The sequence below is a fragment of the Arachis ipaensis genome, chromosome B8, assembly GCF_059453495.1.
Source record: "Arachis ipaensis isolate K30076 ecotype BB chromosome B8, ASM5945349v1, whole genome shotgun sequence".
NCBI lineage: Eukaryota > Viridiplantae > Streptophyta > Magnoliopsida > Fabales > Fabaceae > Arachis > Arachis ipaensis.
Genome location: NC_142443.1, coordinates 130,071,095 through 130,143,183, shown reverse-complemented (window position 1 = coordinate 130,143,183; position 72,089 = coordinate 130,071,095). Strand labels below are relative to the sequence as shown.

Below are 72,089 nucleotides of genomic sequence, written 5' to 3'. Positions count from 1 at the left end.
TTTTTTAACTAATAATTATAAATTTAAGTCGCAGTTTAATATAGTGCCTTGGGATAGAAGGTAACCATTGCTATCCACATTCGACTGCTATTTTATAAGTTTTATATTTATTTTATTGTGCACATAAATTAAACTATACTTTATTATTTGATTTTACATGTTTTGAAATAATACCATCATATTATAAGAATGGAATTAATTTTCATAATCTAATACGAATCTTCTTATTATTTTGTTCGTCATTTGAATATTATTTATAAAAAATAGTTACTTAAAGTGAAACACTATAAAGAGAAACATAAAATTTTTAGATTTTATGGTTCTAGTTTGCTTCTCAAACCTCACTTGATGTACTCAAATTTAATAATTTTGATGGTGGTGATTCTTTGTAATTAGTTAAAAAGTTTTAACTTTCTCTTTCTCTCTCTAGCTCTCCCTACGATCTTGAACAAACTTAATTTTGTTATTAAATAGATTTTTAAGTTTTGAATATTTTTAACTTCTTATGTAATAAGTATCTTTTAAATTATCTAATGCATAAAAAATTACAACTTTTCATGTATCTTGAAAATTAAAAATTAAAGTTAAATGATATTAATTTTTTTATTAAGTACAAAAATAAACATTAAGTCTAAATGATATTAGTTCTTTTATTAAGGCAGAGAAATTTCATGAAAAGATAATATTAAATCCCATGTTCTTATATATGAGAACATGTACCATTTATTATATTATATATAATCTTTATACCATATAACAAAAGGTGAAAATCTATATCTTCTTTTTGTTACTTTTTTTTGTTGTCCAAATTAGTTTGTATATTATCAACCTATTTCTATTATTTATGCAATTTTTTTTTCTTTTTGTTGTTATCCATTAATAAATGTTGAATTAACGACTTTGTTTATTATATTTTTTTTTAAATAAAAAGCTCAACACAATAAGGTGGAACATCAACGTCTCAATAGAAAAGTACTAAACAGATAAAATAAACTAATTCCTAATCATCTTTGACACAAACTATCAACAACCCAAAAGATCAAATATCACTTCACTCTTTGTAACTCTTAATCGACCTGTTAACTACTCCTGCAACACCTGATTCTTGGTTCCTAAAAATTCTGTCATTCCTTTTCAACCAAGTGCTCCAAATGATAACAATGAAACCAAACTCACCAATATTTTATTAATTTGATTGCACGATTGACCTCCTGAACCACGTAAACTTACGGTCATTCACCTCTATATCTACCAGTTTGATAATGTTGTTAACACACTAGTGCCTTTTCTTTCTTCCAACTGCACAACCTCATTGAAGACACTCATGTAGCAAAGAGGAACCTGACATATTTCCGATAAAAAACTCAACTCTTCCCACACAACAAGCTTCTCTTCCCTTGTATGCGCACCATACACCAAGCAAACAGCACAAATAAAAATTATTGTTTGTCAATTCCCCTTCTATACATAATCATATCTCTCCTTTGTAATAATTACTCAACCTAAACATCATAACATCTCACATTATTAATAAATCTCTAGAAGCACATTCCGATCCCACAAATTCCAAACTCACCGCATTATTACCCCAAAATTGCACTACATCAAACTTAGAAATCACCTCCTTCTTTGTCTCTATCAATCCTAACATATTTACATTATTTTTACGCTTAAATTTGTTACCATTTTCCACTTTCCAACACGCCCTAAACCCCTCATATTTCACGAACTAAAATCATTTAAAAACTTTATTACACACCTTATTTCGGTTTTTGGGGCGACACCTTCTTTCTTTCTCTTTTTGTTTTGCTTGCTTTCTTTTTTGTGCCAATACTTCATTCTGAGCTTGGAGAATAGCCATAATGTCCTCATCCTCGTCATATAAAATAGCTCCTGATTCGACAGCCAAATTCCAAGCAGCCTATTTTCAACCATATCTTTATCCCAACTTCCTTCGTGTTCATCTTGATTAGTTTCACCATCTGCATCATGCTCTGAGTCCTCCGAATCTTCCAAGTTCCTTACAGCCCCTTCATCATCCAACTCAGTTTCCTGCACCACTGTATTCTCATTCTCTAAATTTGAAACTTGCACTGCATCACCCCTCGTCAGACATATGCCAACATGCTGCTTACCACTCTCGTTCAAACTAGCGTGGATCTCATTAACTACACTTGGTGGAATATTTTTCTCCACTATGTTGTTAGAACAATTCTCCGCACCTCCGCCAATCTCTTTTCCGGCTTGATTCTGCTCGTTGGGTGCATAAGGGGCTTCACGCTCCTCCCTGCCCTCCACGCCATCAAGTTCAGCGTGGACATTATCACCTCCGCCACTAGCAGCTGACTTCCGCACTGCTCCTATATCTGCCTCGTCAGCGCTGTTCACCGTGGCATCAACCCATTCGCGAACTCCATGACCAGCCACGCCTCTCTCTTCATCGTCACCTACAACAGCCAGCAAGAAGGCCCTTTTAAAATGCACAATGACGTACTCTCCGTCGCACCACACAGCCATTTCGACGCCAACTGAACTTTTGTTCAACACCAAATCAACCCCTTCTTTCCATTTATCCCCATATTCCCAAGTGTCCGTTCTTTCAGAGATTGTTTCGTTACTGATTGTTTGAGATCCCATAAATTCCGCACTCACCATAACTGCCGGATACACTAATGTATTTATTTCGATTAGACTCAATAAATTACCAAAATTCAAACCTATTCTCTTGAACTACTTTTTGATTATATGGTTGAATTGTTTAACGGAAGATCTTTATACTCTAAAATTTTCAAAGTAAAAGAAAAATGCAATAAAATAAATTAGAAAACCTAATAAAATAAAATTATTTTTAAAATAGAATATATATATATATATAAGAAAAATAATAATAAATTAAAATTTACATGGTCCATGACATAGAAAAATAAAAAGAAGGAAATAACCATGAAAATTGAAATAATGAAAAATATATAACATAGATGTTTTCTTGGCACATTTAAATGTTATATGTTAATCTAATAATCAATAAAAAATAATATTATTCAATGTAAAGTAAATTAAACATAAATGTTTAATAATTAAAAAATATTAATAATTTGACATGTTTAATTAAATTATTATATAATAATTTTTAATTATCAACTTCATATAAAAACGAATGTTAGTAAATTTTCAAAATTTTTCTTTTATTTTTTCACACATAAAAATATCACTTGACTTTATCATATGTATTGGGTAATTGTAATAAAAAAGAACAATAATATCACTTTTATTTTTTACTAGCACACGAATAGTTGCTTTTCTATTATTTTGAAGAGATTAATTTTTATAATTTTATTTCTAAAATTATAAATTTAATAAAATAATCTAAATATTAAGAATAAAAAATTTAAAAATAAAAAAATTATAAGTTATTTAACTTTGTTAGAATATAATTAGGATCAATTAGCATTATTTAGTATATCTGAATATTTATTATAGGATATTATGTCTTTATTATTTCGATTCTCTTAGTACTTATAAATACCCTTCTATATTGTATCATTCTAGACAACTTGAATACACTCAATAATATATCATTTTTTCTCTAGTTTAGTCTCTTGTTTCTAACATGGTATCAGAATCATGGTATTCTCCTTGAAGAGGATAGGTTGTTTTTCTTGCTGTGAAATTACCGTAGTTTTTGTACTTTTTTTTCTATGCCATTTTTCCTTACCTTTTGTCACTCCTTTAATACTTTTTCACCTCACCAACTAGCATATTCTCCCTGTCTTGTGTTTTTCCGAGTTGAATGATCAAACACCATTGTCATCCGCTGCCTACCTATTCTCATGAAGAAATCATATAGTTTTAGCTCTCTTTCGACAGTTTCGTCTGCGTTCTCTCGTGGCAGTTCCGTCTGCGTTTTCTCGTGGCAGTTCTGTCTGCATTTCGTCCGTGTTTCCTTGTGGCAGTTCCGTTTGCATTTCTTCCTGGCAGTTTCATCTGCACTTCCTTCAGACAGCGGCAGTTTCGTCTGCGCTTCCTTCAGACAAGCGGCAGTTCTGTCTGCGCCTTTCTTCAGACATTCCATTTGCGCCTCCTTCAGACAAGCGGCAGTTTCGTCTGCACTTCCTTCAGACAAGCGACAGTTCCATCTGTGCTTCCTTCAGACAAGCGGCAGTTCCATCTACGCTTTCTTCTGACAGTTTCGTCTGCACCCGTTCTACTCTTGTTTTCAATAAGTTTCAAACTCAAGTTGTCACTTGAGTTTGAGGGGAATGTTAGAATATAATTAGGATCAATTAGAATTATTTAGTATCTGAATATTTATTATAGAATATTACGTCTTTATTATTACGATTCTCTTAGCATCTATAAATATCCTTCTATATTGTATCATTTTAGACAACTTGAATAGACAACTTAAATACACTCGATAATACACAAAGCTTTTTAGGAGTGAGCACGAGTTGGTTTGGTTCGGGTTCATGGTAAAATTAGAACCGAACCGATCAAAATATAATTGGTTCGGTTTGGTTTGAATTTGTATTTTTTTGTACATGTACCCGAATCAAATCAAACCGATTAAGAACGAATTTGTTTGGTTTGGGTAATTGGATACCCGATGACTTTGAAATTCATAAAAAAAAATCAAATTTTTATCTTAAAAATTCAACAAGTACAATAAACATGTATTATTAATAGAAATAATCCAAACATATTAAATACCAAATACATTAAAAACTAAACTCATTAAAATCCAAACATATTAATAGTGAATAATCTGTCTAATGGAAAAGTCATATATAATTTTTTTATTTAATTAATATATGATCGGGTTCGCGGGTTGGTTCGGGTTCCGCACCCCCAGAGTCGATACCCGAACCAATCACTAACAAAGGCCATCGGTTTGGACCCGATTACCCGTTGGTCCAGAACCAATTTAATTGGTTCGGTTCGGATTCGGACGGGTAATCGGGTACCCACTACCCGTGCTCACCCCTAAATCTTTTCTCCAGTTTAGTCTCTTGTTTCTAACAATATTCAACACTTGCAATTCCTGAAATATGTGAACTAACATCATTGAGGATTATAATTATCCTCCAAGTTTGTGATCCACTTTGGTGAATTACCATGTAATGTTGGCAGAGTTTTCGTTCATTTTTTTTCTCCAGTTATAGAATATGCAATGGTAGATCTTAAAAAAAAAAGTAGCTTGCACAAATGATTTCGGTAGAATATGCAATGGTAGTTTTGTGATCCACTTTGGTGTATTACTATGTTGAGAATAGAAATGGATTGAAAACTTCAGAAGCTAGGGGGAAGAATACAAATTCAAGGCAACAAATTGCTTCCTCTGGTTTTGAAAAGGACGAAGACAATGGTTCGGTTGTGGAAACTCCTAATTTCAATGTTCAAAGGTCATGTCAGCAAAGGCTGAAAGTTCCAGGCTTACAAAGGGATATGGAAATACTAAAATCCGAACTTGTGAAGTTCATTGCAGCACATGGAGAAGAAGGGCTTATGCCGATGAGTCACGGAAGAGTTGATATCGAGAAGGCTATCACTCGCATAGTGGATTCACAAAGATTGCAACCATCATGAATCTTTCCTTGGCTTACAAACAACGAAAACCAAAGGGTTACTGGGACAATCTCGAAAATCTGCAGCACGAGGTGGGTTGCAAAATCTTCATTTCCTTCCTTACTCTAAAGTCCCTAAAAGATGTTTTAGTAGTCATTGATTCATATGCATTACATTATTGCTTTTGCATCTTAGATCATAATGAAACTCATTTTTTCATGCAGATAAGTAGATTTCAAAGGAGTTGGGGAATGGATCCTTCATTTATGCCAAGCAAAAAGTCATTTGAACGTGCAGGTAGGTTTGAGATATCCTGCTCTCAACTTTGAATTCGCTGCTTACAGTAAACTATAGATTTACATGCATGCCTTCTACTCTAATGTGGAAGAAAAACGTGAAAATCTCACATAAACTCATCAGGTGTTGATTTTCACTATTGATATTGAGTATGGGATCCACAAAAACATCATATCAAAGGAGGAAATCCACACAACCCTGAAAAATGAGTGTTATTTATGGAATTTGCCGCAGGTCGGTACGATATTGCTCGTGCACTAGAAAAATGGGGTGGACTTCACGAGGTTTCTCGGCTTCTGTCCCTGAAGGTGAGACAACATCGAAGCCGACAGGATGACACCCTTGTTGAGAAGGGTAAGAGAGTTGATAATGTAGATGATGGTGATTTGGAAACACCATCTAAACCATGTATATACCAAGATACACATAAGTGGCTTACAAAACTAAGACAGTTGGACATAAATTGGTTTGAATAACATGATGAGGCAGTATTGGTTTATTTATAGTTCCATGATTCTACATTGTTACAGTATTTAACCCTTTATACTTTTCTGAGAGTAAGTAATAACACTTTTGCTTGCAATTTTGAGCACTAAATGTGAGGGTTTGCTCCTTTGTTTTTGTTTCTTTTACATGTTCTTTTTTTGTGTGTCAAAATTAACCTTAAATAATGGAGGATCCTTATGTTTTCTATTTGCAGGAGACTTAAGCATTTCAATACTCTTGTATATAATGAAATAACCATTTTAGGTATATATTAAAATTACTCACTAATATAAAATATATATTGAAATATAAAATATGTATTGAAAACGTGGAAAATCCATTACACATGAACATAATAAACACAACCTTCAAAAGTTGCTTTTCTTTTTGATGTTCTGGTTCCACTTTTCTTCAAATCTTGTATGTCTTGCTTGCACACCCACCGAGCCCCAGAACACTCTACTTTCATTTGAACATTCCAAGGCAATACCAGTTCAAAGCGATAGTCTTGGAAAAATTGGTCAACAAAATAGTCACTGGTCAAGCAAAGGATGAAATGCCGAGAATTTTTAGTTTCAAGCGTCCAAGTTAAATCTTTTTGAATGAATTCCTTACTGTTGCAAATCAGTATCACCGACAAATCTTCCACACAATTACTACTCTTCGTTGGGCATAATCGGAAACAGAGAGCAAGTGCCATGGTTTCATTATGTGGCAATGTGACTGATACTCTATTACCCTCTTCTAATAGTCCTTTAGTTAATATAAGTTTATTTTTGTCAATTTCAAAATTTTGTAGGTATTGATTTTAGAGGTTTGCTACACATACAAGTCTTTTTGACTTACAAGTTTTACAAGTTGCTACACATACGGGTCTTTTAATGCGTTATTCAGTTTCCAAAGCGCTACACTCACCGTGGATTATGAACGACTCCTCTTCCTCACTCACCGTGGATTATGAACGACTCCTCTTCCTCTTCCTCTTCCTCTTCTTCCTCTTCCTCTTCCTCCATGTATTTCTTCGTTATTCTCTTTGCCTTTTCATTAGTTGTTTTACTTGCGTTTATTACTGGTATTCTTGCTTCGTTTTTTTTCGATTTTCATGGTTTCTGAAATCAAGCTTTGAAATCGTTTTGAAGATAATGGAACTTCAGAAATACACCCAAACGATTACAGAAATACACCCAAACGATTATAGAAATACACCCAAACGGTTACAGAAATTCACCCAAACGATATTTCTTCGTTATTCTCTTTGCCTTTTCATTAGTTGTTTTACTTGCGTTTATTACTGGTATTCTTGCTTCTTTTTTTTCGATTTTCATGGTTTCTGAAATCAAGCTTTAAAATCGTTTTGAAAATAATAGAACTTCAGAAATACACCCAAATGATTATAGAAATACACCCAAACGATTACAGAAATACACCCAAATGGTTACAAGAATTCACCCAAACGATATTTCTTCGTTATTCTCTTTGCCTTTTCATTAGTTGTTTTACTTGCGTTTATTACTGGTATTCTTGCTTCTTTTTTTTCGATTTTCATGGTTTCTGAAATCAAGCTTTGAAATCGTTTTGAAAATAATGGAACTTTAGAAATACACCCAAACGATTACAAAAATATACCCAAACAATTACAGAAATACACCCAAATGGTTACAGGAATTCACCTAAACGATTATAGAAATACACCCAAAGGATTACAGAAATACACCCAAAATTCGTTGAAGTACACCTTATGCATAATTCAGAACTCTTTCTCTTTCTCCTCCTCATCTTCTGCTGCTTCTTCTTCTTCAAAAATGATTTCAGAGCTTGATATCAAAAAATAATGGAAATCAAGAATAATGAAAAAAGAAAACAAAGAGAAAAGCACGTAAATGAAGAAGGAGAAAGAGAAGGCAAAAAACGAAAGAAAAGAAGAAGAAGAAGAGGAGGAAAAGGAAGAAGAATGTGCAGCAAGAAGAAGAAGAAGGTGCAGTGAAATTGTGCAGTAACAGTTGAAGAAGGAGAAAGAGAAAGCAAGAAACGAAAGAAAAGAAGAAGAAGAGGAAGAGGAAGAAGAACGTGCAGTAACGGTTCAAGCGCGTTAATATAATAACTTGTAAAGACTTGTATAAAAAAATGCTTGTATGTGGAGAATTTCTCTTCATTTTATGGGCATTCACAGTGCGATTTGAATCGGTTTTAAGTAAAAAATTCATCTGATTCAAACATAAATTTTATTTGTGGTACAATTTATATTGGATGATTTTTTGTAAAAACTTCGATCCAGTTTCAAACGGTTTAGATTGATTAGATTTGCAGATTTATAAATTTAAAATATTAAATTTGCATAACATGTCTTAACTTTAAATTTTAAATAATCAATGATGACATAACAAGACTCAAAAATATCTTAAATATGGGAAGGAATTTTTATATGCTGCTACTGAACTCAGGCCGGACTATGGTGTTAATCGCCAGGTTCCTTAACTTTTCATCCTATGCGGAGAAAACCATTTATATAGACTTACCATCAAGTTATTCTCTTTTATGACATTTTTCCTTGTGAATTTCACTTGTAGTTAATAGAGCTGCTGTCGGTTTGTGCTCCATCACCTGAAAAGAAACTGAACCTTTTAAAAGAAATTGTTGTTGAGCATGAGATAGAATGGGATCTGGCTGCTTCAGAAACTGAGTTCTTTAAGAAACACGAGGACTTGCTGGTAAGTACTAGGCAGTAGTGACTAGTGCAATAGTAACAATCTCATGTTGGCTTTCCTTTCTTTGCACCATAATCTTAACATGTTTTTTCAATTCCAGAATGGCCCCACACAATTTGTTGGGTCAAACGTGCCACCACCTGAAGAAAAACAAGATGAAGAGTCAGACACTGCTCCTGATACATTCAATAAAGAACAACCTGATCTGATTCCGATTCAGACATATTGGACTTCCTTGATGTGCCTAAGGTATCGGTCCAGCCAAATGCAAATATTGCCACAGCTCCAGTTGTTCCACCTCCTGAAGTTAATCTTCGTTCATCTAGCTACTCTGGAGATATCCCAGATGTAAGGCATGAGCAAGTTCACGAGATGTCAACTATTCAGAGAGATTAACCCCATAATACATCTGGTAAAATGGAAAGCAAGTAGTTTGTGCTGTTCATCTCACCTCCACTACCGGCTGGATCATATTCTACTAGACATAGTAATTCTCCTCCCCCCATGTTGAGCACAAAAATTGAAGCCAATGTGAACTCCTTGTCAAGCTCAAAATATGAAGCCAATGTGGACCTGCAGGATGTGTTGGCTACTTCTCATGCTGCCACAAAAACTGTTGAACGTGCTACAGTTGCAGCTCGCTCAGCAGCTAGTTTTGCTCAAGTCCTAATTAGCAAGCTTACCAGGAAAAACAGTGAACAGTCACCTGATAACAGCTCTGTGAACGCATTTTATGCAGGGGATGACAATCAATCTACTACAGAAAGGGGACATCTAGCTAAGCATAATTCTAGAGGTACCATAATGTCCTAATGTCCAACAATCTATATTGCTTGCCGGAGAGTGGAGAAAGGCGTGCCCTTGGGGTAATTGTGAAACTTGATCTTGAGGATGTGGTGGATGTTGTTGGGGTTGGAGGTGATGCTATTATCGATGATGTGGAGATGGATGTTTCTAGTAGGTGAAGTGCAGAGGAGGTGGGTGTACCAGTCACAGAGATTTAGAAAGTGTGTGGTCTATGACATGTTGAAGTAGGTGCGACATGCGTGCCAGTTACACCATGATTTGATCTTGGAGTTGAAGTGGAGGAAGGAAAAGATGGAAAAGAAGACTGTGAATGTGAAGAAGGAGAGTATGAATATTAGGATTATGCGAGATATGATGAAAATTGGGAAAAAATAGTGTCATTTTCGAACAAAGGGGTCAGGAATCATTTTATCCCCTGTTAGAGTTGTCAGTGACCATTTTGTTTTCTGTTAGAGTTGACGGAGCCAAGTACCTAAGCGACTGACAAAATTAATTGTTAAGAACTAATCGAATAATTAATTTTAGTTGGGGACTAAAATGTCTGATTCGAATTATATGCCACGCAAAAACCCTTATTGGTGTGATAATTAATATTGAGTAAATGGGAATAAGACGTTCCTTATTTTATTATTAAGATGACATAACAATTTAATATATATTAGAGTAAAGTATTATTTTGTTCCTAATATTTGGAGTAAGTTTTAAAGTTGTTCATAACGAATATTTAAATCATTCTATTTAAGTCTCTAACGTTTCAAAATCATTTCAATATTGTCTTGCTGTTAGTTATTTGTTAATAGAATTGATGGTGGGACAAAAGTGAAACGATTTTAAAATATTAAAGATTTAAATAAGACAAAATCAAGTAAAATGAAAGTAAATTTTAACAGAATAAATTGTATTACAAATTTAAGATTTTTACTTATCATGGAATACTTGTATAATGATTAGTAGATAAACTTCTAAGAAAAAAAAATATGATACATATATAATATAGTATAAATTATGCCTTTTTATCTCTAATGTATCAAATTTCTTTAATGTTTAATTTAAATAAATTTTATTTTTAACTTTAAATTAATTTTAATTTTATCTTTCAATAATATCAATTTTTTTACAATACATAATTATTCAATTATTTTTTTAATTACATCTAAATAAATACTCTTAATCATATTACTTTTATTCTAGATATATTTTTTTTTTAAATTTTACTCTTAAATATTTTTATTCATCATCATAAAATACATGTAGAATGGCTATTACATAAACTTGCAAAAAAGAAAAAAAAAGCATAGTACATAATACAATTATATCTTTTTCTTTCTAATGTATCGAACTTTTTTAATATTTAAATTTTATTATTAATTTTGAAATAAATTTTAATTTTATCCTTCAATAATATCAAATTTTTTACGATAGATAATAATTATTCAATTATTTTTTAATTACATCTATGTAAATTACTTTTAATCGCATAAGTTTCATTCTAAATAAATTTATTTTTTAATTTTACTCTTACTATAACATTACTTTCAGTCTAAATAAATTTATTTTTTTATTAAAAAAATTAAAAAATAAATTAAATAATTATCTATCATAAAAAAATTATAATTATTGAAAAACAATAAAATTTATTTAAAAGTTAAAAATAAAATGTAATTAAATTAACGTTAAAGAAGTTTAGTAGGTTAGAGATAAAGAGTTATCATGTAAACTTTTATTGTATATATGCATTATATTTGTTTTTCTGTTTTGGAAGTTTATCTACCAGTCATTCTTCTATAAGTATGAGTAAAAATTTTAATTTCGTAATGCAATTCATTCTATTAAAATTCACTATCATTTTATTTGATTTGGTCATTTTTCTAAAGTAATATATCTTTTCACAAATATTTTTGTCCTATTTAAGTTCTTAATATTTCAAAATCTTTTTAGTATTGTCATACCGTCAATTCTATTAACGGATTACTAACAATAAGATAACATTGAGACGGTTTTATAATATTAAGGACTTAAATGAAATAATTTAAATATTAAAAATAACTTTAAAACTTACTCCAACCGTTAAGAACAAAAATAATACTTTACTTTATATATTATAACCAAAATGCTATATTTTGGAAAAAAAAGTGAAATTAACAATCAACAACTATGCTTATACATATAACACGTGAAAAGAAAAAATCATTGTTATCCTCGTTCTCCATCTCATAAAACTTCTTTTTACCTTGGCATCTCATTACCTCTAAATAGGGTTGTACATAAGTTGGGTGAAGTCGGGTTTGCTTTAACTTAGATTTGATCTTAAATAATGAGCGAATCTATTTTTGAGATTCTTATCCGGCTCTAAACCCGATAAAATCTTACTACTATCGAGTCACATTAAAACTGGATCTAAACCGGTAAAGCACAGGTCTTGATAAATTTTATGTCAAAAAATTATGATGCATTGATTTATAAAAAAAGCATACTTATCATAGAGAAGTTGATATCCATATTTGAACTTTAATTTGTCTATAAATTCTAATTTCATACTTCTTTGATCTATTTTCTAATTCAACAAGTGTGATTAAAAACAAAACAATAAATTTATAATTAATATAACATAATATTGGAATTAATTTAAAACATATATACATTTTTTAGTCCCCTTAAAGTACACATGGGTCAGATAAAGTCGGGTTTGTCTTGATCCAAACCCGACCCTAAATAATGACCGAGTCTATTTTAAAATCCTTACCCAATTCTAAATCTATAAAATCACGCCAAATTAATCTCAAATTATTTAAATTCAGACCGAACAATGTACACCCCTGCCTCTAAACTAAATTACATCCTTTCACATTCTAAACTTTATCCTCCTCATCACTTTGTTTCTCATCATGATTATCTCCTTCGTCCTTCCCCTCCTTTATCATCTAATGTTACCCCACCTTCCGCGGTATGTTCCTACTTTACCTGCGTCCAGTAACGGACCCAGAAAATTTTAAGAGTGGGGCAAAAATATATATACTAAAATAAAATTTGTTAAATATTATTAATTATATAGAAATATAAAAATTAAAGAGTTAGTGAACACTTTCATTCTTAAAATACTATTCATTATATATAATTTATAAAAAAATATTTTTTATTTCTAAAACTTGAACTTAAAATATTTTAATTAAATTATAAATACCTTATTATCCTAACTAATTTTTTATACACATTTAATAATAAAAGACTGAATTAATTGGTATATTAGCGCCTAATAATACACTAATATTTATAATTTGAAACTAGAATTATATATAAATACTAAAAAAATTAAATCTGTATACGAAAAGTATGTTTATATAAAATAACAGAAACATAATTCACAATTTTTTTCTTTCTTTCTTTTTAAAATAATTAAATTTGTTATATATTTTTTAATTTAATTTTGATATAATGTTAGATGAAAGATTTTATACATTTGTGTAATTATGTATTGTAATTAAAATATTTTTCTATTACTATTTCTAAAAATAAAAAAATATATTTTAAATTAGTAAATTAATCAATTTATTTTAAAATTTTATACGCAACATAGGTAAAAAATATTAGATTAATAAAAATGAATAAATCGAAAATAAAATAAAATATATAAAGTCACGACGAAAATAAAATATTAGATTAATACCTAAACTACAATTGTTTGAATTAAAATTTGCAATTGAAAATATCAAAAAGAGAAACAATTAAATTGAAAGATACATAGGGTCATGGAGAATTATATAAAAAACATAAAAAATTTAAAATTTATTTTTTGATGAAGAGAAGATGACCACTAGATAAGGAATAGAAAAAAAGTTGAAAATATAAAAATAAAAACAGGGTTTAAGGGAATAAAAGAGTGACGACACAAGAATTAAATTTGATTAGGTTAAATAATAATAAAAAATGATAGAGAAATAAAAAAAGTGAATTTGGAACTTTAGCTAATTGAGTTTAATTTATTTATAGTGGGATCATTTAAAATTTAAAGTGGGAGCATATTATATATAACTATATTTTAAAAAAAATTAAAACACTGTGGGGCAAGTGCCCCCTCTTCTTTGCTACTGGGTCCGTCCCTGCCTGCGTCTTACTTCATAGTTTAATTATCATAATCTAAATTTGATTAAATGTGACTACTTTTTGTTATTCATAAAATTAATTTAATATTAAGATTTTGATTTTATGATTAAATATTTTTTTGGACAAATATTAATTGTTAGATATTGATATATACGAATATTTGTTTTTTTTTTGGTACATGGACACGATGTGTGCCAACCTAATATTAGTTGGAGTGGCATGGTAGTGTTGTAGGGCACACAACCCCTATAGGATTGCACATCAGTTAGGGTCGTGCCACTAATTGTGGTAGGATAGTTGTAATCATGTTAATCTAGCTAATTCAATTAAAAGCTCAATCTCAATAATCATAAATCATGAATGATATTAATGTAATCAACTCTGTTAAATAATTAATTAGGAATGTATTCAATTGCAACTAACTATCGTATAGGCTACAACAAAAAGCTCAATAAAAAAAAACTCACAACCTCTAGCCGAACTTAAATTTATTTTCACTTTTCTCTCTAGCTAACAATAAAGTGGAAAAAAAAAAACAACCGTAGAAACCCTTTTCCATTCCTCCCACTCCAATAGCCGCGCCATTCACCATCCTCTCCAATTTGCTCAGCCGCCGCGACACGCCACAACCGTATCGTTGCGCCACACTCATCAGCGTTGTCATTCAATAGTCTGTCACACCAAGCAGCTGCATCTCCTGCGCTATAAAGGATGTTTGAAATCCCCAGCGGCAGTTAGGCCACAAACGACGCTCCAAAGTGGCGCCATTGCGCTGCGCGGCCCACCTTCGAGCTTCAATCAAAAGTCTTCCGGTCCCCGCCTCTGCACGTCCTACGCTATGAAAGACACAGAAAAAACTCATTTCTTGCCAATTACAAGGGCTCTATAAACAAGGTAATACCACTTGTGTAAGTTCACCTTTTTTTTTTGAATTTTATGTTTGGAGGGAACATGAAATCTAGTTATCCTCCGTTTTGGATGTTTCATTGGCATGGGTTATGGATGCTGTGTGTACATGTATTATCGACACCATTCCCTTGTGATTTTGGTTGTTTTCCTTGTTTTTTTTATTCAGATATTTATTTCGCTTAAACATTGATGATCACCTTTGGGGTTTTTGATTTTTTTAATTAGATTTTCATCTTAATTGGATGTTTTTTTTGTAGGGTTTAGGATGTTTCTTTTTGAGATACTAGATATTTTTTTACAGGGTTTTAGATATTTCTTTTGTTGGATCATCATGTATGGTTTCAGATGTTTCATTTTCACTTGACGAAGTTGCATGTTTGATATATCAGATGTTTCTTTTTGGGTCATTGGATGCTTTCTTGATAAGGATTCAGATGTTTCTTTTTGGGCCATTCGAATGTTTCTTTTTTGAGTTATTGGAATTTTTTTTCAAAGCCTTCTACTTGTTTCTTTCTGAGTTATTGGATGTTTATTAAATGGTTTTAGATGTTTCTTTGATTAGATCAATATATAAGGTTTCAGATGTTTTGTTCTCACTTGTCGAAGTTGCATGCTCGATATATTAGAAGCTTTGTGTGGGTTTTCGGATGTTTTGGATGTTATTTTTTTATGATTCTGTATTTTTTCTGGTTTTGGACGTTTTGTTTTTTAATAATTTTAGATGGTTCTTTTTGTTTAAACTTTGGATGTTCTTTTGACATTCGTTTTCAATGTTTCTTTTATTATACATTTGTAGAGAAAAAAGCATACAAGAGGAAGAAGGCATCCCAGAATAGATTTTGGATGAGTTTCTTATGGGTTGTAGTTTATGCTTATCATGTACAGTTGAGGAGTGATGTACTGAGTTCGAATTCTAAAAATTTGTCATGATGTAGGTTTAGGGTTAAGTGGTTCTTACTATTGAGCATTTGTTAAATTCTTGTTTTGAATGTTTCTTTTTAACAAGTTTTGGATGTTCTTTTTTGGTAGTTTCGAATGTTCTTATTTTAGTGTGTGAAATTTCATTTATCATTAAAGGACAAGTACGTTATACATGCTATGATGCCACCAATAAAAGGAATATCATATATCCAAATAATTTTTTTGTGTAGTTTCAAATGTTTTTTCCGTAGTCTCAGATGTTCTTATGGTTCATAAGGCATTGTTAACAAAAAAAATGCATGTATTCCTAATGGAAAAAAAATGAAAGACTAATGATAAAGAGAATAATGTGTTCTATACTTTAAAAGTGTTATATGAAAAAAATAAAAAATAACATGTATACGTCCTAATTACATTAAACTACGAATTTTTAAAAGTATTTACCAAAAATATGAATCCACTAAGTTGTTGCGATTCATCTACTCCACGACTTACACTAAAGGATTAAGCAATCAAAATAGCTAATGCAGAACTATCCTCAAATGAAACAAGAGTTCCAAATTGAATTACATTGCCGACCTCCTAGTGCCAAGTAGCTAACCAATTAGATTAGTCACCTGCTATAGTACAGAAGAAGAAACAATAAGGAGACATATTTAGACAACAAGACAATATTACTATAATTAACATTAGTCATTTCTATGATTTTAGAGGTAAGAACTTCCATGATACATGATCTATTTGAATGAGGATTAGACATGACAGACATGCCATGCAACCAAAACCATGGTTATTAAAGCATCTTTGGGTAAAAATTGTATTATCAATTTAAATGATTATGATTCCAAAAGCCAAGAAACACATAATTCTATAGGTAATTTATTTGTGTATTTATCCCAAAGAAACACGTATCAAGTGAAAAAAAAGGGAAGTTTTAAAAAAATACTACCAAGACAATTTGCAAACAAGATCTTTTGAAGCTTCAGAAAGAACCTGAACACGATCTATTAGTGTTGTATGATACCTTATTAACATACAATCTAGTTAATTACAAGTATAAAATAAAATATACCTCATCTTCACAAAAGACAGTGATTTTTGAAACACAGTCTCAAGTACTCTTAAAAATTTAATTTTTAAAGATCATTAAATTACTTAATTGTCCATATTTTATCAATGCACCGAACAAAGAATAGTAATTCACACATAAGCTAATATGTCCCTAAAACTTTAAGAAAAAAAATAAAAATATAATGTACTCTACATAGGAAATAAACTTACTGTACATATAGAGAGCATCTTATCAACATTTTTAGGCTCCAAACTATTTTGAAAACGCTCAAGATAAGAATTAGCAATCCAATATCTATTTGAATTAGGAGTGTGCACTTGCAATTATGAAATAAAAAACTTTACTCTATTGATAAATTGTGTGGATTGCATGTGAGAATCTAATAAACATAAGGAATTTCACTGAACCTTATCAATCAACATAATTTAACCGTCCTCTGCCTTCCCAAGTTCATATTTTGTGTCAACCATTCTAAGGCCATGTTTTGAAGCCACATGCTGAAAATTCAAACTTCGTCAAAATAAGGCAATATCAAAAGTTAAATTCAATGTTTATCAATATAAAAGGAAATTCAAACAAGATAGATAAATAAATGAAGAAAAAGTATATTAAACCATCTTTTTCCTCTTATCCATGACAACACTAAAGAAGAATCACAGTAGTCCATACACAAACAAATCCAGCCCAACAAATAGAATAAATTTCTTCGTCACACCTTTTCTCATTTGTTACAATTTTAGCTTATCCGTATTCCTTCTAAAAACACATTTAGTTATGCTAACTCATGTTTTGATAGCTAATGAAATCACCTAGAAGATTTTATTATTTTAGCCATTTCGTATTCATAGTCAGTTTTGTATATATATAGGTAGCATTGTTTTTCATATTTCAGTATGAAAAATATGCACAATTAAATCATTCTTTGTTGTCATTTTCTTGTCTATTTCAAGTTTTATTATGGTATCAGAGCTCTTTTTGAACTCTGCTGGTATCCATGGTTAAAATAGCCAATCCAAATCATCAATGTCCCTCGCCTTCTCCCGCGATGGATGACCATCTTTCTAATTTAGCTCAGGATCCCACCAATCTCTACTACATTCATCCTAGTGAGAACCCCACCTCAGTTTCGGTTACCCATATTCTAACAAGAAGTAACTATCATTCACCATGGCCATTATTTCTAAGAATAAACATGGGTTTCTTACTAGTTCCTCCTCTGCCTAATGATCTTCTTTTTTTAGCCTGGGAACGTTGCAACAACTTGGTCTTTTCTTGGCTGTTTCATTCTCTGTCCCCCCTTCTATTATTCAAAGTGTCATCTGCTACTACCTTCTCCATGTGGATAGACTTCAAAGAACTCTTTGCTCAAAGCGATCTTCTCTGCATTACTGAGTTGCAAGAAGAAGTCTATGCACTCAAGCATGGTAATATGTCTGTCATTGAATTTTGTGCATCTCTGAAGTTTCTCTCGGAGGAATTTAACAATTCTCGTCCTCTCCCGGTCTGTCCCTGCCCATCAGCATCTCATGGATCACATGATTTCATAATTCGATTTCTCAAGAGATTGGATGAATAGTTCTCGGTGGTTTAGTCTCAAGTGCTTCTTCTGGACCCATTGCCGCTGGTAACCAGAGTCTTCACCTTGGTCATCCAACACGTAAGTCAGCTACAGGCTACCGTCGACATTCTTGATGATCTATTCTCCATCTATAAAACAAGTGGCGGCTCCTCCACTTTGAAGCTCTGCACATATTGCGGTCGCGGTGGCCACATGGTTGAAGTATGCTACTCGAAACACAGGTACCCACTGAGGCACCCACGTCATCCTGACCATCCAAGGTTTCATGATCATACTTCATCCTCTACAAATGCAGTCATCGTCACTCCATCCCTTCCCAAAGACAATGGACCATCCAATCAAATTGGGCTTCTGTCAAATTCAAGTGTTTATTACCTTTGTTCTTTAAACACATTTTCTACGTTAAATAATTTTACCAACAGAAACATTTTCTTAAATTCTTGGATTATCAATTCTGGTGCCACATATCCTATTGCATCAAAGTTGTCTTGGTTTATTTCATATTGCAAAATTTTTTCTATCATTGTTCACTTACCAAATAACATTCAAGTCACCGCTTCATATAAAGGTGTTGTTCAATCCTTCATGATGTTCTTTATTTGCATTATTTTAATTTTAATATTGTTTCCAAATCCAAAGTTACTTCAATCTTCAATGTCAACTCATTTTTCATCCTCTTATTATATTTTACAGGTTAACAATTCGAGAACGATTGGTTTGGGTAGAATGAGAGAGGGATTACATGTTCTTGAAATACCTTCATTCTAATCCATCACCTTCACACTCCATTCATACAATCCAAACAAATTCACCCATTACATCATCCAACTTGTGGCACTTTCGTTTAGGATATCTTTGTGAACAAAGGCTTAATTATTTACATAGAAATTTTTCTTTATTTCCATGCATCATGATGAAGCTTGTGATATTTGTCATTTTTCTAAGCAAAAGAAACTTTCTTTTTCTCAAAGATTTACCAAAGTAAGTGCTAATTTTGATATATCACAATTCGATATATGGGATCATTTTGGCAAAATTCTATTCATAATCACAAATATTGTTTTACTATAGTTGATAATTTTAGTTATTTTACTTAGGTTGTTTTATTAGAATCGAAATGAGAAGTACAAAATCATGTAAAAAATTTTATCAACTTAGTTAAAAGACAATTTAACTCTAAAGTTAAATGCATTCATTCAGATAATGGATCAGAATTTCGTTTACATAACTTTTACTCTTACAAAGGCATAATTCATTAATGTAGTTGTGTTGAAACCCCACAACAAAATGGTAGGATCGAATGCAAGCACCAACATATTTTAAATATAGCCGGTTTACCTTTTTTAATTAATTTTAAAACACTATTTGAGGTTTTATTTACCTATTTCCAAATTATCATGACATAAAAGTTTTTCGATGCTTGTGTTATATTTCTACTCTTACAATAAATAGATTAAAATTTGATCCAAGAACTAAAAAGGGTATTTTTATTGGATTTCAAATAGATATTTCAAATAGATATAAAGATATATTATCTATCTTTTTGATAAAAAAAAAAAAGATTAAGGTTTCCAAGAATGTTATTTTTTATGAAGTAATCTTACCTTTAGTCCACAAAAATAGCCAAACTCCTTCCTTTAGTCCAACAACCCAAATCTGAACCAAACACTTCTCCTTCTCACAAAAATTCTTTAAAGTCTCTTGATAGGCCACACACTTTTCTTTTTCCCAGCCCACATACTACACATAACCAAACCATATTCCTTCACCCAGAAATACAATAACCCTTTCAGTCGGACCCTCACCTATACCTGTTGATCCACACTCATCTATTTTTCCTAGTTCTCCAAACACACGACACAGGACATCCTCTTCTCCCTCTTCGATGCTAATCCCTTCTTCTTCACCATCATGTTCTAACCAGCTTGAACCCATGAATGTCAAGCCTCCTTTAAGTCATGCATCCTCCTCTCCTTCAACAATAAACATACATCATCACCTCATCATTCCTCATTATGTCGAGTGACCTTGCTGACCTTCAGCTTATCTATCTGATTATTTGTTCAATTCCTCATTCACCTATGCAAATCCCTCTTCCTCAAAGTATTAGTATCCTTTATTTTCAGTCATGTCTTTTTTTTTCTCTTTTACCTTCACATAATCAGTTTATTTTACCTATATATTCTAATATTGAGCCACAATCTTTTAAGGATGCCAGTACCCACTCTAATTGGCGCAAAGCTATGAAAGATTAGTTGAATGCTCTTGAGTTGAACAAAACCTGGTGTATTGTTGATTGTTCTGTAAGTGTTAAGCCGATTGGTTGTAAATGGGTATATCGTACCAAATGCAAGCTTGATGGTTTGGTTGATAGGTATAAGACATGTCTTGTGGCTAAGAGATTTACCCAAACTGAAGGTGTTAATTTTTTGAAAACATTCTCTCTTGTTGTCAAGCCTACCACCATTAGACTGGTTTTGGATTTGGCATCTATAAAGCATTGGCCTATACATCAATTAGATGTCAATAATGCTTTTTTTATACAGGGATCTTCTGAAGAAGTTTACATGACTCTACCACGTGGGATTACATCTCCTCTATCTAATCTATGTTGCAAGTTGCTGAAGTCATCGTACGGTTTACAATAATCTACTCGTATATGGTATGAAAAACTTTCTAATCTTTTTCTATCTCATGGATATCAGCAGACCTTATTTGATTGTGATTATAGCTTATTTGTTAAATTTACTAGTGCTGAAATATCTATCCTTCTAGTTTATGTAGATGATATTATTTTTACTGGTAATTCCATTTTCTGAACTTGTTGTCATTAAATCTATTCTACACTAACACTTCTGCATTAAAGACTTGGGTCCATTAAAATATTTTTTGGATATTGAGGTTGCTCAATCAGCAAAGAAAATTTGTTTATCCCAAAATAAATATTGTCTTGATCTTTTGGAAGATTCTAGATTATTAGGTGCCAAACCTGCCTCTGTTTCCATGTGTAGTGCCACAAGATTATATTAAGATAATAGTCCCATGATACCTGACCCTTTTGTTTATCGTCGTTTGGTTGGATGACTTATCTATCTCACCACTACACGACTAGACATCATGTATGGCACTCAACAATTAGGCCAATTTATGACATCTCCAACTGAATTTCATCTTTAAGCTGTCAAGCACATGTTAGATATTTAAAAAATAGCCCCAGCAAAGGCTTTTTCTTCCCAAGAGAATCTGAAATTCAAATCCTTGGATTTAGTGACTCTGATTGGGTGGGATGCTCCGATACTCAAAGATTATTAACCTATTATTGCTTTTCTTGGGAAATTCTTTGATTTCTTGGAAAACTAAGAAACAAACCACTATTATCAGGTCATCTACCGAAACCGAATATTGTGCTCTTGCTAGTACAACTTGTGAGCTTCAATAGTTACTCAATATGTTGCAATTTCTTCACATATCTCCTATTCGTCCACCAGTGTTATATTGTGATAATCAAAGCGCTCTTCACAACGTAGCTAATCTGATTTTTCATGAATGGACTAAACATCTGGAAGTTGATTGTCATTTAGTTTGTCAGAAGCTCAAGTTAGAGTGATAAAACTTCTTCCCATACATTCTTCTAGACCGATAGCAGACATATTTACCAAGCCTTTATCTCCTGAACTCTTTCATCTCAATCTTTCCAAGCTTGGTGTTCTTGACATTTTTCACCTTCTAGCTTGCGGGGGCATATTAAACCATCCTTGCCCTCTTACCCATGACAACACCAAAGAAGAATCATAGTAGTCCATACACAAATAATTTCAGTCCAACTAATAGAATAAATTTCTTTCTCACAGCTTTTCTCATTCAATTACATTCATAGCTTATCCACGTTCCTTCTAAAAATAAAGCTAGTAGTTATGCTTACTAACCTTTTGACAGGTAAAGGAATCACCTAAAAGATTTTATTATTTTAGCCATTCTGTAAGTTAGTTTTGTATATATAGGTAGCATTATTTTTTGCATTTCAATATGAACAATATACACAAGTAAATTATTCTTTGTCTTTATCTTCATGTCTATTTCAAGTTTTATTTAAGTATAGATAAATAAATGAATGGCAAACTATAACAACAATTCAATTTCATTTTGTTTCTTTCTCTAATGCATGGAAGCTAACAGATACAACATGAATTGCAAAAAAAAATGGCAAATTAAAAAAAATAAAAACTACCTAGTGAAGCAAATCCGCAAAGAACAGACGGCAGAGACAACAGGAATGGTGCTGGAGGAGCTTGAGCAAAAAGAAGATAACCGTCTTGAAACTCAAAATTAGTAAAAAAAATAGATCACCGGTCGTGTAAGTGATGAAAGCACGGGGTTGAGAGATTGGCAATAGTGAAAGAGATCGAGTGAGATTGGTGACAGAGAGGTGAGACTGAGATCTGAAGTGTACGTGCGCGTGCGAGATGGGGGGAAGGTGCAACGATGTGCAACAGTGATCAGTGAACGTGCGGCGGTGAGTGGAAGAGGTTTGGGACAACAGTAGAAGGCAACGATCTTAGTCATGCATGCGCAACTGTATGAAGAAAGGTGGAGGGGAGAGAAGAAGACAAAGGAAAGGAAAAGAAAGTGAAGCCCTATAAAATATAGATATCTAAAATTTTAAAATCATGACTTTTTGAAAAGTTGGCTGCAATAGGCTGCATATAAAATTAATTTTTCTATATTTTTTCTAATGTCATTGAATTAATTCGTTCTATTATGCCAATCATTAATAACATAAAAATTCTATTAAAATTTATTAATCTAATTAGCAAAGCCCTAACTAGTCAACTAATTATAACATGAAAATTTAATCAGAGTCATGCCGATTCAATTATTGTCTAATTATCATTAATCATGAAAAATAATTAAACTCCAAACTCTCCTATGTTTTACTCTTATCCTAGAGTAAGGATTCTACTCCATGATATACAAAGACATTTCAACAACACTTGAGTTCAAAAATAAAACCTAAAATTTTAATACTCAAGAAACACATTCCAAGTCAACTTCACTAAAATTACAAGGAAATCAACACTTGCTCAATTAAACATAAATTTCAAGATAATAAGAATTCAAATATTCATAAAATTCAACTAACAATTTTTATTAACAAGAAGTCATTAATAATAAACAAAAATAGAAAAGAAATGAGATGGAACCCAACAACAAAATATTCTTTTTTGTGAGAAATACAAAAATTTACAAGAGAATGTTATAATCCACTGTTTGAAGTTGCTAAAAATCCATTTGAAAGGAGCAAATGTTGCAGAAAAATAAGAAAAGAAAACTAAAACTATGAAAAAAAACTAAAAAGGAATTGGAGTTTTTCTTATTACTAGAAAATTTTAGGTATATTTTGTCTCTAAAGTTTGTTAAAAGTTTTAAAAATATTTCTAAATTTTATTTTATTTTAAAAATTTTCGATTTATATCAATTATACCCCTAACAACTAAATTTTTTTAAAAAAAATATTTAAGGCAAATTTGGCAATAATGATTGACGAGCTTGTGATAGAACTTTGTGTCTGTCTTTCTTGTGTTAAATATTAGGACAAGTTACATAAATAAATTATTTGGAGTTTAAATTTATGCAAATGCAATTTTTGAAAATAGGTTACAATCATATCCTAAACATACTTTATGTAATTCGCTACAGGGTCTCACGAATTATAGACAAAACACACTAAGTCATAGTTCGCAACACCCTATCGCGGATTATGAAGGAAAATAACAATGCATAAACCACTACACCCTATCGCGATTTATGAGCAAACAATGGTCAAGCATAGGGGTGTTCGCGGTGCGGTTTGGATCAGTTTTGAGTCAAAAACTCATCCGATTCGAACACTAATTTTACTTGCAGTGCGGTTTGGATTGGATGATTTTTTTTAAAAAAATTTGATCCGATCCAATTTCAAGCGGTTTGGATTGGATTGGATTTGCAGTTTTGTAAATTAAAAAAATTAAACACATATAACAAGTCTCAACATCAAATTTTAAATAATCAATAATGACATAACCAAGGTTCTAAATACCGGTTTGGACCGGTCGGTCAAACCAGTTGAACCGTGAATCGTAAAGAAATACGGCTCGGGCAAATAGCAAAATCGGAGGTTTCAAAAATCGGAATTGAACTGGTAAATTGGCCGGGAACCGGTCGGTCGAACCGAACTGTGACCTAGCCGATTTTTTGAATGGATAGCTAAACATTGCGGTTTCAACCTCTGCAATTAGCTAGTTAGCCCTAACTCCATCCTGATGCCCAGATCCAGCTTCCAGAAGTCCAGAACGCCTCTCTTACACGACAAGGCTCCTCCCAATCTCATCGAGCTCCTGGTCATCCCTCACCTCCGTCCAGCCACCGCCTCGTGCCGCTGCTGTCATTCCTTCGAACAGCCACTGTCTGCTCGCTCCCTTTCCTCCACTGCACAGCAGCCATCGCAACCTTCCTTCCCTTCCATCGCGCAGCCACCATGGGAACGTCGAATCCTCCGTCGCACAGCCACGCTGCTGTTGGCACTAGCTCTGTTGGTCACTCGGTTCAAAGGTGCTCCACCACTGCTCCTTGTCTTGGTCACTCGGTGTCTCTGTCTCCCTCTTGCATGCTCTGTTGAAGGCGTCTTCGAGCTTCCAGGTAATTTTTTTTAGATATGATTGTTTGAGTGAATAATTATTGCATGTCTCTGTCTCCCAAATGATTATGATTGAATAATTGTTTGAATCTGTGAAGCTCTGTGAACTAAAGTCACTGAAGTGTGAAGTCTGATATACTGATATAGTGATACTGATATTTTATTTTTCTTTGAACTGTGAACTTGTGATGTGTGAACTAATTCAACTGAAGTTATTGAACTGAACTATGAACTTTGTTTAATAATTTCTTTTCACTGAACTGATTTTTCTTTGTTTGCTGAACTAAATTTTGTTGTTTGTTGAATAATTGTGAATAATTTTGAATAATTTTGGATGTTGTTTGTTGTGAACTTGAGATTATTGGGTTGGAAGGGTTGTTGTGATATTGTAATTGGAAAAAACCATTATTGGATTGCTGATAATGTTTAAGTATGGATGAGAGTATCAACCAAGAACTACCTAGGAATAATAATGCTGAGAATAATTTGGCTTCAAATGAACCTTCTCTTCCTCCCGGATCTAATGAAAGTTAATCACAAACTTCTAAATTTTGTTTTTTGTAATAATAATTGTTGAAGCATTGATTTATTGTTGGTTATAAACCTTACTGTTGATTGTTTGAAGCATGATTAATTGTTAAAGCATTGATTAATTGTTGGTTCTAAAGTCTAAACCTAGTTGTTGATTGCTTGAAGCATGATTAATTGTTGAAGCTGATTGCTTGAAGCATGATTAATTGTTGAAGCAAATTTCTTGAAGCATGATTAATTGTTGGTTCTAAAATCTAAACCTTGCTGTCAATTGCTTGAAGCATAATTAATTGTTAAAGCATTGATAATTGATTAGTTTATGGGTGTTAAACCTTAATAATTAACATTTTTTCTTAATTAGATCCTTATATATGCACATACGCAAGCTAAGAATGAAGTATTTATAGTTTTCTGTATCTGTATATGCAGGGTTGCATGCAATCATCCACACGAGAACATAACATTCAAGATAGATGAGAGTAGCAGTAACCCTAATTACTTGGCATTTGTGATTTGGTATCAACAAGGAATTAGAGACATAACTGTTGTCCAGCTTTGTGAGGTATACTATATATATACTCATTCTTCTACTTCCAAATTATTCTGCTGAATCAAGTAATTAACGTCAAGAGTAGTTGAAATTTGAGTCTTCAACATCTTACACTAATGCTACTATCCTATGTAATGAAATAGTGGTTATTGTTGTGACTAAAAAAATTATTTTTCATCGAATATATTGTATTGGAATCACTAAATAGACACCCTCACAAAAACCATTACTGAAAACTCTTTATTGTGTTATCTATATGTATGTAAGAATTAAGTTCCTAGTATATAACTAATATGTATAAAACATTATTGAATAATTAGTCAGTAATATTTAAAAGTGTTGGTTAAAAATATAGTATTAGACTGTTAAACTAAAGGCGTTAAACAATTGACTAAGAGTGTTAGCTAATATAAATTAAAATTGTTGACTCCTAAACTTTTTTCATTATGGATGGTACTAGCAGCTAGTATTATTGATCATACATATAACTATTATGCAGACTCAGAACTTTGAGTGCAAGCTACTAGATCAGAGCCACATGGTGCCGTGTGGACTAGCACCTGCCGCATTGATGGCATTGATTAGTTGATTAGTGTTCATGAGAGCATGCATGTTCAATAACCATTATAGAGTTTTCATATCACTTGCATCATTTTTTGTCTACATATGTTGTAATATGAAATGAAATTTTGGCAAGAGACAACTTCTTTGGATGTCTGGTGCCATTGATTTATATGGCTTTGTTTGGTGATGTCCGTTTTCAGATGCATGAACAGGAACCTTGGATGGTATTTTTTCGCGAAATGTATTTATATTTTATTTATTATTTTATTATAAAACGGTTTTTTCGGTTCAACCATGGTCGAACCGGTTAAATCTATGAACCAGTAGCTAAAACGGTTTGATGACCGGTTCGATTTTTAGAACCTTGGACATAACAAGTCTCAACATTATCTTAAAAAACCAATGATAACATAACAATAGAAATAAAATTATAGGTCAGTTAAAATAAATAAATAAATAACATTTTGAACATAAAATATTTATTAAATAATAATAATCATGAATAATATACAAGTATATAACAAATTGAACATGTTATAAGTATAATTGAAAATATAATAATAAAATAATAATATTATATATAACACATTATGCGGTTTAAATTGAATTAAATCGGTTATAAAAAGTAGATCTAAAATCCGATCCGATCCAGCAATTTACAAAAAATAAAATTAATTTTATAAACTGTTGCGGATTACGTGATACATCCTTATAAACTATTTCTCACGTATTGAATATTTTTAATAAATTAATTTTTTTAAGTTAAATAATTTTATAATCTTATTTTAAACTTTTTTATAATAAAAATTTAAAATTTAATTTTTGTTATTTAAATAAAATATATACATGTATAATATGTATTAACTATAGAAATATATATAAAGTTATAAACTATGTTGAATTAGCTATAAATTATATTTAGATTACTTGATTTAAATTAATCTAAAAATTCATACACTTGAATTATCTATTTTTTAAAAAATATTAGGACAATTCTCAAAAAATAATTTTATGATTTATTTTAGATGTAATTATTTAATGTTACAAAATTATTATATTATATTATTTTTTTTTAGAGTATATTAAATGAAAAATACAAAGCATAAACCCTATCATAGTTTATGACCAAATGGTGAAGCATAATCCGTTATAATAATAATAATAATAATGTATAGTATGTACTAACTATTGGAATATATATAAATCATATTAAATTAGCTATAAATTCTGTTTAGATCACTTGTAAATTTATTTAAGTGAAAAATCCATACACATATTTTATCCATTTAAAAAAATGTTAGGACCATTATTAAAAAAATAATTTGGCGACTTATTTTAGATATAATTATTCAATGTGATAAAATTATTATTATGTTAACCATTTTTTATTTTTGTAAAGCACATTAAATTTTATACTAATCAGAGTACGTTTTAGCATATATTCTACGAAAAATTTTAGGAGATATGCTCCAATTTCTCTTACTTATAGTTAAAAGATGACTCTAAATATTTATAGGAATATTCATCCTATATTTAAAAATTTGATAGTGATAAAATTTACTCTAGAAAAATAAAAAAAATATAATATAATAATAAATTTTAACATTAAATCATTACATCTAAAATAAGTCATAAAATTACTTTTTGAGAATTGTCCTAATTTTTTTTAATGGATAAGACATGTGTATAAATGTTTATTTTAAAAAATTTAAATCAACTGATCTAAATAGAATTTATAGCTAATTCAACATAGTTTTTATATATTTTTATAGTTAGTACATATTATACATTTATATATTATTATATATATCAATATCACATGTTATTTTACGTAAATTATGTATAAATTTTTTATTTTGATTTTTATTTATTTTAAATTTTATTTAAATAACAAAAATTAAATTTTAAATTTTTTATTATAAAAATTTAATATAAGATGATAAAATTATTTAACTTAAAAAAATTAATTTATTTAAAAAAATTCAATACATGAGCAAGGGTTTACAAGGATATACACGATAGCCTCTAGGCGGATTATGCTTCACTGCCGTTTGCTCATAAATAATGACAGGGTAGCGGTTTATGTATTGTTATTTTCGTTAATAATTCGCGATAGAAAATAAAGAATTATGATTTAGTGTGTTTTGACTTTTGATTATAATTCGTGAGACCTTATAGCGAATTACATGTAATTTGTAAACCATGGCAGGGTGTACATAAGGTATGTTTAGGACACGAAGGTATTTATTTTCAAAAGTTACATTTGCATGAATTTAAACTCTAAATAATTTATTTATGTAACTTGTCCTAAATATTATTCTTGTAAAATTATTGTTGAATTAGTCCTAAACTTAAAAATTAGTTGTCAATATACATTTGATATAAATTGAAAATTTCTGAAACAAAATTAATTCAAAATCAAATTTAGAGATTTTTTTTAAAGTTTTTAACAAATTTTAAAGACAATATATATACTTTATTCAAAATTTAAAAATTAACCTAAAACTAAATTATATATTGAGTGAATATTCTTATCTTCTTTGCCTTGTGACCTTTTTTCCTTTTAACTATAATTCTTATTAGGTGAACTAACGATGTTTACAAATAGTAATTCACATGCTAAGTTAATGGGATTTGCAAAACTTAATTTGCGTATGTGAAGTTATATATTCTCACTGTTATATGTGACATATAGATAAGGATTTTTTTTTTTTTTTTTTTTTGAGAGAGACACACATAGATAGTTCGAAACTCTATGTTAAATAAGAAATATATCGTATAAATTTTTAATTTGTACTATAATCTGGTGTTTTGTACGTGTGTTAATTATATAATTTTATCCTGTATAATTTTTATTGTGTCAATATATGAGCTCATGTAGGATAAAATTAATAAATACTCATATACACAAATATGTTAAATTTTACTATCCAGTAATGCACCTAACATATGATAAATTTTTTTTTTTTTTAAGAATACTAACTAATAGTTTATTACTATTATGTATGTCTTATATGAAATACCAAAAAGGCATAAAATTTGTATGATGAAAAATGTATCAATAAAATATGGGATCTTAGCAGAAATAGTGGGATTAAATTGTTATGGCATTATAAGATTTTTTTTTTTCCCTTACTCGTAAATTATTTACGAGTTGGTATATATTTATTGGTGCAAATAAAATTGAGAAAAAAAAGTTAACAATGTGAGTAGATTATGGGCAACTATGTGATAGGTTCAGTTTATGGCCCAAACAAATTAAATAAGTCCACTTTGGGTAAGCTACAAAAACGTATTTGAAAAGATTTAAACGCTCATAAAAATATTTCGAAAAATAACAATGAAAAAAATAATTTTAAAATATAATAAAATAACAAAAAAAAATATCTTTTATAAATGTCAAATAATTTTTGTGTTCTCAAACGGTTTGTGGATTTTATCTAAATTTTTATAAAAATATTTAAATATTTATTTATAAATTACAGACAAAACATTAGAGCCAAAATCAATTTATAAACCTCTCTTTTAAGCGGTAAGTGAAATTACTAAAATAATATTGAATTTTAATTGAAATTTACACGCTATAGCACCTACTAAGGCTTTTCTAGTGCTCTGCTAGGGTTTATAATAGCGCCTACTAAGACTCCTTAAATTGATAAAATTCAAACTGTGATCTGATCCACCACCGAGCACCTGATCACTACATTACGACGGTGCAGTATGGGAGATAAGAGGGAAGAGGCGGGTTGGAGGAAACAGAATGCAAAAGATCGTCCTGGAGGGGTGGTATTTCTTGGAGAAGAACATATCAAAGAAGGGGTTCAGGCCTACGCCAATAGCCTGATAGGCAGACTCTTCGCTAATAGACAATTTACAACTGGCACCATGGAGAATGCATTAATAGCAATATGGGGTAAGCCGAAAGGATTTAGAGTTACTGAAATAAAACCTAATGTCTTTCAATTCTTCTTTGATATGGAAGAAGAACTACTGAAAATTGAAAAAGACTCTCCTTGGTTATTCAAGAATTTTGCTTTACACGTTAGAAGATGGAATGTCTAGGAGGAGGCTGCTAACAATGTAATATCTGAATTCTCAGTCTGAATGCAATTGTGGGGGATCCCAGAAAAGTTCAAAACAATAGAAGCAGGGAGAAAAATAGGAGGAAGCCTGGGAAGGTGTCTGATTTGGGTTTTTTTGAGGTTAGGGGAAAAGAAAATAGAATCCTCAAGGTTAGGGTTGATATTTGTGGTGAGAAAGAAGTAAAAGACAGCCTGCTGATTGCTGGTCTGGATAAGAAGACCATCGAAATAGGTCTTAGGTATGAAAGACTAGGCATCGTGTGCACCTATTGTGTAAATTTAAGCCACGAGATAAAAAACTGTTCACAATGGTTAGAAGATTCTGTTGCTGGTCATATTCAAGAAAATAAAATTGGAGACTGGGTGAAGTCTGATCAAGTGGGAAGAAGAATTGTAAATAATGAAAGGGAATTTTATAATAAATCAAACTCAGCAAGCTCAATGTCGCCTCACCCAAAGAAGAAAGTATCCCTAGCTTGGTTGATAGAAGGCTTCTCAAAACTTAGCATGTCAGAACAGGGGGTACAAACTAAGGACCAACAAGCAGCAAAGCAGAGGCTAGTGCGGAGGACTCAAACGAGGGTACTGATGATTCTTGGATGCCTACAAATGACACTACGTCCCTGATGATTTTGGGCGAAATCCTTATAGCTCAGATTGATGCTAATGGAAATACGAGTAATGCTAATATGGCCGCTAAAAAAGGGAAGATCCCTAGACTGAAGCAAATGGCAATGGAAGGAGGTAACTACATCAAACAAGCTGGAGAGAAAAGGAGGAGTGTGGGTAAAGAAAATAATGATTAGCAGAAAAAGCTTTGCCTTAGTATTAATTAGATTTTGGATGATTAGGTGGAGGGTGCCAGCTTTCAATTATCACCCAAGGAGATATAAGGCTACTCTGATGGAATTGTCAGGGTTTGGGAAGACCCCTGATAGTCCATCATTTGAAAGGGATGTCAAGATCCCACTTCCCTGAGCTTGGTTTCTTCTGCGAAACTAAGAACCAGGCTTGCAATGTGGAGCAAAAATTAAGGGCAACTGGCTTTAGTAATTGGTTTCTCGTAGACCCTGATGGTGTGGCGGGAGGAATGGCGTTGGCTTGGAGGGAAGGGGTGACAATGCAGGTTGTGCAATCTAACCAATTCTTTATTGCGGCAAGAATTATTGATCAGGGTCTTAATGAAAGCTGGGGTTTGATAGGGGTGCACTTAAACACCAATGAGCAGATATGTTCATTGCAATTTTCTCAATTACAGATGTTTATCCAATAATTTGGAGGAAAGGTTGTAGTCATGGGAGACTTTAATGCCATCACTTCACAAGCTGTGAAATTGGAAGGTATTGCTAAATCGGCATCCTCCATCACTGCATTTCACAACTTTATTGATGATGAAACTCTTATGGACCTAGGGATGGTAGGGAGACCTTTCACTTAGTCAAATAGGCGTCGTGGGGATGATTTGGTACAGAAAAGATTGGATAGGACCCTCGCCAAGACTGATTGGCTGTCGATGTATGCTAATTCAGTGGTCCTTAGGCTCTCTAAGTTGGGCTCAAACCATGTCCCACTTTTGATAAACTCTAACCCGAGACCAGAAAGATCTAAGAGGCGATTCACATTCCAAGAGAGATGGTGCTCAAAACCTGAGGTGCGACAGATTATTTGTGATACTTGGAAAGAAGAAATTTCAAACTCCCCAATGTTTGTTCTGGCCGAAAAGTTAAAAAGGTGTAGACACCATCTCGTTCAATGGCAAAGGGAGGGAAATCACAACTCTAAAAAATAGATTGAGCAACTAAACTGTCGGATTGGAGAGCTGAGATCAACGGGCATGTATGGTGGAGAGGAGCTATTGGAACTAGAGCGAAAATTAGAAATAGCCTACCATGATGAAGAGATGTGTTGGAAGGTGAAGTCCAAGGTTAAATGGCTTTAAGAAGGGAACCGCAACACTCAATTCTTCCATTGAAGGTTCATAAACAGGATGAGAAGAAATAGAATTTGAAAATTAGAGAGCGTAAATGGTGAAACAGCATCTACTAATTCAGAAATTACAGGAGTAGCTGAAGGATATTTTAAGGAGATTTTCTCTTCCACATGCCAAACCGATCCGGAGCCTTATTTCACCGAATTTGAGCCTAAGGTTACAGCTTCCATGAACTGTAGACTGCGAAGACCGATTACTATAGAAGAAGTTAAGAGAGCTACTTTCAGTGTGTATTCCCAAAGTGTCCCGGGAGAAGATGGCATGATAGCCAAGTTCTTCCAGTGTTACTGGATAGTATTAGCAGTGACTTATTTTGTGCAGTTCGTAGTTTCTATACAGGTGGAAGACTTCTTAAAAGTTTAAATCACACTCATATTTGTCTCATTCCTAAAGTTCTGGATGCTAACAATATAACTCAGGTGAGACTTATTAGCCTCTCTATGGTGGTCTATAAAATTATTTCTAAAATTCTGGTTTTTAGACTTCAAGGTTTGATGACAAATTTAGTGAGTTTTAACCAGAGTGCATTTATTAAAGGTCCTTTGATCTCAGATAATATCTTAATTGCACATGAATATATGCATTATCTTAAAAATAAGAGGCAAGGGCTGGAGACTGAAATGGCTGTGAAATTGGATATAAGCAAGGCTTATGATAGGGTGGAATGGTATTTTCTCTGGTTCATGTTATCTAAATTTGGCTTTGATGGTACTTTGATTGCTTGGATTCAAGAGTTAATCACAACTATTTCTTATTCTATCATTGTGGAAGGTCAACCCTGTGGTTTTTTTAAACTAAATAGAGGTATCTGTCAAGGAGACCCTCTATCTCCATATCTTTTCATATTTTGTGCAGAAGGTCTCTCCTTCTTACTACACAAGATAGAACAAAACAATCTAATTCAAGGTATTCAAGTGTTAAGGAGATGCCCCAGAGTCAATCATCTACTGTTTGCGGATGATTCGATCATATTTTGTAAAGCTTCTACGGACTCGTGCGAGAATATTGTGGAAGTCTTACATACATACAAGGACTTTAGCGGACAAAAAGTGAATCTCAACAAATCCTTAGTCTTTTTCAGTCGTAATACTCCGGATTTACTCATAAATCAATGGGTAGCGGCATTAAATATTAACAACATTGGGGCTATAGATAAATATTTGGGCCTTCCTTCTATTGTTAATAAATCTAAAAAAGCTACCTTCACCCTCATCAAGGAGAAGATCAAAAAGCAAATTCTAGGCTGGAAAGGAAAGCTACTGCCAGCATGAGGTCGACATATTCTACTCAGGGCAGTAAGAGAAGCAGTCCCTATATATACACTTTCCTGTTTTAAGCTCTCTGATGCACTCGTCTCAGAAATTCATAGTATGCTCTTTCAATTCTGGCGGGAACAGCGAGGTACAGAGAGAAAAATGGTGTGGATCAGTTGGAACACCATGACCAAACCTAAGAAGGAAGGGGGGCTTGGGATCAAGGACCTTAGGGCTCAGAATCTAGCCTTACTGGAGAAGCAGTTTTGGCGAATAACAACACAACTAAATTCACTCCTATCTAGAGTTTTAAAAGAAAAGTATTATCGATATGGTAATGCACTAAAAGCCGAAGTTGGAAACACACCTTCATGGGGGTGGTGCAGCTTGTTAGAGGGACGCAAAGTGGTTGAGAAGGGGCTTTCTTGGAGCGTTGGTACAGGCTTAGAAATTAGAATTTTTGAAGACCCGTGGCTTCCACCTCCCTATCCGTTCTCTGTCCCTCCACAATCAGTTCATCAAGCTACAAATTCCAACAATTTTCTGGGTTAAGGATATGATTACTTCAAACAGCCAGTGGAACATAAATATGATTCAACATGTTTTTACCGAAGACATTAGTAACATAATTTTGTCAGTATCGATTGAAGGAGATAGAGATAAAATTAAATGGGTCTTGCACAGATCAAACACTTACAATATTGCTGCAGGCTACCTGATTGCTTACAACTTTTTTCATGAGCCCCTAGAGCTTTGCCCTCCAACTCTGCGCCTAAGAGACCTATGGACGTCTCTGTGGAAGCTCTCAGTTCCCCAAAAAATTCAAATCTTTCTCTGGAAAGCTTGTCATGAACGTCTATCAGTCTCTTCTCTTCTGCATCACCGATTCCCATCCACTAGTGAAATTTGTCCTTGTTGTCATGAATAATTCAATGTGATAATTTGAGAATTATCATTAGTTTTTTAAGATACTATTAAGACTTATTATGTCATTGCTAGTTATTTAAAATTTTCAATGTGAAAACTTGTTATATATTTATTTTTTTAATTTATAAAACGGCAAATCTAATTCAATTGACACCATTTGAAATATGATCGGATTTGATCGGATTATCTATAAAAAAATTATCCAATCCAAATGTATCAAAAATAAAATTAGTATTTAGATTAGATAAATTTTTTATACAAAATCAATCCAAACCACACCACAAACATCCCTCGTCGTTAGAAATGAGTTACGCTTTTAAAGTGATAGTTTAGAAAAACCAATAGCAATGTTTTCTACCCCTTATTAAACCATAATTAAAAAGAATATCCAACCCTCATCTTTGTCTAATTGATCACCTTATAAACGTAATAATATTATATATCTATAGTTACTATGGATAAGTGTACTCTGACATTCTTCATTTTTTTCTTGGGTTGAAATTACAAATTCAGCAAGTTAAATAATCAGAAAACTATAAAACCTATTTGGATTGTTATTTCAGTTCATTGCTGTTGTTCGTTACTATCATCATCCTAAGCCAAGCATCGGACAAACTGAGCATCCTCCTTGTTTGAAATGATAAGAGAGAGCAATAGAAAAAGGATTTGTGTCTATTTGAGTTGTGTGGAATGATACAATATAAAAGGGTATTTATAGGTGGTAAGAGAATCGAAATAATAAAGGCGTAATATCCCATAATAAATATTCAGATATGCTAAATAATTCTCATGAAAGCTAATTGATCTTGATATATTCTAACATCTCCCTCAAACTCAAGTGACAACTTGAATTTGAAACTTATTTAAAATAATGAAATAAATAAAAAAACTACATAAACTTATAGAACGGGTGCAGACGAAACTATCAGAAGAAAGTACGGACGGAACTGCCAGAAGGAAGTGCAGACGGGGCTGCCGGAAGGAAGCACAGACAGAACTGCCACAAGGAAGCGTAGACAAAACCACCACAAGGAAGCACAGACAGAACTGCCACAAAGAAACGTAGATAGAACTGTTACAAGGAAGCACAGACAGAACTGTCACAAGGAAAGTGCAGACGAAACTGCCAAAAAGATGGCGAAGTATCCGAAAATTGACGAAAAGTGGTAAACTGCGAAGAGATGGTAAAATGCCAAAAGTTGACAAACTGCCGGAAGGTGACGAAAAATACATAGTTTTTTCACGGGAATGGGTAAGTAGCGAATAACAATGGTGTTTGATTCATTAGACTCAAAAAATTAGAAGACAAAAAGGATAGCTTAATTGATGAAGTGAAAAGACATAAAAAAAAGTGACAAAAGGCAAGAAAAATGACACAAAGAAAAAGTGTGAAAAAGAGATAATTTCACTAAAAGAAAAATAACCTATCCTCTTCAACTTCAAGAAAGATATTACGGCTCTGATACCATGTTAGAAAGGATAAGAGAGAGCAATAGAAAAAGGATTTGTGTCTATTCAAGTTGTGTGGAATGATACAATATAAAATGGTATTTATAGGTGGTAGGAGAATTGAAATAATAAAGACATACTATCCTATAATAAATATTCAGATATACTAAATAATTTTAATGAAAACTAATTGATCATAATATATTCTAACATTCCTTTTTTGAGCATCGTCATTGACTAAGTGCTCTCATAAGTTAAACAAATTGAAGAATAAATTTGTGACTAAAAAAGTTACTTATGGAATTTATATAGGTGTTATGCTCCAAGATAGGTCTGGATAGAGAAGTTTAGGGATATGGGACAGGAGCTTCTTGTAGTTAGCAAGAATCAAGTGTTTAAAAAAAAGTTTTGAAGACCCTCTCTTTGAAGGTGAACGTCCTGCTACTTTTGTGTGTGTATTGTCCTTTTTTTTCTCTTAATAACTGAAATTGCTTATGAGTCTAGCACCAACACATTCCTTTCTTCTTCAAATAACTCAACTTCTATCACCAACCATCCACACCTTCTTGCAACCACACACACCAAACCCACATCCACATCCAACCTAAATTTAAAAACTGAAAATTTTCACAAACTTCATTATCATAGTTATAATCTTTTTTTCTATAATTGAACTAGATTGTTTTAGAAGAAAAAACTTTTCACTCCTTAATTTTTACAAATGCCACAAAAGAGAAGCTTAAAAAAACATACAAGAGGCTTGCAATGAAGTGGCATCCAGATAGAAACCATCACCAAGAAGTGAAAAATAAGGAAGAAGCTAAAGCAACGTTCAAGCAGGTATCTGAGGCCTATAATGTCTTAAGTGACTCCAAAAAGTGGCAAATCTATGAAGAAAAGTTGCGGTAAAAGAAGAGTCATGCATGCTCGCATGGCGAGAGTTGCAAGCACTTGCGACAGCGTCTGGTCGTCGTAGTTAGTCGGACACATGGCGATATGCGGCCATCTCGCAGAATGCATATCCACTATTAATCACCGTTATCCCCTTTATTTGTGTATAGCACCAGTTCAAATTATTCATATATCTATGCCTACTAGTTCAAATTTTTTGGCAAGTAATTTTATGATATGGTATAAAGTCTCTATATGTGAAAAGTCTAGAGTTCAATCACTATTTACAAAAATATATATGAAAGAAACAAAAAAAAAGATAGGTTGTACAAAATTGTTGGTGGGTCCCCAATTCAAGTGGGGTCAACTTAAATAAAAAACAGTAGGGTGAGCACGGGTTAGGTTAGTTTGGGTTTAAGGTGAAATTAGAACCAAACCAATTGAATTATAATTGGTTCGATTTGGTTCAAATTTACACTTTTTTGTGTGTACCTGAAGCAAACCAAACCAAATAAAAACAGATTGGTTCGGTTCGGGTAATTAGGTATCCGATGAAACAGAAATTCATAAAAAATAAAAAGAAAAAAACGAAATTTTAAACATGTAACATTAATAGAAATAATCCAAACATGTTAAACACCAAATACATTAAAAACTAAACACATTAAAATTCAAACATATTAAACACTAAAGACATTAAAATCCAAACATATTAAAAAACATATATATTTTAAATTTTTTTATTTAATTAATATATGGTCGGGTCTATGGGTTGGCTCGGGTTCCGCACCTCCAGAACCGTTACCCGAACCAATTACTAGAGAGAATCATTGATTTGGTTGGGTTAAACCCGATTACCCATTAGTTTCAGAACCAATTTAATTGGTTCAGTTTGGGTTTGGATGGATAATCGGATACCCGCGATCCATTCTCACTCCTAAAAAAAGAAAGAAAAAGAAACAATGAGGGAGAGGAGAGAGTCATCGACAAAGGAGAAGAGAAAAAAAAGGGAAAATGGCAGTTTCAATGTGCTCCTATTGAACCGGTAAATTTACTCTATTTCTTATGAAATTTTAGTATGTTATTCTTGGTGTAAAGATGAACATTAGAATATAACTTGCTAGTTGTATTACCTTTTCTTTTGACTGATTTGAGATACCCACTTTATGGAGGGTTTATGTTGATTCTATCAGTTTTGATGATGTATTTTGTTGATTATTGAGATGCCCTAATGTTACTAGAAAGATTGATTGTGTACCCATTATTTTAATAGTGAAAAATTTTACTGGATTAGGTTCCATGAATTTTTTATTCCTCCTTTGGAATTTTTCCACGATAAAAATTTCAGTGTTTGATTATTTAATTTCTGCCATTATATTTGCTGCTTGGAGTATCTTTGGAGTTGCCTATTTGATTGCACAGGTTGTGAAAAAATATTTTGGTACTTTTGCTGTTAGATAGGTTCTTATCTGAACTTTAATTTTCCCAACAAAGAGGTATCCAAAGCTTTGGTTATTTATTTCTGTGCTAGTTAAATGGAGAAAAATACTCATGGGCCAAATATGGTCAAATTGAATTCTAAAATTACTCAATTTGAAAGATCCTGATGGAAGATATATTGTATAGTAAGGACTTGTATGATCTTGTGGAGGGGAATAAAACCAAAGGTACCAAATTTAATGTTGAAGGGAAGAAGCTGAATCGGAAGTTACTTTGATTAGGCAATAGCTTGATCTTAGTGTGTATCTGCATGTTGATACCGAAACTAAAGTTGAGAAGATGTGGAAGAAATTGAAGGAGTTGTATGAGAAGAAAAATGTGCAAAACAAAACATTTTTTATTCGGAAGCTAGTCAATATGAAATATATTGAAGGTAAATCAATGTTGAAGCACTTGAGCATATTTCAAGAGACTGTGAACCAACTGACAAATAATGACATCACTTTAAATTATGAGTTGCGAGCCTTGTTGCTAAGTTCTTTACCTGATAGTTGGGAAGTTCTGGTTGTGACACTGACTAACTCAACTCCAAAAAAAAAGTTGATGTTAGCAATGGTTAAAGAGAGAATGTTGAACGAAAAATCCATAAGAAAAGAACGGAGTTTGATTAATGCCTTCTCCTAATCAGAAGCACTTGTTTCAGAGTCATGGGAGAAAAGGCACAGTAGAAAATCTCACAATTCTGACAGGTCAAAGGGCCAAAGCAAGTCAAAAAAAAAGTACAAGACAAGAAAGGAGTTCATTTGTTACCATTGTGGTAAGCTGAGGCATATCAAAAAGTATTGTAGGTTCTTGAAAAGAAAACAATCAAGGGAAAGAAACGAAGACAAAGATAAAGATAGTGATAAAGAAATTGATGCTATTGTTTATGAAAATGTTCTTATCACATATGATGAAAACTATGTTAATCTTGTCTGTGATAATTCCACTTGGATTATGGATTCTGGTGCTTCATGTCATGTTATTATGAGGCATGAATTTTTCACTTCTAATACTGCTAGAAATTTTGGCAAGATTGAATTGGGAGATAAAGAGGTGTGTATGTGATATCATTAGTATGGATGATGTGTGATTTGAAACCAACATAAGAAGTAATAAGTTGCAGTTGAAGAATGTTAGGCATGCGCCAGATATGTGGTTCAATTTGATCTCAGTGAAAGCATTGGATCAAAAGGGTTATTGTACTTCTTTTGGTAGTGAAAAATGCAAGATTACCAAATGGGCTCTCATTGTTATAAGGAAGATAATAGTCTCATTATTCTCTACCAGTTACAAACAAAATTGTACAAAGAAGAGGTGAATGTAGCTGATGATTCCTTCTTTAATTTGTGGCATATGCATCTTGGTCACTTGAACGAGAAAGGACTAAGCATTTTAGTCAAGAAGCACTCACTTCCAGTAAAAGGTACAACTTTAAATACTTGTATTCATTGTTTTGTTGGAAAGCATGCTAGAGTATCATTTTATAGTTCTAGACCTCATAAGAGATCACATGTTCTAGATTTAGTCCACACTAATGTTTGCACTATGGATGCTAAGACACTAGGCGGTGCATCCTACTTTGCTATTTTTATTGATGATTATTCTCGAAAAGTGAGGACTTTTATTTTGAAATGTAAAGACCAGAAAATTCAAATTCAAAAACTAAAAATTTTCACAAACTCCATTACCAAAGTTATAATTTTTTTTTCTATAATTGAATTAGATTGTAAAGTTAGAAGAAGAATTTTTTCACTCCTCAATTTTTACAATCACAAAAGAAGAGATTAAGAAAGCATACAAGAGGTTACAATGAAGTGACATCCAAATAGAAATCATCACCAAGAAGTGAAGAATAAAGAAAAAACTAAAACAACGTTCAGGCGAATATCTGAGGCTTATAATGTCTTGAGTGACTCCAAAAAGCGTCAAATCTATGAAGAAAAGTTGCGGTCAAAGAAGAGTCACGCCTATTCGCATGGTGAGAGTTGCAAGCACTTGTCGCAACATCTGATCGTTGTAGTTAGTCAGACACATGGCGACATGCGACCATCTCGCGGGGTGCACATCCACCATTAATCACTCCTATCCCCATTAGTTGTGTATAACACCTATAAGAAAACCATTTCAAAATTAATTATGCAAATGTGTTAGTGACTTAGTGTAGTAAAGAGAGAATAAAAAAGTGTATATCTAGCGTAAGATATATAATTATTCATATATCTATACTTACAAGTTTATATTTTTTGGTAAGTAATTTTATGATATAGTATCAAAGTCTCTATATGTGAAAAAGTCTAGAATTCAATCATTGTTTACAGAAATATGTATGAAATAAACAAAAGAAAAAGATAGTTTATACAAAATTTACATAAATTTAAAAATTTTTGCATGAGAAGAGTATAAGATCTATAACTATTAATGTACCTTTTCTATATATTTATTTAAAATTTTGGAATACGTGATATCATGAAATATCATATTAATAGTATTTTACAATGAAGCATAAAATTTTTGTTTTTATAATAGATAAAAATAAAAAATTAAATAAAGACATTTAATTATTATAATTTTCACCATTTACTTTTTTTTTTTTTTTGAAACAAAGAAAGCTCAACACATTGGAGTGGAGCAAGAAATAAACAGAACATAAATAACATAGAACATAAAAGGATGAATCCCGGTCATCTCCGGCAGGGCCATCAACAACCAATAGGATCAATACCAGACCACTCCTTGTAGCTCAAAAACGTCCTTTCTTGTAAGTGCTCTACACCTGCTTCTCTGTTATTGAATATTCTATCGTTTCTCTCCATCCAGATATTCCAAATCACTGCAAAGAAATTAACTAATAAAAACCGCTCCTCTTTCTTTCTGTGATGTATATCAAGCCAACTCTCAAATAGTCCTTTCATGGTTCCAGGGACCGCCCACGGTCTATCAAAGCGTCTGAGCCAAGCGCCCCATACCTACCACGTAAACTCACATACAAGAAACAAATGATGCACAGATTCCGTTTCCTTTTTACACAAGACACATAAACTCTTATTTTGATGAAGCACGCCTAGTCTGATCAACCTCTCTTTAGTATTTACCCTGCCAATCAAAACAAACCAGCCAAAAAGCTCAATTCGCGAAGGTACCAACCCTCCCCAAATTGATCTAGTGAAACTGTAGCTCGTAATCTCCTCCGAGAGAGTCTCCGATTGTAACACCTACAGGAACGAGTTAGTAGAAAAAACACCTGTATTATCAAATTTCCACACAATATTATCCTCTCTGCCAGTTGAAAGATTGACTGGCCGTAATCTCTCATGAAGCTGATGAACTAACTCCAGCTCCCATTGGAACAACGCTCTCCTCCAATGGAAGTTCCAAATCCACTCTACCCCATCCCAGAACCCACAGTCTCCTATCACTGATCCTTGTTGGTTTGAAATGGAGAAGAGCCTTGGAAAACTTGCTTTAAGAGGACCACCTTGCACCCAATTATCTTCCCAAAACCGCGTTCGTCTTCCATTCCCTACTTCCATCGCCAGACCAGTAATAAGTTTTTCTTTCACCTGTTGTTCTACTATATTTAACTGACAGATGTCTTTTCATGGGCCCCCTTCACTGGAAGAGTCTGACTAGATAACATAACATTAGGGTTCAGATTATTACAGGAACACACAACCTGCTTCCACAACAGGCAATCCTCCTTTGAGAAACGCCACCATCATTTGAACAAGAGCACTGTGTTCCTGATTACTGCATCTCCTACCCCCAATCCTCCAGCCTTTTTTGGGGCTTGGACCACTTCCCACTTCACTAGTGGCATATCATAATTACCATCCTCCTTACTCCACAAAAAACTTCTTTGAAGTGCAATGAGCTTGTTAGCAACCGCCTTTGGCATCTTGTATAGACTGAGGTAGTAAACCGGCAAGCTATTCAAGACCGACTTAATAAGAACTAGTTTACCTGCTTTGTTTAAAACCTTTGCTTTCCACAAGCTGAGCTTCTCTTTCACCTTGTCTATAATCGGCTTCCAAGTCTTTACCAATCGAGGATTTGCTCCTAAAGGGATACCGAGGTATCTAATAGGTAGCGCCGCTTGTTTACACCCCAGCATACCACACACATGCTCCACCCACTCCTGCTCACAATTGACTGGAATTAAATTCGACTTATCAAAATTGATGCTCAACCCAGACATCAACTCAAAACAGCGCAGCAGCCTCTTATAGTTCGCAATTGTTTCTGTCTCCGGAGGGCAAAACAAGATAGTATCATCTGCGAATTGTAGATGAGACAATTCAATATGATCTCTCCCAACCAGCAACGGAGCAATGCGCCCATTCCTTACAGCTTCCCCCAGCATTCTATGCAAGACATCAACCACGAGCACAAACAATAGAGGATAGAGGGGATTCCCTTGTCTTAAACTCCTCTCCATTTTAAACGCCTTGGAAGGTGAACCATTCACAAGAACAGACATAGAGGTCGTACTGACACACTCTTTCACTCAATTCTTCCACCTTTGCCCGAACCCCATCTTCTGAAGCACAAGATCCACAAAACTCCATCTCACTCTATCGTAGGCTTTCTGAAAGTCTAGTTTTATAATTGCCGCTTGCTTTCTTCTCGTCTTGAGCCATTGGACCGTCTCACAGGCAATGAGGGCGTCATCATGTATCTTCCTACCCTTAACAAAAGCACTCTGTGTCTCTCCTACCAAATCCGGCATAACTGTTCTCATTCGCCGTACTAAGACCTTGGAGATCACCTTATACACACATCCCACCATGCTAATAGGTCTGAAGTCCTTGATCTCTTTAGCACCCACAAACTTCAGAGCTAGCGTTACCCACGTAACATTTGCATCGTTTGGTAACTTAGCACTTTGGAAGAAATCCATCACCGCTGCAGTGAACTCCTGGCCAATATCCTTCCAGCATCATTTGATAAAGTTCAAATTGTACCCATCACTACCCGGGGCTTTAGAGGATTCACAGTCCTAAACTACCTTCCTAATTTCCTCCACATCACCTCCAATGCTATGGCCACCTCACCATCAATCTGTCTTACCAGCCCATCCCGAAAGCCAATCCTCGGAACAAACTCCTGCCGATACAGGTTCTTGTAGAACCCTCTAATTGTGACCTTTATGCGTGTTTGATTCCACACTCACCGTCCATTAATCATCAGAGCATCAATCTGGTTATTCCGTCTCCTAGCCGAGGCAATGTTGTGGAAGTATCTAGTATTTTTATCCATGTACTTAGCATGCTGAGACATCGACATCTGCTTTCAGTGTACCTCCTTCCTAACATACCACTTCTCACAGAAGCTCACCAACGCCTTCCTTCTAGCCTCCATCGTACCATCATAGACACCTTCACTAACCATATTATCCAGTTTCTTAATCTCCTCCTCAAGCGTCTTCAGCCTCTTATCCATGCCCCCGAAATTGTTCTTGTGCCATATACGTAGTGGACCCGTCATAGCCTTCAACTTACTTATGAACTGGGCCTCCCCCAAATTTCTCCATTCATTTTTAACCATACTCAGGAAACCGTCATGTGTAAACCAAGAATCCAGACTTCTGAAAGGACGTGGCCCATCACCAACTCTCTTGTCCTCTACAATCAACGGACAATGGTCTGACAGTCCTCTAGGCCCGCCTTTTAGGCGAACATCAGGGAATTCTTCCATCCATTCTATATTCACTAACACCCTATCAATCCGACTGCACGAACGTCCCCTGAACCATGTGAACTTTCTATCATTCAAAGGTAAATCCAACAACTGCATATCCTGTACCCAATTTTTAAACTCTTCCGCTGACACAGATATACTACTAGCTCCTTTTCGCTCCTCAATATGTAGAAAATCATTAAAATTCCCGAAGAAGCAGAAAGGCACCTGACATAGACCCGCAACATAACTCAACTCCTCCCAAACAACCCGCTTCTCCTCCCTCTCATGCACCCCATACACCAAACAAAAAGCACATGTAAAATTAGTTTTCATCATCACACCTTCAACACACAACCATTTCTCTCCCTTATTACAGTTGACAGCTTTGAACAACTCATTATCCCACATGAGCAATAAACCGCCAGAGGCCCCTGTCGACTCCACATACTCCCATCCCACAGAACTATAACCCCAAATTCTTGCAACATCAAATTTAGTGAGAACCTGCCTCTTAGTTTCAACTAGCCCTAACATGTTTAACTTATAACAGTTCTTCAAAGATTTTATCATACTCAATTTTCCATCCCCCCTCAACCCCCGAATATTCCAACAGCTAAAAATCATTTAACAACAATTTTTCTCACCTTATTTTGATGCTTTGGTCGACTTCTTCGTGCCTTTTCTTTTTGTTTCGCCATCTTTTTCTTCACTGCTAATTCTTCATTCTGCGCTTGTAAGATCGCCATTATATCCACATCCTCGTCATATAAAACAGCACCCGACTGTACTGCTAAAGCCCATATTTTCTCATTTTCTTTCATCTGATCAAGCACCGTGACTCCGCCTTCACCCGTCCCTTGCCTTGCCTCTGCCCTTGTCTCGAATTCCACGTTAGCCACCACACTTCTCTCCCCATTGGCCACAGCTTGCCCCTCTACGTTCCCTGCCACTAGGCCCGAAGCCCCAGATTCCTCATACACCTGAACCGGTTTTGAAAAATGGTTGTCAGAAGATAAACCGGGCTGTCCCTCGTCGTCCGGTTTTAGCAGCCTCGCTGTCTTCTCCCCCATCAGCGACGCCACCCGACCTCCTTCGCCGGTACCCTCACATCTTGAATCGCAGCGCCCCGCCTCATCCATGGCGTCTCGTGCATCAGCCCTCGAAGGATCCAGTTCGAGCATCTCAGCCCTCCTCGCAGTCGCATCATCCCGATCGGGCGATCCTGGGCAGCGTCGCATGGCTTGCGAACACAGTGCCCATGCCTGCACCTTACCCTTCCCAGCATTCTTGGTGATCCCCTCTATGTCAACCCGACCCGGTTCTGTACTCAGCCCAGCCCACGTTTCCCCATCTGAAGCTCTAACATATCCTATGTCCAATGAGCTATTCACGTTAGCCCCTTCCTGTTCCTCACAATTCCTTTTTCGGATCAGCCCATCTGCCTGTCCAATTGTATTTGGGCCACTAAGCTCCAAGCCCAGTCCGCCCCCAACAGCACTATCTCCCTTAGTGTGGACCTTATATGAGAAGCCCAATTCCTTTACACCACTTAACCTTGTATCCCCAAGCACCCCGCCTCCACATACATCCATAGCCTGTGTAACGGTTCTCTCTGAACTCACCTCCTCCACCAAATCAAATCCCCCAAAATCCTCCTTCCCATTACACTCAGTACAGCTCTCCGAATCAATTACGTTAACCGCTTTATTCAATTTATGATTTTTGAAATTTAAATCATTAAGGAGCACCTCATCAATGACCCTTCTACCCTCCTCATCACCGGACATGTTACCATTGAAAATCCTCAGGTCTGCCGCCGGATTCCACGTCACCACCTCATGCAACCTACTATTACCACCAGCATCAGAGTTCTTTATCTCAGCCCACTCAATTTGGTCTCGTACCGTACTTTCTGCACCACAATCCTCAGAACCCACTTCTTTAACATAGACATCAAAGCCACTATCACCGATTGAGATGTGGATCCAATCTCGAATGGCGTCAAGAGTGCCTGTGTCAACTTGAATCCGTCCAACTCTAAAGGATGATCCTACTCCTGAGCCTATATCACATCTAACCACATCACCCCACAGGCCACCCATGGTTTTAAACGTTTCTGTTGACCATACGTGTAGCGGCACCCCATAGCATTCCAACCAAACCTCCTCGTCTCACAACGTTCCGACTCCTCCCATCTCCCAACTTTATGGAAAAATTGTAACAGCTTATCCAGCTTGAAAGTGAACATCTCATTTGCATGCTTCACAGAATCAAACGTGATTAAAACCTTACAGGCTCCTAGCTCGCTTACTTCCACCACATGAGGCACATTTTTACAAATTGTCCTTCTCAACGATTTATGGTCTAAAGGTTTCACCGTGCTTCCTATGAGACTCCGCACTAATCAATCCATATTTTCTGCCGCTATCGACACTTCAGCCCCTTTTATCCGCCCCTTCGCATGTTGGTCATTAACGTGCTTTCCATCCGTCTTCACCTCCACATGTTGGGCCATAGTCATCTCCTTTCCACTTCCACATTCTGTAGGCTCCTCCTCCTGTTGGACTCTTTGCTCCACCGGTACTTGCCGGTTCCTCACTTGTTGTTGCCTTCGAAACCTAGCTTCTCCTACAGATACGATCTTCCCTCGTAGTCTTATATTATTCATCTCCGTAATAGCCTTCAGCGCGCTGTCCTTCGTGGTGTACTGTACAAAAGCAAAGAGATACACTGCTCCTAGTTTACGTTTACGGGCAAGATATATGTCGTTAATTCTTCTAGTCCAACAGAACAAATGATATAATTCCCTCTTTGAAATATCCTCCGGTAAGTTATACACAAACACAGAGAAGGACTCATTTTCCAAGCGATGGTATTCTTCTCGATTCCAAACCCTAGGATCCTTTGTGCGTGACTGGAAAACCCGAATCCCACCCCTCCCAGTGTTTCCCCCCTCTCAATCTCTCGACCTCTCATTAGTAGAATACTAGGATGATTTTGTTTGTTTGGCTACCTATTTTTTTTTTTTTTAACCAAAAATTTGAATTCACAACCTCTTAAATGAATATAGAAAGACTATGTTATTTAAGTTATAATTTATTGACCATTTACCTAATTTTTTACTCTATACTAAAAAAATTCTTTTTTCATAAAATCCAGGGTTGGTTTGAAAATCAACGAATTGCTGGTTGTAGAATATTATTCTCGTCAGACTTAATACTAACTAAAAAAACAAGAGTTTTGATACGAGAATTTTAGCTCATTCAGGTATCATCTACATGGATATAGGACGATTTGCATTTCTGAGCACATTCTCCATAGGGCCCTCTTATCTCTTCCTTCTTCGAGCTCGGATTATGCAAGAAGGGACCGAGAAATGCCACTATAATTAGCCATTTTTTTTTATCCCCTCTTTTTTTCTATCTTTCTATCTAAAGTAAAACTTTGAATATTATAACACTTTTTTCAAAATTTTGCCAAACATAGATATCTGTTTAATGTAAAAAAAGAAATTAGTTCGAAAAAACTAATGCTTTTGAAATAAAAGACAAAAATTCTTATTTATTCGATTGGGTCATGTCATATGAATTAAATTTTACTGCATATCAAACAAAATAAACGAATGTTTTTATTTGATTTGACAAATTTCGTTTTTATGAGAATTTTTTACTAAAATACAAATATTAAAAAAAGTGTATTAGTATTAAAAAAAGTGTATTAGGAATTTGAATTTGTTTATTCGACCTTTTTTAGTACTTTGAAATATTCGAAAATATTAGAAGTATTGTGCAAAGATTCAGAAAAATTAATAATTCTATTTATATGTTCACTCTTTTTTTTTATTAACTGAAGCCTTTACAAAAGAGATAAAACCGACGAATAAGAAACAAAACTCATTAGGAAAAAAAATATTTTATCTTTTATTCTTTTTTTATGGAATATACACATCAATCTTTATGGATCATACCAGAAAGCACTATCAATTTAAGAAAGCCTACTTGGGTATTGAGCATTTACAAATAAGAAATGAGTTTTTCACAATAGATAGTTGTGTAACTCCGTAAAACAGAATCGAGTCCATAAGATTTAATAAATGAAATAATCGGACTAGAACCAACAGAATTCTATAAAATCTGGATAGATAATATGGTAGAAAGAAATCAAATTGATTTCTTTCTACCATATTATCTATATTATCTATTCTATAATTGTAGTGCAAAAACTTTTACTCTATAATATAATATGGATCAATCTACAATATGTATCTAAATATTCAGATCGACCTTCTTATATATAGACTTATATATATCGAATTTCAATTCCATTACATCATTATATCTAATGTACATAGTAGCTCCAATTTATTCTTTATTTCATCCATTTTTTGTATTGGTTCCACTAAAATATATATGTAATAATCCAAAAGCAACTCTTATTTTTGCTATTCAAATTTATGGGTTTCTGATTCTTAATATCAATCCCGGTATCATATAAAAAAATTGAGTAATACTTTTAGCATTTCCAAGAAGTAATTGATTAAATAGTTGGAATAGTTGTAATAGTTAACAAATGATCGGTAGTTTCTACGAGAAGCTTTTTCTGTATTTTGAAAAGATTGGTAGTCAACCCCAATCTTTTTTACATTTTAACCATGATTGCAAATAAATGAGTTCAATAAAGAACTTAGAAATCCAACTTTGAATTAAGTCCGTAGCGTCTACCAATTTCGCCATACCCCCTTTTTTTCCTTGCGATTAGAATCGCATTAAGATGTTTTTTTTTTAGAATTATGTCGGAACTGTAGAATTTATTAGAAATATATTCCGCTATTGAAAAATGTTTCCACCCATTTTATTTACTTTCTTTCATCTATATCGGATATCCAGATTTTGTCGAATCTGAAATAATTGTATTATTTCTATATTCGCAAAATAGTTATTTTGTTAATAACCACTTGGATTTTCTGCCGAATTCTTAATTCAAATTTGAAATGTACAACGATTCATTCGATAGCTTTTTTGTTTTCTAATAAAAAGGGGTCTATTTCTGCCCGAACATTCCATAAAAATGAAATAGATTTCCATGTTAGGGAAATTTCCTATTTATTATTATTTAAATTATTTCTTAACTTAAGAAGTCTTTCTTTGATTATTATATTAAAATTTTTCTGATTAGAATATAAGAATTTTTATATTCTTAATTATATTATATATTATTTTATATTATATAATATATATACAACGGAGAAAATGTGGAAAACAAGACAAAGATTCTTTACAATGACACAGGAAACCAATTGAAAGGGATGTAGCGCAGCTTGGTAGCGCGTTTGTTTTGGGTACAAAATGTCACGGGTTCAAATCCTGTCATCCCTATCTCGAACTAATACTTATCGTAGGAGAAGTAACAAGGGATCAATTGAGACCGATTCAAATTGGAGATACATATATATCAATATTTATATATAGTATATGGTATATGCAAGCAAGATGTATTGGGGTCACTTAAAATTTAATAATATTTTATTAATATAATATTATTATGTTATTAAAAAAAAATAAATAATAAGCGCTCTTAGTTCAGTTCGGTAGAACGTGGGTCTCCAAAACCCGATGTCGTAGGTTCAAATCCTACAGAGCGTGATTCCATTCTTGTTATATTGAGAATGACAATGAAATAATTAAACAGTAGTTTAAAGGCTGAATTTGACCTCCTGGGGATTGTGGTTAAAACAAAGAAAAGAAATAGGAGGTCAATAAACATCACTAAACAAACGAGATGTTAATTAATCAAAGGTCCAATTGATCACCACGTCGGTATTGTAAATATGCAGTTAGGAATAATCCAGCCAAAGTAATAGGGATTAGTCCTAACACAATTCCAAATAGAAAAACTTCAATCATTCTTTTTTGTTTGAAAGGGAAGGAAAAGGGGAGGTAATATATATCCTTTATACTTAAACTAAATATTAATTAATCTGTATTGACCACGAATCTCAATGATCAAGCAAGAATTGGAAATTAACATGATAAAGAACTCAAGAATATCTAGTAGTATTAGAAAATCTCTAATTCAATTCCAATTTGAAAATCAAATAAGTCGTATCTTACTCAGACTGATAAAAAGAGCTGAGGTTATGCTAAAAGCCGCTAGTAGAAAACCGAAATAACTAGTTATAGTGGGCATAAATAAACTAAATGAAATAAGTTCTTTTTATACGTATGTTTACAAAGCACTTCCCTAAGTTTCCAAGGAAATACAATCGAATAGGAGAAGAAGAAAAAGATACCATTTGAGAAATACAATTGAGATTTGTGGATTTATCAATCATTATAGACGAACAAAAATAGAGTGACATCGGTAAGAAATCAATTCATCACCTATGACAACTATCCATCCTATGGTTCAAAATCAACAGATTTTTTGAGCAACTCGTAAGTTGAGTAAAATAATCCAAAAAAAATTTCAAATTATTTTTTTATTTCTAGTTTCTAGAATATTTATATTTCTTCTTTCTATTCTAAAATAGAATATTTATTCAGTTCTATTTCGAAATATTTAATAATTTAAAAAAAAATGGCTAATTAATCAAAATAGGATATTTTGTTTGCTGGGTAAACAAAAGATTTAGCAGGATACACTTGCAAATTGCACCTGTTGTTATCTATTGGAACGTTTTGTGCGTGCTATATTTGCAAATAGAAAATATTATTTTTATATTAAAATTAATTATTAAAATTATATATATTATTTAATTTATTTTTAATATATATTTTATATTTTAATTTATATTTTATATATTAATAATTAATTTTAATGATTAATTTTAGTGTATATCTAATATAATCTTTATAAAATCAACAATTGTAAAGACACACCTATTATTAACACAATAGACTATAATTCTCAAGCATAAACCGTAACACAAAAGATGTTGCTACTTGCTACAGGGATAAATTTGCTATAAATTCCTTTTAACTATATTTATCTAATTTTAATTAACAAACTATTTATCTAATTAATCTTCTAACTTCTTAGAAAAAAAAAAGAATTGATCAAATATTTTGAAAAAAATGAAAGCACTCAACTTTATTTTTAAATTAGGAACACAATAACTAAAATAACTTAGGGTCATAAATCATGTGTCATAAACTTATTATGGGTTTTTCATTCATGATTATATTATAATAATGTTGGATTATGCCTTGGAAAAAAATAAATAAAAGAAAATAGAATTAGAATGTGGATCATACATTCATATTTAATTTGATTGACTTGGTTATAGTAATAATACAACGAAACACTACTCCATGTCTCCACCCTCCACCACAAGTCCTTTGTACAACAACCTTCTTGACCTCATTTTATTTTGTGGGTCAACTGTGTTCTGTGGGTCACCACCTCATTTGGACAGGTACACCTCATTTGGACGTACCTACTACTTTTCCAACGTGAAAGTGGGCTTCCATGGAAATTGAAGAAAGTCTCGTATAGTGGAGTGAAGAGCTCGCAATAGATAAAGTAGAGCAGGTTTAGATTTAATTTTAATTTTATTTATAAATTAAGATTTTTATGTAAATTTAATTTAATTTTATTTGTGGATTGAGAATATTTTAATTTTAATCTTATCGACTTTATTAGTGTATTATAAAAAAATACAACATTATTATGTAATTTGATGATAATTTAAAATAGAATTGATTTTTATGTAAAAAAAATATTAAATTATTAATTAACAACTTTTTTTTAATAGCTAAAAATCTTTTATATTTAGTAAAAAGTTTTTTATTTATTTTCTTAAAACATATTTTTATATAAGTATATAATATATACGTATAGAGTGTGGATTGGTCTGATAAGATTAAAATTTCAATCTACACCTTATCCGACCTATACAAAAGTTATATCTACATTCTATTCTACTTGTTGTCGCACCTTATCCGACTTATACAAAAATTGGATTTAGATTCTCTAAAGTTTGAATTTCACTTTAGAGAGTAAGGTGTGATCTCTCACTATTTGTTTCATAGGTGGGACCAAAAATGAATATGAAAGAAAAATTATTCAAGGATAGAAAATCACACTTTACTCTCTAAAATAAAATTTAAACTTTAGAAAATTCAAATCCACAAATTATGTTTATATTCTATCCTTCTCGTTGCCTATCGAATTAACAACCCTATTTAATTGAATTAGATCGAATTAAATTTTTACAAATAAGATATATATTGCTACATAGAATGGTTCTCCTCAAGTCCTCGTATGGACTTGGAGACTTCGTGGAATTGTTGTATTTACCTAAAACATATTATAATCAATTAATCATTGGTATTCCTTTGAATCTTTGATACGTGTATGCTGTGTGTCTAAGTTTGTTAAAAGATTAAAAATACTTCTCTGGAGAAATAAAATCACATGGTAAATATCAAACCTTATCTTAAAATTAAAAAAAAAAAAGGTATTTAGACAATCTTCGAACACCGTTAAACGTCAACTTCAATTTTGAATTAAAAATAAATAAATAAATTCAGATATTTTTTTTTTGACTGAAATAAAAATATGTTATGAATATATTAGTACTAGGAGTAAGGAAGAGAGAGAAAAAACTAAAGAAAAACTTCGGTCAATAATTGAGGGTGTGAAACTTAAACAGTAAACAATAACGTACACTTACCCAAATTAATTTGGGTTATTTTAGTGATTAATTTATTAATTTATTTAAATAAATATTAAAAATTTAGATTTTATTTTAGACATATAGTAATTCAATAATTAATAATAAATTTTTAATAGAGTTTAAATTCGTAATAAATTAATTATTCACTTATTGATATCAAAGATAGCATTAAAAAATAAAACTAAAAATTGACTTACTCAGCCCATATGCCTATGATTATATTTATGTTACTATATTTATGGGTAAAAGCCTCTAAAAAGTAGATAGTTTGAATTAGTTTGAATTAGTTAGGATATTATGATTCGTCCAAAAAGATAAGGAAGTCTTGGATTTAAAGATTTTAGAATTTAAAATTTGGCGTTATTAAACAAACAAGTTTGACGATTTGTACGCAGCTTATTTTATTTCACCAGCAGCTTCTGCACCTCCACGTTGAGGCCATGGTTCACCTCTGCCACCAGTCGCGCCGTCGAGTCCGAGAAAGGCATAGATTTGAGGCTGCAAATGCAGGAGTTCACCCGCAGCTTTCACCAGTAGACTTACGAGCTTAACGATTATTGGGAGAGGTATCAGGAGATTCTTACACGCGTGACAGATACGGATGACCTCAGGCTGTAGTGGAGGGAACAACTAGAGCAGCTTCAGCGGATGGAGGCTCAGATGGAGGTGTACCAGACTCAGATGCGCGCCACTGGCATCATCCCTACTGGTGGCAGCGGTCCTGCTGGTGGCACACAGACATCACCGCCTTCTACGCCGCCTCATCAAGGCCACGAGAACGACAATGACAAGGACTACCTGGATCTTTAGTGATTAGTATTTTGTTTTATTGTTTCTTTGTATTTTTTTTATTTACTTGACTTTTAATTTATTTGAACATTTTATTATTTATTTTAAATAATAGATTTTTATTTTTATAAATTGACCATTAGTTATGTGAAAAATAAATTTAAATAAAAAATTAAAATGATCATTTATTTCACAATTATTTTTTAAAAAAAAATTGATATTACCGTCAAATTTACCGAGGGAATAATTCGATGGTAACAGTGGAGGAAACAATATATTGTGGAACATTACCATAATCTGCAAATAACTAAATGATTTTTCGAGCAGGTAATCCGTCACAGAATCCGACGATAATTACCGTCGGACAAAAAAATTCCAACAGTATATATTTACTGGCGAGGTTTATACCAACGATAATTTAATTACTGTCGGATTTTGTTCGCTTTTCAGACAGAAAATCTGACGGTACTAAGTATTTTTTTTTTGTAGTGCATGTTGTCATGAAACAACAGAAACAATTATTCATTATTTGCTTCATTGCGCTACAATTAAAGAAGTATGGTCTCAGAATTATCTTCGTGACGATTTTTTCTCTCAGAATTTTAATTATTTCTATACATAGTGGACTGCAGCAATGGAAATGCTTAATTCATTAAAGAATGTTGACCGAAATTTTCAGTTGCTTGTCATTATTTGTTGGCACTGTTGAAAAGCCCACAACCAGTTAATCTTTTAAAGCTCTACTTCAATGTTATCTACCATTCTTGTAAGTTCCGTCAAGTTACTATGTAACATTCGTAAAACCCCATCTTAACTCACCATCTCCATGAAAAAATTTAATTTCATTCAATTCGACTTATTATTCTTTCTTCTTTTAGATTCTTCTTAATTTTTAACCATGTTCAATTAGATAAATATTTTCAGTGTATTGTTTTAAAAAATTCTCATCTTTTATTATACTATTCTATTTTTATACATTCTTATATTTTATTTTTTTAATAATTAATGAAATACAATTTACTATCTTTGAAAAAAAATAACTGTCTAACTGATAGCATGAGTGATTTATATACAACCATTTTTATTAATAAAAAAAAATTAGAAATAAATGAAAAATGTTTTTTGTTTTGTTTGGGTCAGATGTAAAAAAAAAAATCACATTAAATACCTAAACTTTTTTTTTTCAGGTGAGGTGAAAATATGAAAATCCCACCCGATTTTACGGTTCTGGGATTTTTTTATATTTGTTATTATTAATTTATATTATCTTTTAGTAATTAAATTGTTATATATGATTAGTAGAAAGGATTTTAATAAATATAGTTTATTTTAATTTGATTAATTTAAAAATTAGTAAATTATATTAATACTTAATTAGTTAATATTATTTAATATTTAAAATTATAATTTAAAACTAAAATCTATTTAATTTGAACTAATAAAACACTAAAACAAATATAAGTTCACAATATTAATTGAAAATTAGAATTTTTAGTTTTAAATTGGATCGCTTTATGTGGTTTTGAAAGAAAAATGAAATGTTGAGTTTTTAATATTTTACTTAAATGAATGTTTGTGAATGTAAATGGATTTTTATTTTGTTATTATATTTATCAATTTTAATTAATTTTATTTTTCATACTCAATTTTAAATTTATTTTATTTTTAAAACTAAATAAAGTGATCCAATTCAAACTACAAAATTTTAGATTTTTATTTTGATCTCATATTTTTCAATATATTTATATTGAGTCTAATATTTTTTTAGTTTAAACTAAAGTGTTTAATTTTAAATTATAATTTTATATATCATAAATAATATTAATTAATTAAATATTAACAAAATTTACTAACTTTAAAATTAGAATAAACGGTCATTTCTGCTATAAAAATTCAAAATATTGATAAATTCACTTATCATAAATATAATAATACTTTTTATGTATTTACGACGGATAAGTAAATTGTCATTTTTTATCATAAAAGTTTAAAATTCTAATAAATATATTCACGAAATATTCAAAGTTCTTTGTTTGACGGAGTGTCTAGTCTTAGCTATTTCAATGACTTGAAAAGACATGAAAAAAATAATATTTAATATTTTTAAATTAATATAGTAATTATTCATATTATGGCCCAAAATAAAATTAGACTCAAACAAATTAAAGACCCACACAAAAGATCATGTCTTCTCTACACTATTTGACTTCTATGAGGTCGGGCACGAAAGAGCAGTTCTACTTGCAATTCTACTTATCTAAAAAAGTAACAAAATCCTAAGATATCTCCCATTTATCTAGAAGAAAGATTTCAACAACTTTAAAAAAAAAAAAAGAAACGGTTATTCACCATTTAAGGTGGGACTACTCTAAAAGACGGTTATCTTTTCTACTATAAATATACTGACATACTCAGGTATATTCAAGTCCCAATCTACTAAAAACTTATCTAAAATTTTTGTTAACTTAAGCATGAATTCCTTACACGTATTACCCCCCACCTACTCACGAGAAACTTGGACAGCCACACTTTAGTACCAATACAAGTCGGATGCTATTTTGGAAGGAGTCTAAACCTTATGTCTAGGCCCAAAATATAATCTAGTTTCAGGTAACTCTCGAAATAGTATTTAATCTGAATATTATCTGAGAAAATTAGTAAAATATATAAAGTTGAATAAACGTCAAAATATAATAATATCTATTTATACACTTATTTTATTAGTCCCAATTTTCATATTTTTTGAGAATTTGTTACGGCCCGGCCCAAACCCTCTGCTGGCTTGGGCCGACCCGAGCTCTACCCGACCCGGGCGGTCAAGGATAGGGCGCCCCATCGCCGACCCGGACACGCGTCCGTAACAACTCACCCACAGCTGTGAAGGGAACACCTCGAGAGTAGTGGGCCTGCCTTTACAGGGCCCACCCCTGATAATATATAAGGGGAAGATTGACTCTTCCCCCGAGGTACGTCACATATCACATCACCCTTTCCGCCTGCACATTTACTGACAAGAGCGTCGGAGTGTCTTTGCAGGTGGCACCCCCCTTTTTTCCCACACGAAGTACTCGGGACCTCGCGCAACTCTGGCCGGCAGTCCCCGACCTGACGAGCCCCTACCATCTCCCAGGATCTTCACCCGAACCGACCGGAAACCGACTTACCGAACATTGGCGCCGTCTGTGGGGACTCGTCCATGGACTTTGTGCTAGTCGAAACGGAGGCAGGCCGCAAGGCCGTACCCGGAGGCGACGCCGCCAGGACGGAAACCTGACAACATCCAAGATCACCCCCGAGGGACGCAACCCAATCACATGAGAGACGCCCCTTTGGGGGACCGGAGACAACCACGCCAGAACAATGCAAGAGCTACGTCATAGAATGCAAGACTTAGAGCGCCGGTTAGCGGACCGAGAACGCGACCAGCGCACCCCAGAACAGAGTCACTCCCGATCTCGCTCCAGGAGCCGTTCCCGACGCACGCCCAGCCCCCAGGTCGAGTCAGAAAGCACCGGAGAGAGAGGGTGCGCGAGAAGACGTCACGACCCTATCATTTACGCCAGACGTGAAAGGCGACGTACGACGAACCGGGGGGACGAAGACACTCGTCGGGAGAACGACGATGGGAGAACGAATACCCGGGGACCCGTGATAATAGGGGCCACCCCATTCCACCGCTCCATACTCGAGGTCCGGCTACCAAAACATTTTGACAAGCCAACGGACATGAGGTATGATGGAACGCAGGATCCCCTGGAGCATCTAACGGCCTTCGAGGCCAGGATGAACTTAGAAGGAGTAGGAGACGAGGTAAGGTGTCGCGCCTTCCCGGTCACCCTGGCGGGACCTACAATACGGTGGTTCAATAACCTCCCGCAGGGCTCGGTGACTCAATTCTCCGACATCAGCCATGCATTCCTGGCTCAGTTCACAACTAGGATCGCGAAAGCCAAGCACCCGATCAATTTGCTAGGGGTGACCCAAAGAGCCGGGAAGCCGACCAGGAAATACTTGGATCGTTTCAACGACGAGTGCCTGGAAATTGACGGTTTGACGGACTCGGTGGCGAGTTTATGCTTGACGAATGGGCTCTTGAATGAGGACTTCAGGAAGCACCTTACCACAAAGCCAGTCTGGACAATGCAGGAGATCCAGTGCGTGGCTAAGGAGTATATCAACGACGAGGAGGTCAGCCGGGTCGTGGCTGCCAATAAACGGAAACCCCCCTACAACCAAACCAGGCACCACGATGGTGGAGAAAGACAAAAGGAACACACCAGGGACAGCGGCTCGAGCAAGACGACAAAGCCGTTTCCCCGAGTCGGGAAGTTCACCAACTACACCCCCCTCGCGGCATCAATCACGGAGGTCAACCAACAGATAGCCGAGAAAGAGATACTATCGAGGCCCCGTCCTCTGAAGGACAGGACGGGGGGAAACAAAAGCCTCTACTGCGAATATCACAAGGGGTACGGGCACAAGACCCAAGACTGCTTCGACCTAAAGGATGCCCTGGAACAAGCAATCAGGGACGGGAAGTTTGCCGACTTCTCCCACCTCATAAGGGAACCGAGGAGACAGAATCGGGATCTCGAGGGTGAGGACAGGACCAGGGCGACAAGACGACGTCAAGAACCAGAGGGAGACGACCACGGTCTCACGGTAGTAAATGTAGTAACTGCAAGGAATTCCGCCCCGAGGTCGAAATCGGCGCAGAAGAAAGACGCCAAGGTCCTGGCGGTCTCCTCCTCATCTGCTAGGAGCTCCCGGGGACACCCATCCATCTCTTTTGGCCCCGAGGATCAATGGTTCGATGAGGTACCGGAAAGTCCCCCTATGGTTATCACGGCCAGAGTCGGAACCGGACTCGTCAAACGGATCCTAGTGGACACGGGGGCGGACTCGAACATCATGTTTCGCAACGTCTTCGATGCTTTGGGACTACGTGATGCCGACCTGGCGACCCACCAGCACGGTGTGGTAGGGTTGGGTGATCACTTCATCAAGCCAGATGGGATCATCTCACTACCGACCTCCCTTGGACAAGGACAGAGGCGAAGAACGGTAATGGCAGATTTTGTTGTCTTACGAGATTCCACTGCTTATAATATCATCCTGGGGAGAAAAACCATCAATGACCTCGGGGCAGCGATTAGCACGAAACTGCTCGTAATAAAGTTTGTTACCGATGACGGATCCGTAGGGTCCATCAAAGGAGACTTGGAAACGGCAGTCGCTTGCGACCACGCCAGTCTCTCTCTTAGGAAAAAATCCAAAGAAGCATCTGGGGTTTTTCTCGCCGACCTGGATGCCAGGATAGACGACAAGCCCAGACCTGAGCCAGAAGGGGACTTGGAAAAATTTAGGGTTGGCGACGAGGACGAGAAGTTCACGTTCATAAACAGAAACCTCCCCCATGAATTAAAAGAACCTTTGATGAAGATGATCAGAGCCAACGCCGACCTCTTCACCTGGACACCAGCCGATATGCCAGGGATAGATCCCCAGCTCATGTCACACCATCTGGCCGTCAAGCCGGAGGCCAAGCCAGTGGCTCAGAGGAGGAGAAAGATGTCACAAGAAAGGGCAGAAGAGGTGGCCAGGCAGACGGCCAACCTCCTTGAAGCAGGGTTCATCCGAGAGCTGGACTATTCGACTTGGCTGTCAAACGTGGTTCTGGTGAAAAAACACAGTGGGAGGTGGAGAATGTGCGTGGACTACTCCGACCTCAACAAGGCATGCCCTAAGGATTGCTACCCCCTGCCCAACATTGATGCACTCGTCGACGCAGCAGCGGGGTACCAATACCTGAGCTTCATGGACGCCTACTCTGGGTACAATCAGATACCGATGCACCGACCCGACGAGGACAAAACGGCGTTCATAACGCCAGGAGGGATCTATTGTTACAAGGTGATGCCGTTCGATCTAAAAAACGCTGGCGCCACGTACCAAAGACTAATGAACAAGATATTCAATGAGCTCATAGGCAAGACAGTAGAAGTCTACGTGGACGACATCCTCGCAAAAACCGCACAACCCGACGACCTCCTAAGAGACCTAGGGGATGTGTTCGCCTCCCTCCGATAGCACGGCATGAGGCTCAACCCGCTCAAGTGCGCCTTTGCCATGGAAGCTGGGAAGTTCCTGGGGTTCATGATCACCCAAAGAGGAGTAGAGGCCAACCTTGAGAAATACCAAGCGATTCTCCAGATGAAGAGCCCGGGTTGCATCAAAGACGTCCAACGGCTGGCAGGAAGGCTGACGGCGTTATCCCGTTTCCTCGGCGCATCGGCAGCGAAAGCCCTGCCCTTCTTCAATCTAATGAAAAAAGGGATAGCATTTGAATGGACCTCAGCCTGCAAGGAAGCATTCAACCACTTCAAGGAAATCCTAGCAACACCTCCGGTGCTCGGGAAGCCCAAAGTCGGAGAGCCACTCTACTTCTACCTAGCGGTAACAGAGGAAGCACTTGCAGCAGTGCTCGTAAGAGAAGAAGGGAAAGCCCAACAACCGATTTACTTCGTAAGCAGGGCCCTACAAGGAGCAGAGCTGAGGTACAGCAAACTGGAAAAACTGGCGCTCACCCTCCTAACCTCCTCTCGAAGGTTGAGGCAATACTTCCAGGGTCACCGTGTAGTCGTCAGAACGGATCAAGCGATCCGTCAAGTACTCCAAAAACCTGATTTGGCTGGAAGGATGATGACCTGGGCCATTGAGCTGTCCCAATATGACTTGCACTATGAGCCCCGTCACGCAATCAAGGCACAGGCAATGGTAGATTTCTTAGTAGAGGTGACGGGCGATCCTCCCAAAGAAACGGGCACACGGTGGAGGCTCCACGTAGACGGGGCCACCAACCAAACGTCCGGGGGAGCCGAGGTCATTTTGGAAAGCCCGACGGGAGTCATTTACGAGCAATCAACCAAGTTCGAGTTTCCCCGTGTCGAACAATCAAGCAGAATACGAAGCTCTCTTGGGGGGACTGACGTTAGCTCGAGAAGTCGGGGCAACAAGGCTGGAGGTATGCAGTGACTCTCAAGTCGTCACCTCGCAGGTAAACGGGAGCTATCAAGCCAGGGACCCCCTTCTACAAAAATATTTGGAAAAGGTAAAAGAATTGGCAAGAGAATTCCAAGAGATCACGGTCCAACATGTTCCGAGAGAAAGGAACACACGGGCAGACCTCCTGTCCAAACTTGCAAGCACGAAGCCGGGAGCAGGTAACCGGTCTCTCATCCAGGGCATGGTGAAGGAACCAACTGTCGCCCTCCATTTGACGGAGTCAAGCCCTTCCTGGATGGACCCCATCATGAACTTCCTGGAACTTGGCAAGTTACCTGACGATGAAAAGGCGGCCAAAGCGTTGAGAAGGGAGGCAGCCAGATACACGATCATACAATGGCAACTGTTCAGAAAGGGGCTCAGTCAACCCCTGTTGAAGTGCCTACATCCCGACCAAACGGACTATGTACTTAGAGAAGTCCACGAGGGATGTTGCGGCCACCACATCGGGGGCAAAACCCTAGCGAGGAAGCTCATCCGAGCTGGATATTACTGGCCATCGATGATGAAAGACTCCAGGGAATTTGTTAGAAAATGCGTAAAGTGTCAACAAAACGCCAACTTCCACAAAGCCCCAGCCTCTGAGCTGAACCTACTGACATCTACACGACCTTTCACCCAATGGGGAGTTGACCTTTTAGGACCTTTCCCGGTTGGCCCAGGACAAGTCAAATACCTCATAGTGGCCATCGACTACTACACCAAATGGATAGAGGCTGAGCCACTGGCCAGCATATCTTCCTCAAATTGTAGGAAGTTCATGTGGAGACAGGTAATAACCCGTTTCGGTATCCCGGAGGTCATCATCTCGGACAACGGGACGCAATTCACGGACAAAAAGTTCACGGAGTTCCTCACTGGCCTAGGAATAAAACAGAAATTCTCCTCAGTGGAACACCCCCAGACAAACGAACAAGTGGAGTCCGCAAACAAAGTCATCCTGCTTGGTCTCAAGAAGCGCTTAGACAACAAGAAAGGCGCATGGGCCGACGAGCTGGCTTCGGTCCTCTGGTCCTACCGAACAAAGCGCTACGGGGGAAACCCCTTTTCGCCTAACGTACGGGGTCGACGCGGTGATACCCGTCGAAATCGGCGAGCCGAGTCCGCGGCTACTGCTCGCAGGTGTAGACGAAGCGGTAGAAAAGGACCTGGTGGAAGAGACCAGGGAAATGGCCCACTTGTCTGAGACGGCATTGAAACAAAGTCCTCAGAAGGGATTTTGAGGAAAGAGACCTTGTCCTACGACGCAACGACGTCGGTCTACCGACCCCAGGGGAAGGAAAACTGGCAGCGAACTGGGAAGGCCCCTACAGGATCAAAGAGGTGCTCGGTAAAGTTGCCTACAGGCTGGAAAGGCTCGACGGCAGGGATATCCCGAGAACCTGGAACGCGGTTAACCTGAGGAGGTTTTATTCATAGCTTCGGCTCACCGACCAACCGACCTGATGAGTTAGGTAGAGTTTTGCTTTAATCAAATGTTAATTCCCAGTTATTCGCTTTTATCAAATGCCTTTTGTGTTCATAAACATTGTCTAGATAACGACTAATTCTTACTTGTCCAAACTCTTCCATTTATTTTCTCTCAACGCGCACCTCACGAGGTCGCAATCGTAAACGGCAACCCGGGACTGATCACCCCGGGAGGCCAACGGAACCACGGCCATATCAAACGGCTTCATAAATAAAACTGCAGCGGTTCCAATCGAATTACCAGCGCAGACGGCAAAACGGGCACAAGCAATAAGCCCGCCTCGAAAAAACGGTAACAAAAATAAAACGACAAGCAAAATAAACGATAATAACGACAAGTCGACCAAGCGACTAGTTAACCATAGAGTCACAAAGTCAGCCACAAAGTCACAACAAAAAGTTCAACAAACCCACACCAGGCCAAAGTTAAAAGAAATCATTTCCTAGGCATGTCAACAATCTTGCCATCTTGGATCATCTTGAAGACCCCAATGGCCGACGTGTCAAAGTCGGGAGCCACGATCTTCACCTGAGCCTTCAGGGCGTCCTCAGTCATAGAGATCGCGTTCTTCCCTTGCTCTTTGGTCGCTTTCAGTTTCTTCCTGAGCTCCTCGACCTCGACTTTAGCGGCTTTAGCCGACGACACGGCTTGGTCACGCTCCTTCTCCAAGACTGCCACCCGACCCTGAGCGGCGTTCAGCTGGCTCTCTAAGGTCATCTCCCGCTCAGCTAAACGGGTCACCGTCTCGTCGGAAGCCTTCAATTTCTCCTCGGCAGACATCGTTTTTTCCTCGGATGCCTTGAGCTTCTCCCCCATCTCGGACAACTGGCTCTGGAGCAGCTCAACTTGCACCTTGAAATCATTGTTTGCCTTGGCAGAGGATTCGAGCTTCCTCCGGAGGGCCTGCATTCCCGACAACTTGAACTCAGCCTTTCGAGCTATCACGGCCCCCCGGAGCAAAGTCCGGTACATCCATCTCGCCTGTCCAGCCAGGTCGGTTCCATGAAAATGCTCCTCTGTCCTAGGGATCAGCTGTGAGTCGATAAAGGTTGTAGCATCGAAATTTCTCTCCATGATAGTGAGAGTCCCCTCCGGGCTCGCAGACGCCCTCCGCCTCTTAGAGGTGTGGATGAGTTCCACATCGTCATCTTCCTGATGGGTAGAGGATGAGTGCCCGCCAACGACGACCTCGAGAAGGGGAGAAGCCTGCGCCCCTTCTGGGTTCTTGCCCGACATGTCGGTATCCTGGGGAGAGGGCACAGACTGACCCTCCTTCTCCCCGGAAGGCCCCTCCGACTTCCCGGCGTCTTTCTCTTCAGCCTTCTCCTCGTCGCTTTCCTCGAAGAAGGTCTTCATCAAATTTTCGAGCCCTGTCACTGAGGCAGGCATCTTCACTGCAGCAAACGGATAAACGCATCAGTCGTCAGATCAAGAAAAATAAGCAATAATAAACAGTACGAACACGAAACAAAACGACTCACGGATATAGCTCCTGGCGGCCTCCCGTTCACCCATGAGAAGATGGGGGTTCACGGGGTTCTTCCCAAAGAGGGCAAACAACACATCAGCTATTTTCTTATCTATAGGGGACATCCCTTTGTACGTCACCTTAATAAACGAATTAGACCCCGCCCCAAAACTCCAATATGTTGGGATGAGGCGCTCCCCCTCTAACGATAACCAAAAGGGATGGCGACCTTTAGCAGGGCGAACTTTGAAGAATTTGTACTTGAACCCATGGTAAGAGTCCTCGAACAGACCAAATATCCTCCGACCTTGGGCGGACCGGAAAGAAAGGAACCCTTTTCTCGCCTTCCCCTGTTTGGAGGGGTTGGTGAGGTTGAAGAAAAAGAGGAAGACATCCACTGACGCCGGCAGCTCGAGATATTCACAGACCATCTCGAAACAGCGGATAGAAGCCCAATTGTTCGGATGGAACTGCGACGGCGACACGGATATCCGACCGAGGAGAGACATCTAAAAATCGGAAAAAGGTAGGCGAACGCCGACCTGGGTAAACATGGCCTTGTAAAACCAGACCCAGTCGGCAACCCGGGGAGAACGGAGGTTGATCTCGTACAGCCGCTCGTCGGGGGCAGGAACGAAGGTCTCGTAGTTGGTCTCCTCGTCCGTCCCCCCACATAAGTACCCGGCTTGCCGGAATTCCGTCAGTTCTCCCAGATCCATCTGGTTAGGCGAGTCCTTTATGTCCGAGGTCACCCAAGCGTAAGGGTCGTAATTGGCGGCGGAGGTAGAAGTCCGAGCGACAACACGAGGCATACCTACAGCGGGGTACCACTCCGTTAGACTATGAGATCGGGAGCCCGGAAAACACCCAGAAACTATGTTCATCCTACTGAACAGTTAAAATTAAGCATGGAAAAACTACACTTATCAAGCAAGCTACCTAAAAGCCTGCCCTGGAATGGTACCCCTCCCTTAACCCATTTACCCAAGCACTAGAAAGTCATCTAGTAACAAAAACCAAACGAGACAACAGGAAACACAAAAGCAAATGCAAGCAATAGACATTCAACAACAAGGCAAAAAGAGAGAAGCCCAAGGATTACCTGAATTTGTTGCAAGGAACTAAGAAAGACGAAGGGAAGATGCGTGAGGATAACACACCAATGCTCTGAGATCTTTGAAAGAGGGAGGAAGATAGCAAGAAGATAGAAGAAGCAGGAATGTAAAAAAGAGGGATAAAGCGAAAACAAACCATTTAAAACTATCCCCAGAGAGCGCGAAAGACTGGGGGCAAAATAGTCTTTGCGTACGGGGATTCCCAACCCATTATGAGCATTCAATGCTCAGCACGGAGAACGAAGCGCTGAACGGTTACCTCAGTAACCAAAAGACACGCGCGCAGGGGGCACGTCCCCCCTACGGGCGGCCGATCTGGCGATGACCTAAGAAGAAAGAGAGAACGCGCCACCAATAGTCCTCACGGCTACCACTGGCGCGTGGGGGCACTGTTACGGCCCAGCCCAAACCCTCTGTTGGCTTGGGCCGACCCGAGCTCCACCCGACCCGGGCGGTCAGGGATAGGGCGCCCCATCGCCGACCCAGACACGCGTCCGTAACAGCTCACCCACAGCTGTGAAGGGAACACCTCGAGAGTAGTGGGCCTGCCTTTACAGGGCCCACCCCTGACAATATATAAGGGGAAGATTGGCTCTTCCCCCGAGGTACGTCACATATCACATCACCCTTTCCGCCTGCACATTTACTGACAAGAGCGTCGGAGTGTCTTTGCAGGTGGCACCCCCTTTTTTCCCACACAAAGTACTCGGGACCTCGCGCAACTCTGGCCGACAGTCCACGACCTGACGAGCCCCTACCATCTCCCAGGATCTTCACCCGAACCGACCAGAAACCGACTTACCGAACAGAATTAAACATAGATATTTTAAATTGAACTAATATATATTGTTGTGTATTTTTTTAAATCCTTATTTTTTACATTATTTTTTATTTATTTTTCTTTAGAAGCTATCTTTTTCAGTGAAATGTAAAATATATATTAGCATAAGATATTATTAAATGAAAAGATTAAAAAAACTTCTCGTGAAAAATAAAATCACCTGTAAATATATATCAAACCTTATCTTAAACTTAAAAAGAGAAAAATGTATTTAATTATTTATTGACTGGTAGGCCTTTCGTACAAATAGAAGGTAAAGTATTTATTGATTGGTAAGGCTTTCGTATTGAAAATAAGTTATGTTCAACGTCCAAAAAACAAAATAAGTTATGTTCGTGGGGTCTCCATTATTATTTTAGACTTGTTTTTACTGTTTTCAGCCACGTAATTGGTTAGCCTTTCGTAGAAATTGCAAATAAGTTATATTAGTGGGATCTCCACTATTTTCAAGTTTCAACATGATGATTTAATTCACAACCATTTCTTCGTCCATCTTTGTTTGAAAGTGGATATATATTACGACGAAGATTCTTCGTAATTATTTTGATGTAAAGATGCTTTATTTTAATTATTAAATAGTAAATTATAAAAATTAATTTTGATATATTATAAAAGTTTATTTTTATTTAAAATATGATTAAATAATTGATAAAAATAAAATATATAATTTTCTATTTATAAAAATTAAAAGAGTAATAATATTCATTCTTAAATAAATGACAGTAGTACAAACACATCAATCATAGTTAAAAAATACACACACAAATTAAAAATAAAGACAAAAACACATAAAAAATTTTAACGTAAAAAATCTTTTAAAAAATGGTGAGTCACCGAAATAAAAAAATTAGTTTTATTATGATTAAAATTGGGTACAAAACCGTTACAAATTTACTGCATATAATAAACCAAACAATTCAAATATCAAAATTTACAAAACAAAAACAAAAAATATGAAAATATCACAAAAACAGAATTATTGGCCAACACTTCCAACTATAAACCTTATATTGAAGATCCAAACTCTAAAAACAAAGAATCAAGTGTTTGGAACATATTATCTAAATTTTAGTTTGATGTAACTGTTAACAAATTTGTAACAACTAATTTATAGAAATAACTTTGTGTATGTGCAAAAATATTTTTTTTTTCTTTTCTTCTCTATAGTAGTTTGGTATTCTCTCAAATGAAATTTTTCTTTTACAATTCTAACTTAATCTCACCTACTTCATTCTCAGCAAAGAATAACTATAAATTTAGATATCAATATTTGAAAAAAAATTTATATAAAAAAGAATTCAAAAACTTCAATACAAATAAGTCACACTTTTAAAAACTTTTATAAAAAATATTTTTATATCTTCATTAGAATAAGTACTTTATTTGAATATCAAATAAAATAACTAACACAAGTATAGGGTTAAAATCAATATTTTATATAAATTAGAAGAGTAAACTAAAAATATAAAAATACAGATACAATATAATTTGAATGGTAAATTAAATGGTTTTTTGGTAAATGGTTTGATCTAATGAAAGCTATTATTAACCAGTGAACTTGTTTAAAATTGTAATATAAAAAAACTTAAAAATTCAATTTTGACTTTATCTGTACCTGAATGAATTACATAGTGAGAGACAATGAGCTTTCAAAGAAATATCCTAAATTCAAATAAAACGCCAAAAACAGAAAAACTAAATCACTAATCTAGTAAGTATGAACTCAATTGTTTATCTATACATCTCAACTATGTGTGTTAGTTACAATTTTTTTATATGTAGTCTCTAATAAAAAAGACTAAAAATTAATCTATTATAAATCAGAATATTGACCAATAAATTATTATATTAATAATATTAAAAAAATTAAAACTTATCTTATTTAATATTTATTAATAAATTTTAATTATTTTTAGTTAATTTTTTTATTATCAAATATTTCTGTTATTACATATATAAATAAAATTCAAATTTTTAACACTTCAACAAATTAATAAACTAACTACTCAACTTGGATTACTCCTTTAATTCCATCTATTCTTTAATTCTTGTCTCGCTAACTATTTCTTGCTTTCATTTCCACACAGTAATTTCTCTTGAAGCTTCCCTTTCCCTTTTCTCATTGACCATTAAACCAAAAGCTAATAACGAAGCTACAGAAGCACCACACTTGCCTTTTATAAAAGAGTGTAACACTAACCAAGCTTCACATATCACATTAGATAAGCATAACCACACACTCTTCTTCTCTCAATTCTCATTCATTATCCCAATATCAATCATTTCTTCATTGATCAATGGTGCAAGAGAAAAAACTTGTGGAGAATGTCTCCGGTTGGCTCAGAATTTACGACGACGGTTCAGTAGACCGTACGTGGACCGGTCCACCGGAAGCGAAGTTCATGGCCGAGCCAGTACCACCCCATGAAGAATTCATTGACGGAGTTGCCACCCGCGACATAACCGTCGCGGAAAGCAACCGCTCCGTCCGACTTTACCTTCCCGAGATTACATCTGCTGACAAGGAAAAGCTGCCGGTAGTTGTCCATTTCCAGGGTGGCGGGTTCTGCATTAGCGAACCGGACTGGTTTATGTACTATAACATGTACACCCGGTTCGCTCGAGCCGCTCGGTTCATTTGTGTGTCTCCTTTCCTTCGTCGTGCACCCGAACACCGCCTTCCGGCAGCCATTGAAGACGGCTTTTCGACTCTACTCTGGCTACAATCTGTAGCCAAAGGAGAGTCAAAGGAGTTGTGGCTTGAGAAACACGCGGATTTCAGCCGTGTATTTCTCATAGGAGACAGCTCCGGCGGGAACGTTGTGCATGAAGTTGCTGCCTTGGCAGGTAAGGCAAGTCTCAAACCGCTCCGGTTGGCCGGAGCTATCCCGGTTCACCCAGGATTTCTTCGATCAACCAGAAGCAAATCAGAGCTTGAAAAACCGCAATCACCTTTCTTGACTCTAGACATGTTGGACAATTTCCTGGCGTTAGCTTTGCCGGTGGGGAGTACTAAGGATCACCCAATAACTTGCCCGATGGGGGAAGCGGCGCCGCCGCTTAGCGGGCTGAAACTGCCGCCGTTTTTAGTGTGCCTTGCGGAGATGGATTTGATATGGGATACAGAGATGGAATACTATGAAGCAATGAAGAAGGCAAATCATGATGTGGAGCTCTTTGTTAGCAAAGGAATGACACACAGTTTTTATCTTAACAAAATTGCGGTGGATATGGATCCAAATACTGCTGCTGAAACTGAAGCTCTTATTGCAAGGGTCAAAGAGTTCATTGAGAAGCACTAATAAGGCGCTATACCCTTAAATGAAACTCCAATCCAGGACGAATTAGTTCTGCAACCAAAAAATAAGTTAATTAATCATGCTTTTATTAGCTACTATATTATTATTTAGTGAAAATAAATAAAATTCTAGTTAGTAGCAGGCTTTTTGTATGTGGAGCCTCTCGGACATGTCTCTTAGTAATAATTTTTGAATCACTGTACTCTATATAAAGTAGTGATCGAATGAGAGTCACATGTCTGTTAATAGTATCATCTCTTTTTATTATTTTGTTTGGTATTTTATTTTCGTGTGTATCTATTATGAAAATATTTGTTTGTTATATATATATATTTAATTTTTTCTTAAATAACATAATAGAATATATATTTTTTCACTAAAATCTGAATTTTATACATCTAATTACCATAAAAGATCAAAATATTAATTTGCTATGCATAGTAATTGATATACTATCCACATATTGATATATAAATAAAAAATGAAGTGAATATTAATCCACTAATCTTGTAAATTTTAATCCACTTTGGGAGAGGTCGAAATTGTGTCACTCTATACATATTTGTGATGAAATTCTATTATTAGCATGAGTGGAGTGCTAAAAGAATATATTTTATTTTATTTTATTTTCAATGCAGGTACAAAGCTAGTCGCAATTATGAACGGGAGAAAATAAAATTAGGATGGTTAATTTAAACTCCAATTGTTGGGCTTTTGATGCCTTAGAAAAAATGAAAAAAACAAGTGGTACTCGAATGTGAAATTATTATTACTTATACACATAATATAAATATACTAATAAAATTAATTATAATAAAATGAAATATTCTTTTAAATTCACAATATCAATAAAAAATTTACGATATCTACCAACTACTAAACTATGTCATAACTTTTGTCTATCATTGTTAAAAACTCTAAAAGAAAGAAGGAAAAAGACCAAGCAACAATATTTGTTGGTTGCAATAAATGGGTACACAAAGTAGTATCAATTGTGTAACTATTATTTATTTTAACTTTTAAATATTTTGTTTCAGTAAAATTGTTTGACTCATCAGGTGATATAATAATTTTCAATTCATATTTATTAGTAACTTATGAAATTGCAATACCAAATTGCCCATGTGTTTATACAGTAAATCTATGACTCAAAATTTTATATGTAAAAATATACAGATTAAGTAATTAATTTCTTTTTTTAAAGATTAAAAAAATGTGCTCTAATCGAGTTTATTTTAAAGTTACATCTAACTTATTATACTTAAGTAATAATATAATTTAGTTATATTTTGTTTTGAAATATTAATAAGACATATTTTTGTTTTGGACATAAATATGAATAATAATATTTATAAATATTTTATAATTAAACACTATATTCTTTTAGATAATAACAAATATAAGGTTATTAATTCACTAAAACAATTTTTTTATTACTTCTAATTTCAAATAGAAAATCATACTAAACTAATAAATTCTTATTAAAAAATAATATAATTTAACAAATATTATTATTTGAATTCAAATTATCCTTTCCTACATTTATATAATCCAAAAAAGATTTAGAACTTTCATAAAAAAATCATAATTTTTATAAATATTAGTGGTTATATTTAACAAAACTTTAAAGTTTTGAACCATGACACTTAATTTAGATGTATACAATTATAAACAAAGTTAAGTTTTTTTTTTTTTCCATGTGCATTTAGATTAAGAATTCGGTCTTAAACCCAGACAAATTACATAAAAAAACAAATCAAATTGGATAAAAAATAATTATTATTATTTTCTTTAGAAAATGAAAAAAAAATCTTGCTAAACCACACGTAGGACTAAATATACGCATACAGAAACCAATCCATATGTAGGATTAAAGCTTAAAAAATATCAATCCTAAGCAAACATAGTTAATAATAAAATCAACACATTGACCACTTTCGGTAACACATTCTCCAACACAATTATAATCTCATTTCACTCTCAAAAATTCATTCTCACAAAAGGTTAGTGCCTTCATCTTGTGTGCTACCATTACCATAATAGATAATACTACTGCTTAAAACAAAATTAACATTTACCTAATTTGTTACATCTATTCCCACATAGTTTATTCCAATTGTCTTGCTAAACACAAGTTCTACATATATCTAGAATGTCTTTGATCCAAATTGTTACGGCCCGGCCCAAATAGAATATGGGCCAGCCCGACCCACTAACCACCCGACCCGAACGGTCGGGTGCAAGGCGTCCAGACGCCGATCCGGACACGCGTTTCTTACAGCTCTGCTACAGCTGTGCGGAGGGAGCGTCGAAGAAGGTGGGCCTGTCGTCGAAGAAGGTGGGCCTGTCCTTGCAGGGCCTACCTCTGACACGGTATATATAGGGAAGGTCCTACCCTTCCCCCAAGATACGTTACATGCCACTTACCCTTTTTCGCCTGCACATATCACTGACTAGAGCGTCGGAGTGTCTTTGCAGGTGACACCCCCTCCTCACGCGAAGTGCTCGGGACGTCGCCTACCCTAACCCGGTGACGTACGACCAGGCGAGATCTCCCCCTCTTCAACCAGGATACCAACCCGAACCGTCCGGTACCCGACCTACCGAACATTGGCGCCGTCTGTGGGAACTAAGATCGCCTGAATGGACGTTGTACTGGCCCAGGAGGAACAGGCCGCGAGACCAAGCGCAGAGGGGAAGCCTCCGCGGCTTCTCCCCGGCAGCGCACGAGGACCACTTCATCAAACCGAACGGGATAATCTCCCTGCCGACCTTCGTGGGACAAGGGCAAGGGAGAAGAACGGTAATGGCAGAATTCGTGATCCTACGAGACTCCACGGCCTACAACATC

General features: G+C 35.1%; 5 protein-coding genes, 2 non-coding genes and 1 pseudogene across 7 annotated transcripts; 6 read left to right on the top strand and 2 right to left on the bottom strand.

Moving 5' to 3' along the window:
* Positions 1-6,080: 6,080 nt before the first annotated feature.
* Positions 6,081-9,866, top strand: LOC107611569 (uncharacterized; annotated as a pseudogene).
* A 31,667-nt stretch (positions 9,867-41,533) lies between these two features.
* On the bottom strand, positions 41,534-42,364 carry LOC148549854 (uncharacterized). Its single transcript, XM_088495812.1, has 3 exons — positions 42,131-42,364; positions 41,927-42,046; positions 41,534-41,800 (listed from the first exon to the last, which is right to left on the bottom strand). The coding sequence occupies exons 1-3, from the start codon at positions 42,362-42,364 to the stop codon at positions 41,534-41,536; spliced, it is 621 nt and encodes a 206-aa protein (XP_088351938.1).
* A 974-nt stretch (positions 42,365-43,338) lies between these two features.
* On the bottom strand, positions 43,339-45,047 carry LOC148549853 (uncharacterized). Its single transcript, XM_088495811.1, has 3 exons — positions 44,133-45,047; positions 43,863-43,976; positions 43,339-43,761 (listed from the first exon to the last, which is right to left on the bottom strand). The coding sequence occupies exons 1-3, from the start codon at positions 45,045-45,047 to the stop codon at positions 43,339-43,341; spliced, it is 1,452 nt and encodes a 483-aa protein (XP_088351937.1).
* A 4,767-nt stretch (positions 45,048-49,814) lies between these two features.
* Positions 49,815-49,888, top strand: TRNAP-UGG (transfer RNA proline (anticodon UGG)). Its single transcript has one exon. It is a non-coding gene; the product is annotated as a tRNA-Pro (tRNA).
* A 193-nt stretch (positions 49,889-50,081) lies between these two features.
* Positions 50,082-50,155, top strand: TRNAW-CCA (transfer RNA tryptophan (anticodon CCA)). Its single transcript has one exon. It is a non-coding gene; the product is annotated as a tRNA-Trp (tRNA).
* Positions 50,156-57,705: 7,550 nt separating this feature from the next.
* LOC148549851 (uncharacterized) lies at positions 57,706-60,069 on the top strand. The gene is made up of 2 exons (XM_088495810.1): positions 57,706-59,671; positions 59,969-60,069. Exons 1-2 carry the CDS (start codon positions 57,706-57,708, stop codon positions 60,067-60,069), a joined length of 2,067 nt encoding a protein of 688 aa, XP_088351936.1.
* Positions 60,070-61,225: 1,156 nt separating this feature from the next.
* On the top strand, positions 61,226-62,230 carry LOC148549850 (uncharacterized). Its single transcript, XM_088495809.1, has 2 exons — positions 61,226-61,450; positions 61,817-62,230. Exons 1-2 carry the CDS (start codon positions 61,226-61,228, stop codon positions 62,228-62,230), a joined length of 639 nt encoding a protein of 212 aa, XP_088351935.1.
* Positions 62,231-68,068: 5,838 nt separating this feature from the next.
* On the top strand, positions 68,069-69,505 carry LOC107613718 (strigolactones hydrolase CXE15). Its single transcript, XM_016315839.3, has one exon. The coding sequence runs from the start codon at positions 68,237-68,239 to the stop codon at positions 69,239-69,241; it is 1,005 nt and encodes a 334-aa protein (XP_016171325.1). The 5' UTR covers positions 68,069-68,236; the 3' UTR covers positions 69,242-69,505.
* The last annotated feature ends 2,584 nt before the right edge of the window (positions 69,506-72,089 follow it).

What these genes read in the sequence shown, in the direction of transcription:
- LOC148549854 (XM_088495812.1), bottom strand. Translation starts at nt 42,364, where the DNA reads ATGGAAGTAGGGAATGGAAGACGAACGCGGTTTTGGGAAGATAATTGG. An exon ending in TTCATGAGAGATTACGGCCA is followed by an intron (nt 42,047 to 42,130) that starts GTCAATCTTTCA and finishes TCGTTCCTGTAG; the next exon opens with GTGTTACAATCGGAGACTCT. An exon ending in GGTTTGTTTTGATTGGCAGG is followed by an intron (nt 41,801 to 41,926) that starts GTAAATACTAAA and finishes TTTACGTGGTAG; the next exon opens with GTATGGGGCGCTTGGCTCAG.
- LOC148549853 (XM_088495811.1), bottom strand. Translation starts at nt 45,047, where the DNA reads ATGTTAGGGCTAGTTGAAACTAAGAGGCAGGTTCTCACTAAATTTGAT. An exon ending in AGTGGTATGTTAGGAAGGAG is followed by an intron (nt 43,977 to 44,132) that starts GTACACTGAAAG and finishes ACACGCATAAAG; the next exon opens with GTCACAATTAGAGGGTTCTA. An exon ending in AGGTGGCCATAGCATTGGAG is followed by an intron (nt 43,762 to 43,862) that starts GTGATGTGGAGG and finishes TGATGCTGGAAG; the next exon opens with GATATTGGCCAGGAGTTCAC.
- LOC148549851 (XM_088495810.1), top strand. Translation starts at nt 57,706, where the DNA reads ATGAGGTATGATGGAACGCAGGATCCCCTGGAGCATCTAACGGCCTTC. An exon ending in GGTTCTGGTGAAAAAACACA is followed by an intron (nt 59,672 to 59,968) that starts GTGGGAGGTGGA and finishes ATGAGCTCATAG; the next exon opens with GCAAGACAGTAGAAGTCTAC.
- LOC148549850 (XM_088495809.1), top strand. Translation starts at nt 61,226, where the DNA reads ATGGTGAAGGAACCAACTGTCGCCCTCCATTTGACGGAGTCAAGCCCT. An exon ending in ATCCCGACCAAACGGACTAT is followed by an intron (nt 61,451 to 61,816) that starts GTACTTAGAGAA and finishes ATGTGGAGACAG; the next exon opens with GTAATAACCCGTTTCGGTAT.
- LOC107613718 (XM_016315839.3), top strand. Translation starts at nt 68,237, where the DNA reads ATGGTGCAAGAGAAAAAACTTGTGGAGAATGTCTCCGGTTGGCTCAGA.